Source organism: Pogona vitticeps, chromosome 3, assembly GCF_051106095.1.
Source record: "Pogona vitticeps strain Pit_001003342236 chromosome 3, PviZW2.1, whole genome shotgun sequence".
In the NCBI taxonomy this organism is placed as follows: Eukaryota; Metazoa; Chordata; class Lepidosauria; order Squamata; family Agamidae; genus Pogona; species Pogona vitticeps.
The window spans coordinates 261,192,890-261,264,293 of NC_135785.1; the positions used below are offsets into that span (position 1 = coordinate 261,192,890).

The 71,404-nt window shown below is 45.5% G+C and overlaps 1 protein-coding gene and 2 long non-coding RNA genes across 3 annotated transcripts; all 3 read left to right on the forward strand.

The window, feature by feature from the left end:
- The first annotated feature begins 5,710 nt into the window (after nt 1-5,710).
- THAP12 (THAP domain containing 12) lies at nt 5,711-24,195 on the forward strand. Its single transcript, XM_072993459.2, has 5 exons — nt 5,711-5,994; nt 14,660-14,780; nt 18,225-18,332; nt 19,772-19,808; nt 20,906-24,195. The coding sequence occupies exons 1-5, from the start codon at nt 5,906-5,908 to the stop codon at nt 22,849-22,851; spliced, it is 2,301 nt and encodes a 766-aa protein (XP_072849560.2). The 5' UTR covers nt 5,711-5,905; the 3' UTR covers nt 22,852-24,195.
- On the forward strand, nt 6,045-14,341 carry LOC144588103 (uncharacterized). The gene is made up of 2 exons (XR_013543448.1): nt 6,045-6,254; nt 6,344-14,341. It is a non-coding gene; the product is annotated as an uncharacterized LOC144588103 (long non-coding RNA).
- Nucleotides 24,196-27,299: 3,104 nt separating the features above from the next.
- On the forward strand, nt 27,300-31,860 carry LOC144588104 (uncharacterized). Its single transcript, XR_013543449.1, has 2 exons — nt 27,300-28,715; nt 29,919-31,860. It is a non-coding gene; the product is annotated as an uncharacterized LOC144588104 (long non-coding RNA).
- The last annotated feature ends 39,544 nt before the right edge of the window (nt 31,861-71,404 follow it).

Sequence of the window (71,404 nt, forward strand, 5' to 3'; positions counted from 1 at the left end):
TGAGAAAAGATTTCAGCACTAATTGTGCCAGGGTGAGTCCCTGTGACAGCTGCGAGTTTGTTGCTTAACTTTTAACAAGGAAATCTGATGCATCCACCCATCTCCTAGTCCTTTTGTGTGTGCTCTGTGTGCGTGGGCACACACATGCGTTCAGATAGAAAGGCACCTGTTTGACACAGACTTACAGTAACAATCTTTTGACCCAACTCCGGGAGGCAGTGGAAGACAGGAGGGCCTGGCGTGCTCTGGTCCATGGGGTCACGAAGAGTCGGACACGACTTAGCGACGAAACAACAAATGATAACAATCACGGGGCCGTCAAATCAGTTCTGCCTTATGGCAACCCTTTCCAGGGATTTTCCAGATCACCATTCCCTCCTTCTGGGGGCACCTCTGGCCACGTGCAGCCTGCCCATGGCTACACAGGGTGGCTCTACTTGCAAGAGGCCCAGTGGGGGAATCGAACTCTCCACCTCTGGTTCCGCAGCCAGAGACCTAACCCACTGAGCTATCTAGCCCGCTGTAATCATCATGTGCTATGAAGTCCATTCTGACTTACGGCGACCCTTTTCAGGGTTTTCCAGGTAGAGAATACTCCGAAGTGTATTACCACTCCCTTCCTCTAGGGGCGCCCTGGGACTGAGCAGCTTGCCCAAGGCCACCCAGGCTGGCTCTACTTGCAGGAGTAGGCACAGGGGGAGGAATCGAACTCTCAACCTCTGGCTCCACAGGCCTCCTTTCAGCTTAAGTCGTATCTACTACATGCGGCTCAGTGTTTGCTCCTGGAGTCCTTTCTCACACCCAAGGGTTAATGGAACCACCACTGCATAGCTTCAGCCACAGGCTCCCTGGAATGCAATATACGGTAGAGCTGATCCGTGCATTTATTTATTTATTTATTTTCCCTTCACGCTTGATCGCCTTCGTTCTGCATGTTATCCTGCAGCAAGAGCGATCAAGGTGAACACAAACAATATTTCGGCTGGTGGGAGAAAAAGGCAGCTCCATCCATCAGCTTTGGCTGATCCATGCGCACCTGTCTGCCATGTTTCTGGTCTTGCGGCTCACATTAAAGGACGTTCTGCATCTTTTGTTCTTGGGCTCTGACGTAGTTGTCATTTCTAGCTGTTAAGTCCATGGGGAGAAATTTGGCTTAGCTGAGGTACAATTCCCATTGCCCTTGAGTCACTGGCATTCAGAGAGAGAAAGCCTGAAACAAAAAGCCATTTCTATGGAAAGAACTTCGCAGTGGATGCTGTCCGGGGTGTGTGGGAGATTAATACGGGGCCTGCGGCAGCTCCGATGTGTGAAGGGATAAAAGTGTATTCAACACGGCTACTCACTCCCTAAGGCCTAATTGCATCATGAAAATTAGAAATCATATTCCCTGCCATTTCTGAGCTCACATCGCTTCAAGCTTTCCTTTCCGGGTGTCTACGAGCCAAAGGAAAAGTTTGTCTTTGGTTTGCGAAGACCTCCATCTCCATCAGATTCACGTTTAGGGGGGACAAAAGAGAAGAGGTGAGCGGTTAAGGTTGGACAGTAGCTTGTGGATGGGACTTGCAAGTGACGAACCAGGTCAGAAAACATACCGTGGCATTTTATGGCCCCTGTGTGCTACTTCTCCCATAATATTCGTGGGCAGCAAATCTTACATAACTTGATACAAGAGTGGGACCAGACGAGAATTCTGTTGGGATTTGACAACTGCAAGACAATCAAGACAAATACATCGAGAAGGATGGTCTTGATTTATTAAATTTATATCCCAGTTCCCATTCAAAAAAAGAAGCAGTCAAAATGACTAACAATAAGAAGCAGATAAATACATCAAGAACCTCGTTTTGTTAGCTGCCCAGAGTAGTGGCTCTCCCACTTAAGCAGGAGAAAAAACTAACTAACTAACTAACTAACTAACTAACCAACCAACCAACCAACCAACCAACCAACCAACCAACCAACCAACCAACCAACCAACCAACCAACCAACCAACCAACCAACCAACCAACCAACCAACCAACCAACCAACCAACCAACCAACCAACCAACCAACCAACCAACGTTAATATAACTATAATGTAATTACCATTCATTACTGGGGAAAAGGTTAATTTCAGGTAACTTGTTATCCACAAACAAATTACTTTGATGCTTTGGAAATGCTACACCCATAGAATCGAACACACTTATATGGTTCTTCAGTTGTCTTCTCTTCAACTTATTTATAGATAAAATTCTGATATGAAAACTTTGTGTCTCCCTAGATAACATTTCTATACACCCGTCTGTGTGCCAAGTACTGCATAAAAATTGTACAATTAATGCAGACAAAGCACTTTCGCCAAATTCTTCCCCACCCACCCCAGAGGAAAGAGAACACCAATAAATGTTCTTTGTACTGGATTGCAATGTACCTCGGAATCTCCCAACACACTAAAACATAAAAGTAATGCATTTATACATCTGGAAAGATCTTTAGAAAAACATTCAGCCAGTGCATTTTTGAATCCTAATTGCCTCATATAGAAAGAAAAAAAATCATAATACCATGTAGAGGGATTTTATAAAATGCAAAGGGGTTTTCTCTCAGCTAATATAAAGCATATATATACTTAAAAGCTCATTACCAAACAGGAAAAATCTTTTTAATGGATTGTGTCTGGATATTCTATTACTCACAGACTGTTTCCTGGACATTTTTGCCTTGGAAGCTAGCACAAAGGAATACATACTGTATATATGCATTTTTAAAAGTAAGATTTTGCCTTGGTTTCTTTACTGAAGAAATACCTGGAAGAGGAAAGGGAAGAAATTCTCATTGCAAATGCCAACAAAAACAGGGAAAATAAAGAAATAAAACAGAACTATGTTGCAGAGCTGATTTCTTAAGGAAGGTTTTTTCATCAAGATTTTGAATCTAGCAAAACACCCAAAGCAACTATATGACCAATAGGCAACCTCCCTCTCTCCAAACACTGCCAAGACTGCAAATCCCATTCTCCCCCTGCTATTTGCTATGGGTGATGGGAGTTGTAGTGCAGCAGTATCTGGGGAGTGGTGCATGCTTGCACTCCAAACAGCTCCCCCGTACACACTTTTTTTATTGTTTACATTCTGCATCTGTTCCTTCAACGCCACATCAGTTGAGAACCAGTGACACCAAGGAGCCGGGCTCTATCTGTGCGTTCTCAGAAGGATCTGACTCTGCCCTCCATAATGATCACCCTACAATACATCAAAGCAGGGCCATTCCAGTTGTCCTGTGAAGCCATCTGTGGTACTGTGGCCACATGTTTTGACACAGGTACATTATGCTGCATGCGTTTCAGCCAATGCTTTGTCTCCAGGAATGTGTTGGGTCAGATTTTTTTAAAGGGACTGTTTAATTCTTTTTAAACTGAACTTATCTAGTTGCTTCTCAAACACAGGAAATCTACCAGCTCATTGTTCTAAAGCACCTTGACTTTTTAAAATTTATTTAATTTGCTCTTGTGTGCTGCTTTTCCTCCTGGTGGCTCACAGATCATTGTTCATTTGATGGCAAATACCGACCATGTGCACCCTGATGCTCCCATCATGTTGGGAGAGAATAACAACACTGTGGAACAACACAGAATAACAACACTGCTGGGAGGGGTTGCCCATTCATCTGTTGTAGGCATATTTTATTATTTAAAGGGAACTTTTTGCATTTCATTTTGCAAAAATGTTAATTATTATAACTTTTAACTTGCAAAATGAAATGCAAAAAGTTCCTTTTAACTTAAAAAAGTTAAAAGGACCTTTTTGCATTTCATTTTGCCAGCGCCATTATTATCATTGGTATTGCTCAATTTGTGGAAGTCATTTGATGCATATAGAAAATTAGTATTTTCCAAGCATGCAAGTGATGACACAATCCATCTGTCATCACTTGCATGCTTGGAAAATACAAATACGGTATGTCTCTGGTGTTTCTCATGCTGTAAAAATTTTAAAAAGACAGAACTGAAGACTAATTTGTTCGCCAGTGAGAGAATGGGATGAAGCCTGTCCAAAAGCCCTTTAAAAGTAACTTCTGGGCATAACTAAATAACATTACTTCTTACACAAACAGATAGCTTTTCAACTACTTTTCCCATCTATGCTATTATTACAATGTCACTTCGTTACCTTATTATCACACAAGACAAAACGTTACTTGTAATGAGTTACTTCCAGGCTATTATTCGGCCTCATGTTTGTTTCACGTTACTGCTCTCCTGATATGGACGGCACGCGTCCACTTTTGATTGCTGCCTATGTGCATGCGCATTAGAATCTTTCAAGGTTGAACGTTTGTTCTTCAGCTCTACTGGCCATCTATTCCGAGCTGTGCAAACGCAGTTGTGCCAGAGCGGTGTATGGGAGCTAAGTTATAACGTTACCACTACATGGTGTACTATTTATAACACTTCCAATTAGCGATTGACTGCACTGAAAGCCACAGAATTAAAAGGCGCCTGCTTCTTGGGAGGAAAGCGATGACCAACCTAGACAGCATCTTAAAAAGCAGAGACATCACCTTGCCAACAACGGTCCACATAGTCAAAGCTATGGTTTTTCCTGTCGTGATGTATGGAAGTGAGAGCTGGACCATAAAGAAAGCTGACCGCCGAAGAATGGATGCTTTTGAATTGTGGTGCTGGAGGAGACTCTGGAGCATCCCCTGGACTGCAAGGAGAACAAACCAATCCATTCTGAAGGAAATCAACACTGGAATGGTCACTGGAAGGACAGATCCTGAAGCTGAGGCTCCAATCCTTTAGCCATCTCATGAGAAGACTCCCTGGAAAAGACCCTGATGTTGGGAAAGAGTGAAGGCAAGAGGAGAAGGGGACGACAAAGGGCAAGAGGGTTGGACAGGGTCACCGAAGCGACCAACATGACTTTGACCGAACTCCGGGAGGCAGTGGAAGGCAGGAGGGCCTGGCGTGCTCTGGTCCATGGGGTCACGAAGAGTCGGACACAACTTAACAACAAAAGCACCGAGAGAGACCAAGGCATGCAAGCTGCACACTTCCACGATGCAGGTCTTGGACTGAGCTTTTCATTAAAAAGGGGGGGGGGGGAGAGAAAAGAAACGACATTGGCTTGAGTAGCTGCCCCCAGACTATGGAATGCTCTCCCAAGTGAGATTCGTCTGATGTCCGCATTGATGACATTTCGGCGCCCGGTCAAAACCTTCCTGTTCCAGAAGGCTTTTAATTGAAATAACACCAATTGTGGGTCCTGATGGCAATTTTAGAGTATGGATTTTAATTGTATTTTAATCGTTTTATATGTTTTACTGTATTTTAATTGTTGTAAGCCACCCAGAGACCTTTGGGTAGAATGGGCGGCATATAAGTTAAATAAATAAATAAATAAATAAATAAATAAATAAAAATAATTAACTGGTTGGAAGTGTACAGGAGAGTGCTGTACAAAATGATGACATCTTATTTATTGCGCTGCAGTCTTGCAAAACGATTAGCCTTTAGAAGAACAAGAAAAACCCTCCAAGGCAATGACGAAGAACGACGCAAACCGTGCAGGGCAACTCCCTGGCATTGGAAAGCGGGGGCGATTCCAACGGATACCGGAGATCGTGAGCGCTGCTCCAGTCACTCTCGGCCTTCCCTTCCCTCTATATCCCGCCGCCCTGGAGGGAAAAGAAAGCGGAAAGGGGAGCGTCTGCGCCGGCGCGGCTATGGCGCAGGCGCGTTCCGGCGCGGGCGCGGCCCTCTCGATGGTGGTTGGCGGAGCGGCCGGGCCCGGGAGGCCGCGGTGCATGGTGGGAAGGAGGCGGTGGCGGCCAGTCCTCCTCCTCCTCCTCCTCCTCCTCCGCCGCTTCCCCTTCGGCTGCGCGCGGGGCGTTTGAAGGCGCGCCTGCCCTTCCCGACGATGCCGAATTTCTGCGCCGCCCCGAACTGCACCCGCAAGAGCACCCAGAGCGACTTGGCCTTCTTCCGGTTCCCGCGGGACCCAGCCCGGTCAGTGGGCGAGGAGGAGGAGGAGGGGGGTCGGTGGGGGGGGGGGAGTGGGGACGCGGGTTTTGCGGGTTCACTCTTTGCACGGCTCCAGAGCCACGTTCACACGAGACGCGGTTTGTGGGCGGGAGCGGGAGAGCCGCGTTCGCACGTGACGGGGCCGGCAAACCCGGGTTCACACGTGACGGGGCCGGCAAACCCAGGTTCACACGTGGCGTGGCCAGGAGACTCGGGTTCGCACGTGACGGGGCTGGCAAACCCAGGTTCGCACGTGACGGGGCCGGCAAACCCAGGTTCACACCTTAAGGGGCCGGCAGACCTGGGTTTGCAGGTGACGCGGCTGGCAACCCAGGTTCACATGTGAGGGGCTGGTAAATCCAAGTTCACACGGGACGGGGCCGACAAACCCAGGTTCGCACATGACACGGCCAGCAAACCCAGGTTCACACATGAAGCGGCGGGCAAACCCAGGTTCACACGGGACGAGGCCAGCAAACCCAGGTTCATGCCCGCATGTTCTGGGGGGCGTGCTCTTTTAAGCAACGGTTCGTACGTTACACATGTGTGTGTGCGCGCGCGCGCTGAATCGCCCTTCCCACGTTATGTGGCGGTGGGTCGGGCAAAACAGGTGCTTCCAGAGGACAACAGCCGCCACCGCTTGTCGTGTCAGGGGGATGTGAGGAAGCCCTGCGGTTTCTGCAGGTCTAGAAAGATGATGGTGGGGATGGTTGTAGGCAGAAATGGGAAGAATAACGGAGAAGAAGGAGGTTCGTGTGGAAGGAAGCAGGTCCTGCTAGGAAAGCTTGAAGGCGCCCCCCCTGGGGTGGGGGCTTCCTTTAGCCTTGAGGATGGATTGGTGGCGGAAGACATTCAGTCACCCTAAAAATAGATTAAAATGGGTTTATGCCGCCTTTCTCCTTTAAAAAGGACTCCGAAGTATTAAAAGACAGGAAATAAAGCTGCCAACAGTAAGTGAAAACCTTACAGCTGCTGTGCTGGAAAAGAGACTCTCGGGATCATCTAGTCGCGAGTCCAACCCATTGTCAGGAAGCGCAGTGGGGGAATCGAACTCCCAACCCTCTGGCTCTGCAGCCAGAGACCAAAACTACAGAGCTCTCCAGCAGCTTTTGGACATTTGTAAAGGTTCCCCTTGACATTTAGTCCAGTCGTGTCCGACTCGAGGGCGCGGTGCTCATCCCCGACTCCGAGCCGTAGAGCCAGCGTTTTGTCCGTAGACAGTTTCCGTGGTCACGTGGCCAGCGCGACTAGACACGGAACGCTGTGACCTTCCCACCGAGGTGGTCCCTGTTCATCAACGGCTAGGTTGGCAGGAGCTGGGACGAGCGACGGGAGCTCCCTCCGTTGCGTGGATTCGATCTCAAGACAGCTGGTCTTCTGACCTTGCAGCACAGAGGCTTCTGTGAGTTTAACCAGCAACGCCACCCACGTCCCTTTTTAGACGTTATCCCACACTTAAAAAAAGAGAAAGAAACAAAAGCAACACCAGAACACATTCATCGCAAGCAGTCAAGTACAAAGCACAGTAATAGGTTTTAGTGTTGCAGTGGATAGAGTGACATTAGGGTTCAGGTGACCTGGGTTTGAATTCCAGCTAAGTTGTACAGATTCTTTGGTTGTGTGTGGAACAGGCAAAGCCACTCATCAAATACCTTGCTGATATTATTAGGGTTGGCATGAGTTTTTTTCTCTCTCTTTGTGTGCGTCACTCTTCAGGTTTATTTTAATTAGTTTTCTATTTATTTAAAATACCTTTTACCCTTCCTTTCTCCTTACAAAAAGGATCCCCAGGTGCTTTGCATCAGTACAAACATAATATTAAAAGCTAAGAACCGTAACATTAATCACCTGTTTGAAAAGGATTAATAACAGTACATTAAATATATTAGGTAAAAGCTGAAACAGATTTAGAAGCCTCAGAATACAAACTTTCCCAGAGAGTTATTAAGGAAAAGCCTGCCTGAAGAGAAAGGCAGTCGTGATGGGGTCCAGTGGCAGGGAGTTCCAAAGTCTTGGAGCAGCAGCAGAGGAGAACCTCTCTTGTGTCCCCACCAGGCACAACTGGTGAAGGTAGTGGGATCTAGAAAAAGGCCTCCCCTGATAATTTTAATACTTGGCTAGGTTTTTAAAGGGAGATACGGTTATTGAGATATCTTGGACCCAAACCGTTTAGGGCTTTATTGGTTAAAACCAACACTGAGCCTCCATAACAGTACTGAGTCCCGATAACAATAATAGTAACAATAGTAATGGGCTGTCACGTGGGCACAAATTTACTGCCATCCTTCCAGGCTTTTAATCGTCTTAGAACTGCTGAGATGGAAGGGACCCTATGGATCATCGGCTCCAGCCCCCATCAAGGAGGCTCAGTAGGGGAATCGAACTCCCAACCCTCTGGCTCTGCACCCAGATGCCTAAACCACCGAATTATCCATCTTCTACGTAGGAAAGTCATTTCCCAGTCTTTTTCTGGTGACATTCTGGGACTACAGTGGTGCCTCGCTTGACAAGGATAATCCGTTCCAGCGAAATCGCTGTAGACCGAAATCTTCATCCAGCGAAATAAAAGAGCCCATTGAGATGCATTGAAAACCACTCAGTGTGTTCCAATGGGCTAAATACCTCAGCGTCCAGTGAAGATCCTCCATAGGGCGGTCATTTTTCGATGCCTGTGCAGCGAAAAATCCGTCCTAAAGCACAGCAGGGAGCCATTTTACACAGTGGGTGGCCATTTTGAAACCCGATGATCAACTGTTTTGATCGTCGTAATGCGAAGAATTGGTTCCCGAAGCAGGGGACCGATAGTCGGGAAGTGAATTTTGCCCATTAAAACATCGTTTTGCGATCGCAAAAGCGATCACAAAAAGCTCATCGTCAAGCAGTTTTGTCGTTTAGTGAGGTAATCGTTAAGCGATGCACCACTGTACTGTGCATCTTTCCCTAAGCAGCCACCTAAGCAGCAGGGTAGGTAAATTTGTCAACCACATGTAGTTTGAGTGATTGTGGTTTAACCCTGTTCCTGGGAGGCACATTGGGGATTTGAACCACCAGCCCCATAGCCAGGTGTTCCAACCCATTGAGATGTACCACTTTTGAGATATGATAGCACCTCTTTAAAACACAAGAAGTGCAATTGCATAGAAGAGGCCAGGACTTCGGTGGACTTTTTCATGGAAGATTTTAGTTAAACCTTAGAAAAAACATTTTGACATTCATTTCCAAAGAAGCAGGCAATTTATTAAAAGAGAAGCATTTTTGAAAAGGCTAAATATGGTGGTCTTTAAAGTCTCTCACTATTTTGCCTTCTTTGTTTCATTTCCTTTCCCCTCCTTGCATTTCACCTTAATTTCTGTCAGTCTTTTGATAGCAAGGGCTGGAATAAATAGTATGTATTTATTTCAGCTTTTTGTTTATATTTTGCATATAGCTTGAACAAATGGGGAAATAAAATGCACTCATCTGAACCCTTTGTTATTGGAAACCATTCTTTTCCATATTGTGCCAAAACACACAGAGACAAGAGATTTTGAATAGCTGGGCTCAGTCTTCAGTCCAAGAAATTAAATGGAAGTGAGACTTGAAGGGTAAAAATGAAAGACTTAGAAAAGGATATCTCACTGGAGATGAAGACCAAGATCATCCACACGCTTTTATTCCTAGTCACCAGGTATGAATGTGAAAGATGGACAGTAAAGAAAGCTGGACCAGAAAAAAAATGACTCATTTGAAGTGTCATTAGTGCCGGAAGGAGACCTTTGCAGATGCCCTGGACTGCGAGAAAGAAGGAACAGTAGATCCTAGATCAAATCAAGCCTTAACTCTCTCTGCAGGCAAAAGGGTTGAAACTGAGGTTCTCCTACTTTGGGCACCTCCTGAAAAGGCAGGATTCTCTGGAAAAGACAGTAAGGCTGAGAAAAGCTGAAAGCAGCAGGAAAAGAGGAAGACCCAATACGAGACACACTGACTCCCTGAAGGAAGCCACAAAGTTGAGCTTTCAAGAACTGAGCAAGACTGTTGAGGACAAGAGGACCTCATTCGTAGGATCGCCATAAGTCACAGATAACTTGATGGCACTTAGCAACAACTCTAGTTGCAACTTACAGCGTTGACAAGTCACAAGTAGGATAAGATACTGTAATTTAATTCCACAAAACATATGCAGGAGTTGACGGCGAGGGTTCGATTCCTGGCTCCCGATTAGTCCCAAATAAATCGCCAGCCTTTGAAATCGGAGTAACGTTGATTGTGTTATTGAACAAGAATCCAATGTCAGCAAACATGATCTAGCCCTTCTCCCTGCCAGACAACGGGTCTGGCAGGGGTTTCCACTCATCAACTTTGAACAGGTTTCTCTCTTGAACATTCCAGGGTCCCGGACAGTCCAGAGATGCACCCAGGTTTAATAATGGCCTGTTCTCCCCATCCAATGAGGGGATTGTGTCCTCGTTTCTGTTGTCCACCAGGCAAGCTCTTGGGTGGGATCGATCGTCTGCCAGGGTCATCCCATCGTCCCGTCCGTTGCATCTCCCGCATTCTCCATTCCAATCTCTCCCTCCGTTCTCTTTCCCTTTCTCCTCCCTCAATTTCCTTCTCCACTCTTCAGTCTCCCCTCCCTGGTACGATGGCTTGGGGGGGGGTTGCTTTCTTGTCTTCTCCTGGCATCCGCCTCCTCCTTGGGGAGCCTTAGCTTCTCCACCTTTCCAGTCCAGGGATCTTCTTTTGACATCCACTCCCACCCTGGTGGTAGCCCGCTTTCACCCCCTTTTTATATGTGCTAGTCCCGCTTCCACTTTCTTGGGCTCCATGATCACTGCAGATGGAGACAGCAGCCACGAAATTAAAAGACGTCTGCTTCTTGGGAGGAAAGCAATGACAAACCTCGACAGCATCTTAAAGAGCAGAGACATCACCTTGCCAACAAAGGTCCACATAATCAAAGCTATGGTTTTTCCAGTAGTGATGTATGAAAGTGAGAGCTGGACCATAAAGAAGGCTGACCGCCAAAGAATTGGTGCTTTTGGACTGTGGTGCTGGAGGAGACTCTTGAGAGTCCCCTAGACTGCAAGGAGAACAAACCTATCCGTTCTGAAGGAAATCAACCCTGAGTGCTCACTGGAAGGGACAGATCCTGAAGCTGAGGCTCCAATCCTTTGGCATTCTCATGAGAAGAGAAGACTCCCTGGAAAAGACCCTGATGTTGGGAAAGCGTGAAGGCAAGAGGAGAAGGGGACGACCAAAGATGAGATGGTTGGACGGTGTCATCGAAGCGGCCAACATGAATCTGACCCAACTCCGGGAGGCAATGGAAGACAGGAGGGCCTAGCGTGCTCTGGACAATGGGATCACGAAGAGTCGGACACGACTAAACGATGATGAGTCCTGCTTCCACTTCTACCCGCGCTTTTCGTTCCACTCCTTCCAAAACCGCCCCGGTCTCCTTGACTGTTAATTCTTTCAAATCCTCTTCTATCTTCCCCGGGTCTGGTCCAGACGGTCTTGTCTTCCTGGGTGGGGGAATTGGCGGGTTCTGGCTCGCTTTATCGACGGTAGGCGGGAGGGACAGCACTCCCGTGAGAGGAACCTTGCTCTCACCTCCAGTCTTCACATTGACTTACAAAATTCCCATTGATTCAACGTGCCTACGACAGTGTGATTTATTACATCAAGCAAAAGAATTTTGGCCAGTATGCTAGGTAACGAGATTTCAGCCACTATATGCTTTCACCATTTCATGTTTTAGTTTAAACTTTTTATCATTATTATTTCTTGCATTTAATGGAAGAGGTCTCCTGCTTCCTTCCTGCTGCTGCTATCTTGTTATCTTTCTCTTTAATTTTACTATAATTATGATAACAGCTCTCTGTCTCCATGTGCAAGTCACTGCATTTGAAATTCTGGCCCTATCTCTGTTGCTGTTTTTTTTTTAATATATCTCGCCTTTACTTTTTGCGTCTCGTCCACTGTTATCTGTTTCAAGACTACGTTTGTTATCTGCCAATTTTTTTTTAACTACAGGAGTATTTTTTTCACATTCTTCCCTGATGATTCCTTTACTTTCAATCCATAGTTCTTGTGCTTTGTGATCAGTTAGTTTTAGTAATGTAACTCTGTTCCTTATGGCTTATGCCATTCTTAAACTCTCCAAGAACATTATTTCAATTTTCTCCTGTTCCTAGGCAATTGTATTCTGTTCCTACGCTTATTTTACTATTATGCTTCAACCTTACTCTTAATTTTTTTTATATATTAGCTGCTCATCATTTATATTACAGTCTCCTCCAATAAACATCTTCTACTTCCAAATAGATAGTCTATTTTGTTTCTGTGTTGACTGGTGACACCTTCATGCACAGTTGTCTGTAGGCTGCCTGCAACAATTTCAATAGAGAAATTGTGGACATCAGAGAATTCTGTGAATTATTCTCCTGCTTCATTTCTACCCTGTTTCCCTGAAAATAAGCCCTAGTGTGATTTTTCAGGATGCTCGTCATATAAGCCCTACCCCAAAAATAAGCCCCAGTGAAGTGAAACCCCGCCCTCCACACTTATGCAGCAACAAGAAGAAGATGGTGTGACTGCCTTTGAATAAATGTAGATTGTTGTAGGTGAAATAAATAAAACATCCCCTGAAAATAAGCCCCAATGCACTTTTTGTAGCAAAAATTAATATAAAGACCTTGTCTTGTTTTCGGGGAAACACGGTAGCTCCTGGTTCAGCTTCTTGGACAATACTTGGTAGTTCTTCGTTTGTTTTGCAACTCAGTTACCCATGATTGTGGAGTGTAGTCAGTTTTCTCCTTGATACTTGTGTAAAAGCATTTTTTAATTTTTTTTCTTCTGTCACTGTGATTGGAACATAGACTTGATGGTTATGCTAATAGGTTTTCCAAGAAGTCTGATATTCTTCATGGAAACTTTACTGTACATTACAGCCCCCAAATGCATGCACTATGTCTCACCTTGCTTTTACAGTCATACTGATTCCACTGACTTTCCAGTGTAAAACACTTTATAATTATCTGATACAAAATGTCCTGCTTTAGTCGGTTCAGCCCAGATACTACAATAATTGTGATCTCACTTAATTTTGTTCCACACTTCTTCCTGCCTGTGTTCTGTTGGACTTTCCTTTTGCCTCTGTGCGCATTGGCGACTAGAATTTCCTTTTGGCGTTAGCCCAGTTGTGTCGTTCACAGAAGCGCAATCCCCATTTATCCTTGGCTCTTCTCCATTAGCCCAAGGGAAGGGCCTTCCTTCTCTGGAAATCTTAAAACATGGGGAGGCTTGTATGGGGAAATGGTTTTGGCTTTTCTCCTGGAATGTCAGAATCCATTTAAATATATTTTTCAAGAGACTCTTCGGTCATAAATTGCAGGTTGAGTTATTTGGGTAGAATTTCATCATGGTATAAAAATCTGCCTCTTGTTGATTTTGAAAAAAAAACACGTTGCCATAGTTCTTCCAGATAATAGACGATAATAGATAATACATAGTTGTCAGGCTTATATGCTGCTGATAAATGTGGTGGACAGACCTGATTTTTAGCTGATATCTTAGGGGACACTTAATACATTCATATTTATTAGACCCTTAATATATCTTATTGATGTGTAAGGCTTGTTATTTAAAGTTATGAAAACCTGGCAGTCTAGAAGTGACATCATAACTGTGACTTCATGATATGGCTATAGGATTTGAAAGGCTTAGTCCAGATATATACAGCTGTATAGGTTCTGATTTATTTCTAGTACCTAGCCATATTGATAATCTTCATTGCTTGATCCCTGACTTAGATCGTATAAATGTTCCTTTAGAGGGCTATTTAGTAGCCAGGAAACAATTAAGGTTTCACATCTGTGTCCTAGTTTTTAAGGACATCTTCCAGCCTCTGGGTTAAATATTCATCAGCATTAATAAAAAGAAGGAAGTTTTCTCTCTTGAGATAATATTCTTTTTCACTTTCTCGCAGGAGGCTGAACGATGATTTGAGACAATGAGTAATCATCAAATTAAAGTCATTTCACTCCGTAGGGTGAGGGTTTAATGATGTGTCTCTTTGTATCCTCTTCTTTTTTCTCTCTCTTTAAGGCTGCTGACTGTGAACGGTGGATCTAATTTCAGGCATTGACTTATAAGAAGTAATTTATTTGGCGATCTTAAGTCTTGAGTTCTTCTCCAGAATTTTTTATTTTATTTTACATAAAAGTGGCATTCTCAAAACGTGGATTTTTGGAGTGCATGAGATAAGATCTGATAGCCTTGCCATAGGTGTGGAAAGGGTATGCATCTCAGCCCAGATTGGGGGCATGAAATACTATTAGAAATCACCCCCTTGCTATCTGGCTTTCTGCCTGGGCCACTGACCTCACTGTGCCTCTGGCCTCAAGCAGAGATCTTGCAAATCTCAAGACCTGGGCAAATGCTGCTAAGTGCCCACCCACCCTGAATGATCGGAAAAACGTGGCAGAATTGTTCACATCCCCGGGAGCAAATGATCTCTCCCCCACCCCAGGGCTCAGTCGATCACTCCGAAAGATGATGGGTGTTCTGACATTGGGCTCCCAGCAATCATGTTCCCCCCCCCCAAGCACACATTTTGGGGGTGTTTGTTCTTAAAGCTTTTGACTAGCGGAGAATCTGTCTCTTGCAGATGCCAGCGGTGGGTAGAGAACTGCCGACGGGCCGACCTGGAAGATAAGACGCCGGACCAACTGAACAAGCATTACAGGCTGTGTGCGAAACATTTTGAGACCTCCATGATATGCAGAAGTGTAAGTGGGAGGAAGCATTCGTAATGATCTCTGTTGATTACAAAAAAAAAAAAAAAAAAAAAGAGGGGTGGGTGCTTCCTGTATCTCCTGCTTCCCAAATCTGTGGCACGCTGCTACATTCTGGTGCTACATCTTCCTAAGGGTTCATTTCCAAACCAAAGCAAGGCATGTAGACATGGGTATGCAGAAAACTGCACGTGGGGTCATTATTCATCTGCAGGAATAAGCCTATTTAAGGCCAATTTTAATCCTGCATATTCCCATCATGTGGTCTATGGTAGGAGGTGCAGGCTTGAAATTGACCTTAAACGTGCTGTTTTTGGGGGGAGGAGGGCTGATGGGAAACTGCTATCTTTTCCAACTTTACTATTATTCCATGTGAAATATGGAAGAGAATTCCTTAAAGCGAGCATCTTGTCAAATAAAGAGCTTTTCTGCAACTTGATTTATTGCCTGTAGGTAATTGCCTGGCTCTTCTATGACGGCATTTAAGCTCTCAGATTTTGCACTGAACCAGATTGTGTGGGTTGCAGCCCACTGCCTCTTCTTTGTGTGCCTAACCTGTTCGTTTCTGTGCTTTTAAGCCTCTCTAGGTTATTCAAATATGAAAATATGCAGGCGTAGATTGATGTTCTGGGAAACTACCATGGCATATACTGGAGGGAAGAGATGGTGGGGTCCTCCCATTGGAAATACTAGATTTCAATAAAGAGTTTTGCTTGATACTCTGCTGGGAGAAATTCTGTCTCTAAAACTGAATTGCATTCATGGCCTTCCTTGTTTTTAAAAAAATGCTTTAAAGAGCCAAGTGAATTAAGTTCCATGCACGCAGCAGAGGCAGCTGCCTTTCCATCGATACCATTTGCTTGACATTTTGATTTTATCTTAACGCTTTGAGTGCCCTGCGTAGCCCTCTGAGAAATCACTGGTGCAAGAAACATACATGCCACCTTAAAATAATGTCAGACCTTTGCTGAGTGATAAAACAACTCTCGAAGATGGCTGGGGGTAACTAGAGGAAGGACTGGACTGGAGAAAGTTGGTAGGGGAAAAAATCCAGTGGCTGTCCAGTAAGCTGGACATCAGGAGGTGTGTCCCTGTGCTTAGCCAAAGTAAAATGCTTGTGTGTGCCATTTTTCACATGATTGTCATTATCCACGTCTCTTGCTAATTCTCAGAATTAAATGTTTTTCCATGAGGAATCTGGTGGCAAGCAATGACCCTCGCTCGTCATCTTGAAATAGGAAAAAGAAGATTTGGGAGGAGCGAACAACTACTGTGGTCTTGATTTGTTGCTTGGGGTACTTCTCTTGTCCTCCACGGAAACCATTCATTGGATGATGTAGACTGGGGTTGGGCCAGGCTTGTGGGTCAAATTTGAGCCCCATCTCCCTCTGTGCACGAGGAGGAGCTTGAAAGTGGCTGTGTTCAGCCATTTTTTAAAAAGAGAGAAGAACATAAACAGGCAATGCCTGGGTGGGAACTTCTGGTTTTCATCTTCTTTTTCGTGTGCAAAAAGTCTTCGGGGATCACTCCCTCCAAAAGACACACAAAGTAGAAACTTCCAGGAACAACAAAAAAAATGTATTGTTCATGTCACAATAGCAATCATGGAAATACAGTGGTGCCTCGCATAACGATGTTAATTGGTTCCATTAAAAACATTGTTATGTGAAAACATCGTTAAGCGAAACACCATTTCCCATAGGAATGCATTGAAAACCGATTAATCCGTTCCAATAGGAGCCTATTCAATACATTTCACTGGTGAAAAAAAATCACCAAAAATTCAAAAAGACTTAGAACGAAGCCAAATTACTTTAATGAAGGTTTTATTAGGTGCACTAACAATTCCAAGCATTTTAAACATTTTTTAAACATTTTAGAATATTTTTAAAATAGCGAAAACAGGGCTGTCAAAAAAAACGTTAAGCGAAACAGGGGACCTAAAACTGTCATCGTTAATTTTTATTATTTATTTATTTATTTATTTATTTTATATCCCGCCTATCTAGTCAATAGACCACTCTAGGCGGCTCACAACAGGGGTACAACAATAACTAAAAACGAATTTACAAAGAAGAAAACTTTCAACCATGAAATTATAAACTAAGAAAAAGAAAAAAGGAAAATCAGGATTAGCTAAGGGGGGGTGGGGGGGGAAGGCCTGCCGAAACATCATTGTCTTTAATTGCTTTTTAAAAATACCCAGCGAGGGGGCCTCGCGAATGTCTGGGGGAAGGTTGTTCCAGAGGCGAGGAGCCACCGCCGAGAAGGCCCGATTTCTTGTCTTCTCCTTCCGGGCCTCCCTCGGCGTTAGGCTCCTCAACCTCACCTCCTGGCTCGCGCGAGTGACACGGGTAGAACTTGGTGGTAGAAGGCAAGGTTCCAAACATCGTTATGCGAAAATCCCCCATAGGAAACATCGTTAGGTGAGGCGGCAAAATTTCCAGCAAAGGCCATCGTTATGCAAATTTATCGTTGAGTGAGGCACTCGTTAAGCGAGGCACCACTGCAACGGTGTTGGTCGTAATCCCGGTTACAATTAGGATCATTAGGAGCCTTTCACTTTTTAATTGGGAATCTGTTGAGGGCATTAGAGCTGTGTGGACAACGGCACCCTGGCTACCTATAAGATCGCCCCGTTGGTCTGCAGCAGCAGGCGTGTCCAAGGGGAGGCTCAGAAGGAGGAAAACAAGGAGCCGTGGCTTCTTGGTGGTCACCTCCTCCGCTCTGCTCTTTACTGTAATTGACTTAAATTCCAGTTTAGTAGCAAACTTGACCCACTGCAATGAACGTCACAGTTGTGCAGATGTGAAGCATTATTGAATGGTGGCGTTTGAGGGCTTATTGTGATTTATGTAAAGGAGTGCCTTATTTGGGGCCCACCCAGTGACATCCATTGTGTGGCAGCAAAGCAGACTCCACCAAGAACTGGATCTGCCTATACCGTACACGTGGATCCATTGGGGAATCGTCCCGTTTCTCTTGAACCCCTGTAGGCTTACAACTGTTGCTTAGAACACTTGCCCGAGAGCCAGACCCTTGTTGAAATGTTCTTTCTGCCCGCCGTCTGTAGCTTATTTTGTGCCCAGCAGGCTTCACCTCATGGACTACGTGTTCTCCTGTAACTTGGGCCCTTCCCTGTGCAGAGCAATCGTAATTCCGATTTAACTTCTCGTGCTTTGCTTGGACAGATAAAGAGTTCTGTAAAAGAAAAAAAAACCCAAGCTGAGATCTAAAGGGGAAGATTAATGCTGTGCTGTCTTGGTAGTTTGCCATTTGCCCAAGTTCAAGTGCAAGATTATAAGTTAGTCTCCAAAATTCTCCTCTGGCACCCCCACCCGTTCCTTGCCTCTTAGGTTTGCTTCTCCCCACTTAAAGAAACCTGCTGACCAAGGATGGAGAGAACACGCAACGGAGAACTTTCCTTTTCTTTTCCAGAGCCCGTACAGGACCGTTTTACGAGACAACGCGGTGCCAACGATCTTTGACCTCACGAGCCATTTGAACAACCCTCACAGCAGGCACAGGAAAAGGATTAAAGAGCTGGTAGGTCTGATTTGGATTGAGATACTACACTGAAGCAACTGCAGATTGAGTCCCAAGCTACCGCTAATGATAAAAGTGCTCATACTCAGAAGGTATGATGTTGTGCAATACCAGGACAAACCCTCTTCCTGTATGAAACTCAACATTCTCTCCCACAGCAGTTTCACAGCATCCAGATGTATTGTATCTACGTTTTGCTTCTTCCTCAGTCAAGAACCACTGTAGGTTTAATTTAGGGTCAACGAAACAGATTGTTGATTGGCCCCTTATAAAAGAGTAGAGAAATCTTCGATCCTGGAATTTTATGAAGGACGTAATGGTAGGTACTTTAGGTGTTCAAGCCTTCCACGGGTCTCCTCAGTCATTAATTACAGAGGTTCCACAAATCTTTGGTTTGGCTTAGTAGCCTGTTCTTACAATCACCACTGAACCCTCCTGTGGCCTTCCTTGGGCATTTGGCCAAAGTATGTATAATTTGGGCTAGTTTGACCTCTAAGGGAATACAAGAAGCGTATCAGTTTCTTGTTTCTCCAAAGCTTTGGAGATGTTGAGGATGGACAAGTTTGGATCTTTTGCCCAGCACAGTGGACACTCCCATCTTCTCCTCTTGGTTTCTCTGTCTTCTTTCTCTGGACACCTGAAGTGCAAGGAGGGTGTTTTTCTATTCAGGTTGCAGGAGAAGGGTAAAATGAATGCAGGAGTAGGTGACACCTTCGTTAGATTACAACAAAACAAAACAAAAGCAAGCTTTCACTAATGATTCATCTTCTTCAGGCTGTGCACCACGTTCTTGTGGGTAGTTCCAAAATTATATGCTTTTATTAAAGTCTCACGGCCATTGTGGGTGGCAAGTTTGTTTCTTAGATGGATAAAATACAGTCTGCAAAGTTGGGGGGAGGGGGAAAGGGTGTGGTTTCCAACCCCTTCTCAGCCAGTAATTTGGAATTTATCATTCAACCCTTTTGACCAAAGGCCTGCCAAGCACTTTGTATCCTCTTAATCTTCCCCTTCCACCTTCTTTTTGAAGCTCAGAGAAAGGTAGTTATGAGGGGGTGTTAAGAATCGTGGTCCCCATGAGATTCCCTGTTACTGATTTTGATGTCCACCCAAATTAGGGAGTAGGCAGTCTGTTTTGCTTGACCTAATATTACTGGGTTCCTAACAGTTCAGAGCATTCTGGATTAGGTGGTGTTTTCAGAAAGGCAAGGCCTGACATAGCCAGGGGAGAAGACCTACTGCTAGCAGAAACCATACCTCTTTCTTTTAGGGTCTGGCTCATCATCCTCAGCCATGTGCTTCCAGGCTGTCTGAAGGCTTAATCTTGGCGCAGCTGACTAGAAGCTAGGGTTCAAAAGACTTGCGTTCATAATTTTAGTCCTTTTGTTTTGGAGACTTATGGTTTATGTCTTGTTTTTTCTGTTCTTTCTTTCTTTCCCCAGAGTGAAGAAGAAATAAGAATGCTGAAGCAGCAAAAAAGTAAGTGGCCAGGGTCTTGCAGAGATGGCTAGCTTCTCACTAGAGAGGTCTTTCTTTTATTCCTCCCTTTCTGAAAGCGCCTAATACTGGGTCGGGTGGGACGGAGAATAATGGGTAAGATACTAGGAAGAAGGGCTTTTACTACTCCTGGATTATGAACGCTGAGCAGGGTCCAGCCAAGTGCTCTTGATTTCAGGAGGAGAGGTTAGCGTGTGTGTTAAGGCTCTCTGTTTCAGACTGTGAAAAAGAGCATTTGAAAGAGTCAGAGGTCCATCTGGGACTTTAGTTGGAATCGGTGTCCAGGTCTTGTGAGATCAAGCCTTCCAAGCACTGTATGTTGTGCACATCAAGGAAGCCATCTGTTTTGCATAGAAAGACTATACTTTCGTCTAAAATCTTTAGACTAAAAATTGAGGGTCGTCTTATACACGGAAGTAAGCTGAGGAGAGAACAAAAACAAGTGGAGGGGAAAGCAGGGATCAAAGCGATCCTGCAGCTCTTTGATCCTTTCCCCCCTGCACTTGCTAAGCCCCACTTAGATTTCTTAATTTTGGATTAGAAAAGTGGGAGGTGTCTTATACATGGGGGGGGTCTTATACACTGAAAAATACGGTATATAGGGAAGCCATCACCATTTCTCCTAGTTGCATCAGCTTAAGGTAGCTTCCTTCCAGAGCATTGTTCATGTAAACTCAGACTAGGGCAGGAGAGGAGGTGCTAACCTAAGCCAAACTACTTTCTGGTAAGGTTTCCCACCTCCCTGCCTTCCAGCCAGCCCCTTCAAAGAGGGTCATCTTTAGTCTTCAGAGTGTTGAGGAACGAGTGAAGATTTCAACTCGGCTCTTAGAAGCCCCATCGAGATAAAAAGTGCAGGTACAGGGGAGTCCAGCAGACTGTGCGAGCGATAATTGCGCTTTTCATTATCTGTGAAGGGGCGGGCTTCGAACCAATTCCCCGTGGATACGGGGGTCCAACTGTACACCTGTTTGTGCCAAATGTTATCAGTTACCAAAATGGTTTGGGGCCATCAGTATTCTTAACAGCAGTGTGTTGGTACTCCTGTCCTTAAATGGGCTTTTCCATGCTTTTCCTCCTAGTCGACGAAGCTTTCGAACAGGAGAAAATGAACCCAGAATCGGTGGACAACGACCTCCCGAATCCAGCCTCCGAGGAAGGTGGAGACGAGCCGGCGGACGACGAGGTCCCTTTGACGCAAGAGGAGAGGGAAAACAAAGACTACCTGAAATCTTTATTTGAAATTTTAATCCTGATGGGGAAACAGAACATTCCTTTGGACGGCCACAGGGCCGACGAGCTTCCTGAAGGCATCTTCACGCCGGACAACTTCCAGTCTCTCCTGGAATTCAGGATCAATTCCGGAGACGAGGTTTTGCGGAAGCGGTTTGAGACCATGGCCGTGAACCTGGCGTATTGCTCGAAGGCGCAGCAGAAGCAGATGCTGGAGATCTGCGAAACCTGCGTGCGGGAAGAGACCCTCCGGGAAGTCCGGGATTCCCACTTCTTCTCCATCGTCACGGAGGAATTGGTGGATCTCGCGGGCGAGGAACATTTGCCGGTGCTGGTGAGGTTCGTGGATGAGTGTCACAACCTTAGAGAAGATTTCGTCGGGTTCTTACCCTACGAAGGAGACCCGGAAGTCCTGGCTGTGAAGTTTCATACCACCATCACTGAAAAATGGGGCTTGAACATGGAGTATTGCCGAGGCCAGGCCTACGTCGTCTCCAGCGGCTTTGCTTCCAAAATGAAGACGGTGGCCACCAGGATCTTAGAAAAATATCCACAAGCGGTGTATACGTTGTCGGCTTCCTGTGCCTTAAATATATGGCTCGCTAAATCCATTCCGGTTCTGGGCGTCTCTTTAGCTCTCGGGACCATTGAGGAAGTTTGCTCGTTCTTCCAGCACTCCCCCCAGTTGCTGTCAGATCTGGATAGTGTCATCTCTCTTCTCTTCCAGAACAGCGAGGAGAAGGGGAAGGAGTTGAAAGAAATCGTCCGCTCCCAGTGGACGTCCCGGCATGATACTTTTGAGATTGCAGCGGACCTCCTCCAGGCCTTCGTGTTATGCCTGGACAGCATCAACGACACCTCGGTGAGGTGGAGCAGCTCCGTGGCTGGCCAGGCCTACATACTTTCCACCGTGCTGGCGAGTTTCGACTTCGTCGTCACTGTGGTGATCATCAAGAACATCCTCTCCTTCACGCGGGCCTTTGGGAAGAACCTCCAGGGCCAAACGTCGGACGTCTTCTTCGCCGCCAGCAGCTTAACGGCCGTGTTGCATTCCTTGAACGAGGTGATGGACAACATCGAGGTCTACCACGAGTTCTGGTTCGAGGAGGCCACGAACCTGGCCATGAAGCTGGACCTCCCCGTGAAACTCCCTGGGAAATTTTGCCGAGCCCAGCAAGGGAACACGGACTCCGAAATAACGCCGGAAAACTATTACAAGGAAGCCCTTAGCATCCCCACCGTGGAGCACATCATTCAGGAACTGAAAGACATATTCTCGGAGCAGCACGTGAGAGCGTTGAAGTGCTTGTCTTTAGTGCCCTCGGTCATGGGGCAGCTGAAATTTAATACCTCCGAGGAGCATCACGCCGATATGTACAAAAACGACCTCACCAACCCCGACACCCTTTCGGCCGAACTTCATTGCTGGCGAATCAAGTGGAAGCACCGGGGGAAGGACATTGAGCTCCCCACCACCATTTACGAGACGCTTCATTTGCCCGACATCAAGTTTTTCCCCAACGTCTACGCCTTGCTTAAGGTGCTGTGCATCCTTCCTGTGATGAAGGTGGAGAACGAGAAGTTTGAGGTCGGCCGACGGCGCTTGAAGGCCTACCTGAAGAACACGTTGACCGAGCAGAGGTCAAGCAACCTGGCCTTGCTCAACATCAACTTTGATATCAAGCATGACTTGGATTTAATGGTGGACACCTACATCAAACTCTACCCGGAGAAAGCCGAGTATCCGGACGACTTCCCTCCTTCTAATACTTCCGAAGCGACGGAAGGGACTTAGCAGAATGGAGAGGGAAGAGCAAACAGACACTTCTCCGTTCTGGGTCCTTTGCTTTTCCTTTTTAAAAAAAGGGTGAGGTGCTCCAAACTTAGAGGCATAATTAATCGGTGCAAACATTCTTCCGTTACAGGCCTGTGTCTTTCAACGGGGCATGAGCTGTTGACCCCCCCCCCAGCTCAGTTTTCTTAAATCGGATCAGTTCCGATTTATTTTTTTCTCTCTCTCTCCTTCCTATCATCTCATCCAATGAAATAAAAAATTGATTTTGTCCCTTTGAGAAGATGAAATCAACTGTGGCCACCAATTTTTGTCGGCACTGCCCTATCTGTGCTCCACAACCGGCAAAGACTTATTTTTTGAAAGGTAGCAGGAAAACAAAACACAACTGGTTGATTGTTTCTGCTTTCTGATTATAATGTTCTCTCATGCAGGAAAACTTTTGTAAACCTTACGGATTTATGTGAATGACTGGAATTATTTTGAAGGTTGACCTAAGCCGTGCACTGAGTTGTATATTTGTCGGTCAGGAGCCAAGCTTGAAAAAGTTAACATTTTTCGACTATAATTCTCAGAACCCTACCAGGGTGGATTTGATTTAAACCAAGTTGATTTAAATCACAATTTAAATCAGGATTTAAGTTTTTTTAAAAAAAATCATTTTTAGAACGATTTAAATTTAAAAAATATTATTTAAATGAATTTGATTTTTTTTAATAAAATAAAATAAAATAAAAACCATTGATTTTTATCCACCCTGACCTAATGCTGGCTGGAAGTCCCTGAGATTTGTAATCCCAAAAGGTCATTTTTGTTATTTTGAGTGCTGTGTTCAGCTGCTTCCTTGGCCTAGAATTAATTAAGTTCATGTCTGAATGGAGAAACTTATATGGGATATTTCAGAAAGCTCACATGGCTTTGGCAAAGGGAAGTGTTTGTCAATATATAGTCATCTTCATTTCAGCTTCCTTGAGCCGGGCTTTCTGTTTTATCTTTTGTTGGATTGCACCCTGGTAGCCGTTTTAAAAGTCTCATGTTTTTATGAATGGATGAGTGCTTTCAGAAATTAAGCTATCTTGTTTATATATAAAAAAAGCCTATACTCCAGGAGCGTCTATAACTATGTTCAGTCAGACCTGTATGTACGTTTGTACTGCCCTGTCTGCAGGGTAGGAATTGAACTGTAAACCTAATGTCAGAAGAGCAAATGAGAGAGATGGTGTGTTTGTTTCTTTTTTTGTCAAAGTCATATGGAGATTTTTCTGCTGATATTTTTGGGCAAAAAAAGGAAAAAAAGGAAACATTTTTGTATAGTTTATTTACATGCAGAATAAAATGTGAATTTGCTGTCTTGATAGTATCAATATTCGCTATAAAACAGCTTTGAGTGTGGGAATAGATGGGCGAACTGCACGGGCCACTTGCAAGGGTCCTTGAAAAAAAGTTTGTAAAGCTATGTTGGCAGGTTTCTAAGCCTGTTCTGGCAGGGCTTCTACTGCTGGCCCTCGAAACCTTCCTGCACTCAAAATATGCCACCCCACTGGAAAGTTGATGATGCAGCCATTTTTGTCCACTCTGCTGAAGACCTCCAACAATGCATGATTCATTTTAACAAGGCCTGCCAAGACTTTGGACTAACAATCAGCCTGAAGAAAACACAAGTTATGGGCCAGGGTGTGGACTCACCTCCCTCTATTACTATCTCCACGCAAGAATTGGAGGTTGTTCATGAATTTGTGTACCTTGGCTCAACCATCTCTGACACCCTCTCTCTAGATATTGAGCTGGATAAACGCATTGGCAAAGCAGCTACCATGTTCTCTAGACTCACAAAGAGAGTAGGGCTTAATAAGAAGCTGACGGCAAATAGACCAAGATCCAGGTCTATAGAGCCTGTGTCCTGAGCACGCTCCTGTCTTGCAGTGAGTCCTGGACCCTTTGTGCACGGCAGGAGAGGAAGCTGAACATTGTTCATGTGTGTTGTATCCAACATATTTTTGGTATCACCTGGCAGGACAAAGTTCCAAACAGAGTAGTCCTAGAATGAGCTGGAATTTTTAGCATGTTTACATTACTGAAACAGTGACATCTACATTGGCTCGGGCATGTCGTGAGAATGGCTGATGGTCGGATTCCAAAAGATCTCCTGTATGGAGAATTAGTGCAGGAAAATCGCTCCTGAGGGAGACCACAGCTGCGATACAAGGAGATCTGCAAGCGGGGTCTGAAGGCCTTAGGAATGGACCTCAACAGATGGGAAACCTCTGAGCATTCAGCCTGGAGGCAGGCGGTGCATCATGGCCTCTCCCAATTTGAAGAGACCCTTGTCCAGCAGGCTGAGGCAAAGAGGCAGTCCCGGAAGCAGCAAAATCAGGGAGCTGGACAGGGGACAGATGGTATTTGTCTTCGGGGTGGAAGGGATTGTCACTCTCAAATTGGCCGCCTCAGCCACACTAGACGCTGTTCCAAGACCTCCATACAGTCTCTTGAGATGCCTACTACAGTACTGGAAAGTTGGCTTAGTTAGTTTATTTTATTCGTCACTACTGTGAGGACATTTGGGGGGGCGGCACTCATTTGTAGGTGTGCCATAAGTTGGAGACAGCTTGGTGGCCCATAACAACAGCAGCCTTTCTCCCCTAATTGGGACCCAAGGTAGCTTACAATATAATTAAATAACAGTAGAAGCTGCAATTTGAGATGGGCACAAACCACAGTTCGTAGGTTTGTCTCGGTTCGTACGCATGGCACTTTCCCCGCCTCTTCCGCCAATGACCCACTCTCCTCCTCTTTGGCTGTTTGACCAGTCACTGGCAGGAGCACGGATTTGCTTGTCCCGCCTCCTTGTCTGATTGGACGATCAGCCAAGGAGGTGGGGCAGGGAAGCCCGTGCTCCTGCCAGGGACTGGTTGAACAGCTGGAGAAGAGAGAGGAAGAGAGGAGTGCATGCTGGCTGGTGAGTGAGGGGGGGGAGAATCCAGACGGGGAGTTGGGGGAAAGTGCTCCACGTATGAACTGGCACGAACCACCGAACCAGATTTCGTGCTCATCTCTAGCTGAAATACAAGGAGTTGTAAATATTAAAATAGAATTAAACTCATTATCAAAATGCAATTAAATTTAGAACACTTTAAAATTCAGACCACTTTAAGAAAAACATGAGAAAACCAGTATATCGACTAAAGCCCACTGGCTTGGAAGGCTTTGAATTGTTGAAGGCCTGCCTAAATAAAGAGGTTTTTGCACACAAGTAGAAGAATTGTAGGGTGGGGGGCAAATCCAGTCTCCTCTTGGCAAGCAGTTCCAGATCCTGGGATCAGCAAGAGAGAAAATCCTCTCTTCCATCACTACCAATGGTTGTGCTCTGGGAGAAGGGCGAATCCAGCAGATCTCAGCCCCCCAGGCAGGCTTGTATGGGAGAGTGCAGCCTTTGAGATTTTCTGGACCCACCTTGTACAGAGCATCTAAAGTCATAACCAGCATTTTGAATTGTGTCTGGACAGATGCTGAGGGCCAGTTAAGCTGCTGGAATGGGGACCTATATGCTCCCTATAAGTGGCCCGAGTCAACGTCCATCTGAAGTTCCTGAGCACCCATCAAAAGCAGTCTTGCTTAGAGAGTATCATGGTACTTGGCTATGTCCAACATCGACAGAAATGGCTAAACCCCTGTTATCCATGCTGATGGACTCCTGGCCACTGGCGAGACCAAGCATTCTGGCAGTGAGATGATTCTAGGATTATACACAACCTACGAACCAGATCTTTTATGATATTCATTTGTTTAAAATATATTTAATCCGCTTTCCTCCTTAAGAGCATCCAAGGCGGCTTACTTATTATAAATATAAAGACGATGTTAAAGCTAACAACACTGAGTGTACTAAAAAAAAAAGTCAAATATTATACAAAAAACCCACAACCAACGTTAAATGGATTCAAAGCCGTAAGGTACCACAGTCCATTTAAGAAACCCCGCTCTAGCAGTTTTCCGTCAGTGAAGGAAAGCTCGCCTGAAGAGAAAGGTCTTTGCCTGCTGTGGAAGGACGGCCAAGATGGGGCCAGGCTGGCCTCCAGTGGGAGGGAGTTCCACAGTCTAAAGGAGCAGCCACAAAGAAGGCCCTTTCTACTGTCCCCACTAAGCGTACCTGTGAAGTTGGTGGGACCGAGAGGAAGGCCTCTCCAGATGATCTCAAAACCTGGTCAGGCTCATAAGGGAGACGCGGGAATTGAGATAACTTGGACCCAAGCCATTTCGAGCTTTATAAGTTGAAATCAACATTTTGAATTGTGCCTGGAAACGGATTGGCAGCCACTGGTGCTGCTGTAACGGGGGGGGGGTGTTACGTGATCCCTGTGAGCAGCGTTTGGGCCAGAATATACCTGCATTTAGCACGAGTTGACCCCCTGTTCCTTGATTTCCCTTTTGGTTGACCAGAATCCTCTCTGTCTTCTCCGGATGAAACTTCACCTTGTTCATCCTCCTTGGATGGGTTTTCTGCTTGGTTCTCGCAACTGAGACCCAAGGCAAGGATGCAGTATAATCAAAGAAACAAATAAATAAGGAACAGCAAATTAATAAGTATTAAAACACAATTGAACCGTTTTATGAGACTAAAACACAACTGAATTAAAAGCAATTTTAAAACATTTCGAAAGAAAATAATTGCCATTTAAAAAAACCCCAGCTCATTTGTTAAAACGAGCAACCTTTGTGGCAGTGAGTTACCCAAAGCAAATACTGGAGTCGGTATCTTTGACTGGAGAGGAGGAGCAGCCAAATTTCCTTCAGCCGAGAGCTTGGGAGCAGCCTTCAAGAAGCCTCCCCTCCGGAAACCTCATCAGATCTCCCCAAACAGCTGCTGAATTTCAGATGGAGAGAGGATGATTTAGGATCATAGAAAGCACCAGAATCTCATTTATTGTCATTTGAATCTGTTCGTTCAGGTCCTGTCCCCGAGATCTGCAGGTTGGGGAAAACCCATCGGTGGCATGAAAAAGCTTTCAAGTGCCCGGTCCCGTCGTGGAAAAGCGCTGAACCGCAGGGCTGAGAAGCTTGTCGCCTTCAAAATGTCGAATTACTAACTCACACCAGTGGCCGGTCCTTCTGGTGGGGCCGATGTGGCTTGCATCCAGAAAGCTACAGATCTCCTGCCTTTCTCAAGTGGTGCCGTCGTAAATTTAGAAAACCCGTCTTCAATCGTCCTGTAGTGTAGGAAACCAGGCACCTCCAAGGAGAACTCAAAAACCCATCATCTATATCAATTCATATCAGCAGACGAGTTCGAACAGTTTCCACCAGAAACAGGTCTTTTGTAAGGCTGGTGGCTCTTAACTGCCCATTCCAGACCCCAAAATATTACGATGTTCTGAGTTTTTTGTGAAAAAAATCCTGGGGTTGGGGGGAGAAGTTCTTTCCCCTGTTATTATGATGATTGCACGTAAACTCAGATGGAACAAAGGCGCCCAAACCAGGTGGAACACAATGTTGTAAAGCACGCTCCTTAGAAAATCCTGGGGCTTCTATCCTGTGAACCCCGGCTCCACTACATCACTGGTGTCATCTCAGCTTTCACAATAACCTTTACCCCTCCTTCCAAATTATGGGGTTCTTTGGCCTTTAAGAATCCTCTCGTTGCCCCTTATCATTCTCTGTTTGCTTCTTTCAGCTCCGTGATGAGTTTTCTCCGCGGATGAGAGGCTTCCTGGCTTACAACTTGCAACTGGATGGATTTCTAAGCTTTCCTGCTGGGTTGCCCTCAGCCAAGGAGCCCCTTCTTGATTTTTACAGCTCAGTCTCCTTGACCCAGAATCCCAGCCAAGAAAAAAAAGGAAAGGTTTGATCCAGATCTTCCTACTCCAGCACAGGTTGCTCATATAAGATAATTAACTGTGATAATTCAACAGCTCTTAGGTTTTACAGGTTTATGTGTCAGAGAGAAAGTAGAGGAGAAGCGTACGCCTGGAATTGTAAAAGTTCCCCACGGGCATATAAATATCCCGGTCCTGTACTCTCAGCTGAGCCTAGCGCAAGGTTTGTTTAAATCATTTCCCCTCCGTCCGGAATTTATCTCCACTGGTCTGATGGTATTTCGATTTTCCCCAAGTTTAAAACTTACCTTGGCTAAAGATTTCTGGACAAGAGGTTTGGCCAATTGATCTGTGATTGGTCCCCTAAAACTTGCTTAATTTGAACATGAAGTCTCGTTAGCACTTCAGAATGGACTCGAAACAAAGGCCGTTGTTTGCCATTTTTATTGCAAATTTTTCTGTGTTTGAGGAAGTTTGATTGTGTACCATTTAACTGTTTTTTTTTAAAAAAACTTACTATGTTTTTAATTCTGTTCTTTTAATATTATGAGCCGCTTTGGGTCCCCTTATCATGAAAAAGGTGGCCTATAAATGAAACAAACAAACAAAAAGCTGTCATCACAAATAATTTGACATCACAGTTAAGCAGGAGAAACTGCTCTGTCTTATTTTGCAGAAAACAGAAAGGCATACATGCCTACATTGAAGTAGCAAAACAGAACAATTTTTATTTATTTATTTATTTATTTGATTTATATCCCACCCATCTGGTCTGGTCAACAGAGTGATTGCATGTAGAATTTCTCCTTTTAAAGATTTTAATGCAGCAGTTTAAGTTCACCAAATACGATTCCTTAATGTCCCTGCTTTCTGTGGTCCTTCCACTGTTAATCCCTCCATATACAGTATAACATGCTCCATTGATAAGGGATAAAATATCAGAAGAAATGAATCCCACGATGTCCTCTCTTCTGCAGAATGTCAACTAGAATTAAATGCGTTTTGCACAACATGCACGGGTTAATTAATAAGGAGAAGGGCCTTTAGCTGATTTTTATTTCGGAGTGGAAACAGTCAAGATGGAGGGGAATGGAATGATTTCATAGTGAAACGTTATCTCGGTAAAGCAAACCTCCCAGAATCACGAAACAGTAAATATATTTTACCCAAAGTCTATTAAGGAAGAGAAGCTGGCCCTTGCCAAATGTTAAATTATTCTACCACAAATGCCAATTACTGACTCAGTGGGTTTTTCAACAGAGGCTTCGGGGGCGCCTCTGAATTATCTTTTACGGTCTCCAGAGGGAAATCAAACTGGAGCTCAGCTCAAGGGTACAATGACGGCTTCATTATTATGAGTCTGGAAAATATATCCAGGTTACCTGAGCTTAGCTGTAACTCCTTCTGCAAGAGTTGTCTACATGAAGGATTTAATGGAATCCCTCTCAAGTATGTGCCTGTGTATGTGTGTGTGTTTGGGGGGGGGAACGGGACACGCTGGGTTGGGAGATTTTGCAAACCAGGGATAGCATGTTGATTATGCTCAAATATGTCTGATACTGGTATACAATAATTTTTTACAATTTTATTTATTTGATTTGTACTCCGCCCATCTAGACAACATCTACTCTGGGCTGCTTACAGTAAAAGCATAAAAACAACATATAAACAATTAACATATAAACAATTAAACAACAATTCAAATCAATAATATTAGTGGCATTCAAGATGGAAAAGCAAAATGGAAGTTAAGATAAAAAAGAAAATCAAGTAGTGACCGGAGGGAAGGCCTGCCTAAAGAGCCAAGTCTTAAGTTGGCTCTTAAAAACACCAAGCGAGGGTGCCAGGCGAATTTCAGATGGAAAGCCCGGTTTCTTGTTCTTTCTTTCTGGGCAATACAATAACAATAAGAATGCTAGATTTTTTCATTGTATTATCGAAGGTTTAGATTGTTTCATTTGGCCATTATATATACAGTGGTGCCTCGCTTGACGATGTTAATCTGTTCCAGTGAAATCGCTGTAGAGCGAAATTGTCGTCAAGCGAAAGTAAAAAGCCCATTAGAATGCATTAGAAACCAGTTCATGCGTTCAAATGGGTGAAATACTTCATCGTAAAGCAAAGGTCCTCCATAGGGCGGCCATTTTCTGCTCCCTGTAGAGCAAAGAATCCATCCTTAACACAGCGGGTAGCCATTTTGGAAAGCTGACGATCAGCTGTTTTGATCGTCGTTAGGTGAAAAATCAGTTCCCAAAGCAGGGAATCGATCATCGTAAAGCGTTTTTTTCCAATCTAAACCTCATATAGCAGATTCGTCAAGCGGGGCACCACTGAATTTTATATGCCCTTACACTTTCCCAACATCAGGGTCTTTTCCAGGGAGTCTTCTCTTCTCATGAGATGGCCAAAGTATTGGAGCCTCAGCTTCAGGATCTGTCCTTCCAGTGAGCACTCAGGGTTGATTTCCTTCAGAAGATAGCACTTGTCTATCTAGTGCTAAAGCCCATGAAAAACAATAGGGTTTCAAGGTTTTCCTGCAGGGTGGACTCCCACGTTTCAGGTAACCATGGCTGCCCCTTGGTTTCCCATCCACTGGTGCCCATCATGAAATTCAGAAGGGCGAACTTGAGGCAGCCGATTATTATCTTTAACATTGGAGAGAACATTTCCAGATGACACCTGTAGAAAACAGGGCCGGCCCTACCGTTAGGGAAATAGAAAGAAAAATGGGAGGGGCTTAAAAAGGCAAGAAAGTGTTAACTGTTCAATTTGGTTTTCTTGATTCAGTTTTAGCCCTGGGGATGGGTAGAGGTACTCGAAGGATATTCTGTCTCATATGCAAAAAAATAATGTGGCTGCATTTCAATACTAGGCATGTTGATTTGGAAATGTGGTGCCTTTGGCTGCTCTGCCTCAGGCAAAAAAAAAAAAAAAAAAAAAAACGTATTGGGTCAGCCCTGAAAATCAGAGCATAGTGTGTCCCCTCCCATCTTAATCTTCCCAGGTAGTAGAAGACTAGAAGAAAACAGCAACAGAGCATGGACAGAGTTCCTACTCCTGTCCTCTGAAGATGCCAGCCACAGAGACTGGGAGAACCTCATGAAGAACAACCTTCAGAACAGGGCCAAAGAGCCCGAAAAGCCCACAACCACCATCAATGTCAGACATGCTTTTAAAATACAAATAAAAGCTTTCTTTCGCTTATTTAAGCAGGCATTTTGGAACTATGGACATAGCAGGGGAATACAGCCTCGGACTGTATTTTGCTCTGTGGGTGAGGAGTTTGACTGCCTTCACAGGGCCGGCCCTGCCATGAGTCAGAGGGAAGCAGATGCTTCAGGAACCAGATTTGGGCCTATGGAAAGGGCAGTGAATTGTTTGTTTATTTGTTCCTTCCCTCCTTCCTTCCTTTCCTTATCAGCTCTTTTCCTTCCTTCCTTCCTTCCTTCCTTCCTTCCTTCCTTCCTTCCTTCCTTCCTACCTACCTACCTACCTACCTACCTACCTACCTACCTACAGTTTTACTGCCAGAGATAAGGGAGAGGTCATCATAATCATAATCATCGTCGGATCTGAACACCTCAAGCAGAAGAAGACTCAAAAATGTCCCTCTGACAGTAGAAACAGGATGTCGGTCACCCAAGAGAACAGTGTTCGGATTTGTTTATGCATCATATTCTGTATTGCAGACATGCCTGCTGAGGGCTTCACAGAAGGACCGAGGAAGTTTGCATTATGTTCCTGCCTGACGAGTAGAAATATTCCTTGTAGCACTTTTCCCCATTCTCCTGGATGAGGTTATGAGAATTCAACTAACTGGAGTGAGTGTTATGTGGCATCTAGTTGCTTAGGGTGTCCGTGACAATGTCTTCCGTGTACGTGAGATGTTCAAGGCGTGGTTTCCCTTTGCCATCCTTCCCAGTGCGGTTCCACGGCTGAACAGGGATTCGATTTTAAGTCTCCTGAATCCTCATCTAATGTTCTATCCCGTATACCACTCTGGCTTGAGGGTGACCATTTAGACTGGAAAAATTTAATAATCGTATGCCATCCAGTCAATTCTAACCGATGGCCACCTCTTTCAGAGTTTTCCAGGCAGAGAATACTCTGATGGTGTTTCCCATCCCCTTCTTCTGAGATTGGGCAGCTGTCCCAAGGCCACCCAGGCTGGCTCTTCTCCCTGAAGATGCACCATATAGAATCAAACTTCCGACATCTGGCTCTCTCTAAACCACTGAGCTAGCCAGCCAGCAGCCTTAGACTACAAACAGGACATAAATTTACCTGAAGTTGCAGATGCTAATTTATATGAGCAGAGACACAATTAGAAACATTTTTTTGTAATATAAACAAAACTTTGGTCCACGTCACCTGAATAGGGAAGGTTGTGAAGTTTACTGTCCTGGTGCTCAATGTGGACCAGCAACTTGAACATCTATGATCTTCCCTCTTAGGGTTCTTTCTCTTCAAATCAGATTTACACCAGTTGTTATGCGTCAACAAGCTGCCTCCAACTTATAGCAACCCCATGAATGAGCCATCTCCAAAATCTCCTGTCCTCAACTGCCCTGCTCAGGTCCTGTAGACTCAAGCCTGTGGCTTCCTTGAGGGAGTCTGCCCACCTCGTATTGGATCTTCCTCTTTTCCTGCTGCCTTCCGCAGCACGATTGTCTTTTCCAGATAATTTTATCTTTTCATGATGTGTTTGAAGTCGGACAGCCTCAGCTTTTGCATGTTTTCCTCCAGAGACAGTTCAGACTTGATTTGATCTAGGACCGTGAGGATTTTTCCCCCTAGAAGCCTTCAAACGGAGGGTGTTTCCTAAGCCAGATGCTGTCCTGGTGCCTCTTCTGACTGAGAAGTGGGCCCTCCAAAACCGTGGATGTAGGCACCCTAATCTAACTTGATTCTGATATATAAAATACACTGGGACTTCTTTTAGTGGACTGGATTGAATGGCCCTGGGTTGATTTTTACTGCTATAACCGTTAGGTGGCAGGAGAGTTCTAGCAACCAGCTTCCAAAGTGGGTCTGCAAGAAGGTCGGGAGACGGTTTCTTTTTGTGCAAGTCCTGACAATAAAATGCCCCACATTTCATCTTCGATAGGTCTGGTCCATCCATTCAGTCGTGATTATTAAAATTCCTCAGTCAGAGGGGTCCCTTGAATTGGCAATGGCTAGAAAGGAAAAATCAGGCTAAGAGGAAAGGATGGATTTGGTAAGAACGGGGGAGCCAGAATCCTCTTGGGTTCGTTCAGCTCTGCTCTCTATCGCAAAGATTGGATCACGCTCATTTTGGCCCTCTTCGCTCCTTGGCCTCCCTCCGCCACCTCGCACCCCCACAGCCGGCCCTGAATTTTACAGAAATACAATATACAGATGGAACACTCTGGTTTATACATGTTTTCCAGTTTTTCTTCCTCACAGTGGCCTGACCTGTGCTGATTTTAACACAACAAGGTTGGGTGTGTAGTTTCGGCACATCTTGGTGTACAGGCTGGAGTCCCAGAGAAGTTGCTATGTTTTAAATCTCAGGGCAAATGGCTCTGGATGAAGAGAAATTGTGAGTGAGTGAGTGAGTGAGTGAGTGAGTGAGTGAGTGAGTGAGTGAGTGAGTGTGTTATGTGCCACCAAGTCACCTGTAAGTTAGGGCAACCCTATGAACAAGCCACCTCCAAAATCTCTCTGCAACAGCCCTGCCCAGTTCTTGCAAACTCAAGCCTGTGGTTTCCTTGAGGGAGTCAGTCCGTCTTGTATTGAGTCTTCCTCTTTTCCTGCCACCTTCCGTCTTTCCCAACCTTATTGTCTTTTCCAGAGAATCCTGCCTTCTCACGATGTGCCCAAAGTAGGACAGCCTCCATTTCAACATTTTTATCTCCAGTCCAGAGATATTTCAGGCTTGATTTGCTCTAGGACCTCCCTTGTTGGTCTTTCTGGCCGTCCACGGTCTCCACCGAGCTCTCCTCTCTACCCGTTCCAATTTGACAGCAGAAATCCTGAGCTCAGCCATATACAGTATGCAGGTTGCACTGGTTCCATGCCAGCAGGACATCATGCTAGCTGGGGCATACTGGGAGTTGTAGTTCTCCCAAGCTCTGTAGGACAGTGCTCCCCAACCTTGGGCCTCCAGATGTTCTTGGATTACAACTCCCAGAAGCTTTCACCACCACCTTTGCTGGCCAGGATTTCTGGGAGTTGAAGTCCAAGAACATCTGGAGGCCCAAGGTTGGGGACCACTGCTGTAGGAGACAAAGAAACATGGAATGCAAGAGCAGGTGGTATCTTTTATGGGACTACTAAAAATAAACAAAAAAACAAGCTTTTGTGGATGCAATCCACTCCCCGAGACTCTACGCATACCCCCTTTCAGGGATGGTGCAAAAACATGTAAACATCTGTCTATGGCAACCTATTACCAGCAACCCTGTACGTCAGCCTGTTCTGCAGCCTTGCCCTCTCTCCGGTCACCCAGCAATTCATTGTGTTTAGCTGAGGAAACCCATAACTCTTCACCTGCACATGATTTATGAGTTTTCCCCTGATTCCTGGCTTGGCTGAAAGTGAAGAGGTTTTCCCAGGCAAATTTCCAGTCAGCCGTTCATTGCTGGGCTAGTGAGGGACCAAGAGACCCCGGCTGTTCCCAACCCTGACATCCTGATCCACAGCCCAGTGAAAGCCCAACGCGCTTAACCTGAAGCCCATTGATTGCCGTGTAATGAAAAGGGATGAGATCGGCTGCAATACAAGAATTTGGTGTTAATGAGATTAGGGACGGAGTTGTGCAAAGCCCGGGAACGGGTAAATCTGCGGCGTTGAAAGACGACAAAAGGGAAATAAGGTTCGTTTCAAAGGTATGGAGGTGTTACTTAAGACTTGTTAAGAAAACACAACTTCTTCCCTTCAAGGAGGGCAAGCGTTGAGTATGTTTACCTCTTTTGAGACACCATCGGCAACTCAACGGATGGAGGCCAACCACACTTCTGATCACGGTTTGTTGGCGTTGGTGGGCCACTCCCTTCCCCTGCCCTTTGGAGAAGGCCATTAGGAAGGTTGTCTTGCCATGATAGATGGATGAGAGAATTGAGTCCAGAATGACTGAAAGACACTATTTAAAATTAAAAAGGGCCGTTGTGGGTAAAATCATACATTAGGTAAGGGTAAAGGTTCCCCTTGACATTTAGTCCAGTCGTGTCTGACTCTAGGGTGCAGTGCTCTTCCCCGTCTCCAAGCCATAGAGCCAGCGTTTGTCCGAAGACCGTTTCCATGGTTACGTGGCCAGTGCAACTAGACACGGAATGCCGTGACCTTCCCACCAAGGTGGTACCTATTTATCGACTCACATTTTTACATGTTATCGATCAGCTAGGTTGGCAGGAGCTGGGACAAGCGAGGGGAGCTCACTCCGTCGCGTGGATTTGATCTTACGACGGCTGGTCTTCCGACCTTGCAGCCCAGAGGCTTCTGCGGTTTAACCCGCAGTGCCACTACATCCCTAAAATCATACATTAAAGCTACGGAAATGATTCCATGGTGTCCTGCTGTAGGACTGAACTCTGGACCTTGCTGTGTCGCCCCACCTGTCCATTGTAGAGCAGACAGAATACTGTACTTTGGAAGTGGTTTACCCAGTTTTGACAACACACACCATCCGCCTGTGCTTCACAATGAATCTCTGAGTTTTCTTTGCTTCACACTGCTTTTTAACAAACAAGAAGTGGCACAATGAGCTGCTTCTGTGTGTCTGGAGGCATCTGATACTATAATGTACGTATTCTCATGGGGTTTATTTAGTTTCTTTCCCTTTCTTTCCCAGATGATGTGCTCCCCCATATATCCCTAACGGCTATGTCCTCATATCAACTAGGTCTTCATCCATACTTCTGGTCGGTTCACTTATTTCCCCCAGTCTGTTGCTATTATCGCATCATGGCTGGACCGTGCTATTTCCTGCTTAATCTGAGTATGCTTCAATATTTTCAGTAGAAATCCACTCTTACACTCTTTAGCATTGATTCAGTGTGTTGCTATGACAATCCAATGGCAAAACTACATGCACATCAGGGCTGATTCTGGGGACACAGCTCCATACCCGGATGGCTAGGTTCTAATCTCATGATATCTTTGACTAAAAGGCGCCTGAGGGGGGACATGATGGAGATGTATAAAATTCTGCAGGGGATGGATCAAGGGGATAGAGGGAAGCTCTTTTCCCTCTCACGCAATACCAGAACCGGGGGACATTCCACTCCAATGGTGTGTCAGGAGAGTGAGAACAGACCAAAGGAAAGATTTCTTGAGTATCTCAGTAGATCGTAATCTTGCCCACTCCGGCCCCAAGGCTTTCTTTCTTCAAGTCAGGATGATCCATTGTTTCTACCCTGTTTTGTATGTCTCATTTGGCAATAGATTTTGTGATCCTGGTCTCTGGTGGATTAGATGATTGGGACTTTAAAAGGGGATTGAAATAAAAACAGCCAACACTATAATGCCATTGTACAAAACGCTGGTAAGGCCACACCTGGAGTATTGTGTACAGTTCTGGTCGCTGCACCTCAAAAATGCACATCGTGGAACTGGAAAAGGTGCAGAAGAGAGGGACTCAAATGATGACTGCGCTGGGGCCCTTATGAGGAAAGGTTACAGATTTGGGTCTCTTGAGTCTAGAGAAAACGCCCCTGAGGGGAGGACATGATGGAGACGTATAAAATGATGCAGGGGGTGGATATAAACTGGATAGAGGGAAGCTCTTTTCCCTCTCATGCAATCCCAGAACCAGGGAACATCCACTCCAATGTGAGAACAGACCAAAGAAAAGAATTCTTGACCCAGCGTGTGGTTAGCCTGTGGAACCCCTTGCCACAGGATGTGGGGATGGCATCTGGCCTAAATCCCTTGAAAGGGGGATTGGACAGATTACTGGAGGAAAAGTCCATCGCGGGTGACAAGCCATGGTGTGGATGTATAATCTCCAGGTTTAAAAGAAAGGTACTTCAAAATGCCCGATGCAGGGGAGAGGGGATCAGGAGACAGGTATGTCGTTGTCTCATGGTCTCCTTGAGGCATGTGGTGGGGCCACTGGGAGATATAGGAAGCTGGACTAGAGGGGCCCTTGGCCGGATCCAGCCAGTTCTTATGTACTTATTATGTGCCTTCCCTAGTTCTATAATGACAGGACAGAAAGGGATAATAATAACCCTTGAATGGCAGAGCTAGAAGGGACCCTCTGGAGCATCGCGTCCAGACCCTCTCAAGGAGGCACCATGGGGGAATCGGGCATGTTCATCCTTTCCCAGCATTTACACAAGGCAAAGGAGCTTTACCGCGTTCAAAGGAAGTGCAAAACAGACGCCACCTTCTAGCATTTCTCAGCCCCATTGCTGTCGTTTGGCTAAGAGTGGGACCGACCCCATTGCCGACTGACTGCCGACAGGGCTTGAAAAATCCCAAAGGGGGGCCTTTGTGTTGCTGACACTTTCCTCTTTCATTCTTGCAAATCTTCCTTTAATTAAAACCATTTTTTTTTCCAGGAGCGGCGGGGGGGGGGGGGGGAATCTTTATTGGTTTGGATTGTGTGTGTTTCTGGCTTCAGAGAAGGGGTGGCCTGGGGAAGGCTGTGTTTGTGTGCGAATCCCAACTCATATCCGAAGTCTGCCAGCTGTGCAGCGTTTGCTTTTTTTAAAAAAAGATGAAAAGCCAACAGGTTTTCTGTGGGTTTACAGGTTTGGCTTCGTTAGTGTAATTTCAGACGGGCTTTTCCCCCCCTAAAAAAAAATAAAAATAAAAATAAAAGGAGGTAGGCAACTTGTCAAGTTGGAGCCCTGGCATGTCACAGCCATTGAGAGCAAACCTACCTGAGGAAAATTGGCTGAGGAAAAACCAATATATGGTCTTTTAATTCGGGCCTATTATCACCTCCTTCGAAGCCTGCAAGTACAATCAGGTGCTGAGGTAATTAATTGGGTGTGAAGCAGCTGCCCTGCCAAAACTCGCTTGCATGGAAGGGAACCTACAGATATCCCATTGGGATTTTATTTCTTATGTCAGTCAGGCTGGCTTTTTTTTCTTGTTTCGGAGAGGACGAAGGATGCACAGAACCAAGGACTTCAACCTGCAGCACCACAGCCTGTTAGGTTCATGAGAGATGCTCCTGTCCGTTTTGGGTCCTCCGATGTTTGTTTGTTTTTAAATTCAGCTACTTTCAGTGGTTATGGGAAATAAAATGGGAAGATGTCAGTCAGTTCTCATCCAAAATGAATGGAATGAAATTCTCAGGCATCTCCATCGGTCAGATTCACTAGCCACAGAACTGGAGAAGAGCCCAAGACAATAATGCGAGGAAAAAGGGAAGGCAGGAGGAAAAGAGGCAGACCAAATATGAGATGGAGTGACTATATAAAGGAAACCACAGCCTTGCGTCTGCAGGAGCTGAGCAGACTGTTAATGGTAGGATATTCTGGAGGTCTCTTCTTAATAAGGTTCCTAAAAGTTGGAGGCAATTTGATGACACGTGAGAGCAGCAGACTGAAGGACTATCAAGTCCAACATTCAATTCACATTATTGCCCTTCACTTACCTATGGGATGACCAATAGCAGGACATAAATGCAATTATATTTTCTATGTTATGTTCCCCACCATCTGATATACAGACAAATGTTGTGTTCGATACTGGAGGTAAGATAATAAACATCTCAACAAGTAGCTGTTCATGGTTCTATGAATCTATTTGATGCCTTTTTAAAGCTATCCAAACTGGCAGCAGCCAATGCATCCTGTAGCAGAGAGTTCCACAGTTTCCACTCGGTGCTGGGAAATCTCTTCATTTTATCGGTCCTCAACCTTTTTCCATTCAGCATGGAGAGGATGGCGTTGTATCTGCCGTCCGTGCAACTATTACAGGTAAGAAAACATTCCACAGACAAGAAGCGGCCGTTCTAATTCAGAACCACGGATTGAACTGAATATGTAGAGGGATTCAAAAACAGGCTCTTATTAACTAAATGTTTAATGCCCAAAGCCTGTTTCTGACAGTTTCTCTTTCTCACACATTACACGGAGAAGGGGCAGAATCACAAATTTATGGGGGGGGGGAACGTAAAAAGTACTTCCTTTTGAAAATGAGTGAACATCTCAGACATCTGAGGACCCAGAACTTGGAAAAGTTTTCTGGACTACAGTTCCCAGAAGCCACTGGCCATGAAAGCTGAGAGATTTTGGGTGGTGTGATCCAGAAAGGGCCATTGTTCTATGTTCTGACTTCTACCTTGCACCCAGCTCAGTGAACGGGGTATAGCCTAGATTTGGATAGGTGGAATCAGAGGACCCGATGCAGTGGATAGGTGCTCACATCCTCCACCCACCTCCACCCTCCACGGATGAAAGGCTTAAGTGTTGACTTGTTTTTGACCCCAGCAGGCAGAAGGATATGAGCCAGGCTGCATCATTGCAGGTCGCTGCTGGAGGCTTTTCGAATGATTGTTATCCAAAGTTTTGGATCTGACCCTTAAGCAGCTGTTCGCCCAGGCGTAGATTTCTACCAGATGTGGAGGGCCTTTCGGGTGGGGGGAAGAAAGTCCAAACTCAAGCTGAAAATGGAGGTCAGCAGAGATAAGATTTATGGGTTGAATTATCTCCGAACCGCATTATGGTAGGGGGCAAGGGAGAGGGGTTTAATATCGAAATATTGTTCATAATGTTAAACTTCTGTTTTGCTTGCTCGATCGCTCTCGGTGAAGCCCATCTGGATATGTTGAAATTATCTCAAAAGGCTTGGTGCTGAGTGTCGGTGGGGCCCTCTACCCTCCTGCCTTCTCTCACGTAACAGCCCATCTTCTCTGAATGAAGGGCGCTTGAATCATAGAATTATAGAGTCGTTGTAAGGATGGAAGGGATCTTAAAGGTCTTCTAGTCCAACCACCTGCCCAAGGCAGAAGACGTCAGACCATCCTGGACTTTGTATCTTTCAGCCCTCGTCTAAAATTGCCCAGAGACCCAGGGGAGCATCCTTCTCTTTTCACGAGTTACTTAATGTTGGAGTTTTATTTACAACTTTGCATCCTACCCAGGGACTTTTCTGGGTTGGGGTGGTTGTCTGTCTATCCAGCACTTTGCAATAATTCCTTCCCTGCCTTTGAATTCAAAGAGAATCTTGCCTCTCTGCTGGGTGTTCTAGCTCTCTCTTTGTTGCTTGGTGGCAGATGTTTGTTTGCTGTTGACCTGTCTGGTTGGTTGCCAGTAGGTATGCCGTTAAAAAAAAAGCAGAATACTTTTGGGGCTATTTTTACCTAGGGGCAAAAAATTAAAATAAAATAAAAAATACACAGGTCTGTCATTCCAAGCCATTGTAAGTAAAGAAGAGTTATTTATTGAGACTTTAAAAGCCAGTTGATGAAGAAGAGACGGACTTTGGGGAATTTGAAACTATTTTCCTCCGTGGATCTCTGTGCTTCTGCTGTGTAGCAAAAAGAGAAATTTGCTAGAAATTAAAAATTTGGCAAGTCACTGCAGCTTTCCTCATGCCCTAGGCAGCTACGTAGCTGTCTTTAATGGCATGAGTCTTTTAAGAGTAACCGAAATTCAGGGGAGGGCCCATTGTGAGTCTCCAGATGTTGTCAGATGCGCAGGCCACAGCTGGGGGACATCAGAGCCCAGCAACATGTGCGGGGCGATATTCTGTCAATTTTGCTTGTTTGTTTTATAGACTGCTTTTCTCCCTATCAGGGGACCCGAGGTGGCTCACGATATTAAAAGGAACAGAATTAAAAACATAAGAAGTTTTTAAAAAACACAATTAAACAATTAAAAGCAAGTAAACAATAAAATCTATCTTAACTCTAAGAAGGCATTCGGGGACTCTGTCATGATTGTTAAAAGCCTGCCTGAAAAGGTGGGTCTTCAGCTGTCAATGGAAGGAGAGAAGGGAGGGGACCAGCCTGATCTCCGGAGGGAGGGCATCATCACGACCCGGGAGCTGCCACCGAGAAGGCTCTCTCTCGTGCTCCCATCAGCTGTGCCTGCGCTGGCCGTGGGACCGAGAGGAGGCCCTCCTTGGATGACCTTAAACGCCGAGAAGGTTCATAGGGGGAGATCCGCCCCCCCATGGATCCAAGTCACAAAGAATTTATAGGTAATGGCCAGCACTTTGGATTGGACCCAGAAACGGAGAGTAGCCAATGCAGTGGTTTGAACAGGGGTGCCGTGCATTTTGAACCAGATGAAGTTTGCAAACTGTCTCCAAAGGCAGCCCCACGTAGAGCACATTGCAGTAATCCAAGCGGGATGTCATTAAGGCCTGTGCTGCTGGATCTCTGACTTGAAGGGAGTCGGGTGAAAAAATCTGCTGATTCCAGAGGGGAGTATGAAAACGGAGGCGTTTCAAGGGGCCAAGGTCGGATGCTGAAAACTTGAAATTGGTCTTGAATCACAAAGAGGGATGCGGAGAAATCCTGCTGTCGGCAGGATGAAAGCGGAGACCGGCTTGCCCGCAGCAAAAAGAAGTCCTTTGGAAATCATGCAGTCCCCCCTGGAGAGATGGCAAAGAGGCTGAAACTGAAGCCGGACAAGACAAAGGTGCTCCTGGCCCATCAAAAGGCTGAGCAAGGAACAGGGATCCCCATCTGGGCTGAATGAGGTTATCCTCGGTCTGAAAACACAGGTGTGCATACCTTGGAGGTGCTCCTGGTTTCATCTCTGAACCTGGATGCCCAGGTTTCAGCGGTGGCCAGGAGTACCTTTTGCACAGGTAAACCTAATGTGCCAGCTGTGCCTGTTGCTGGAGAGGTGGGACCTGGCCACAATGATATATATACCCTTGGTACTTCGCAGCTGGATCACTAGGACCAGTTACAGGGATCATACAGCCCTTGGCCCCTTACAGCAACTGCACAGGTTGTCAATTCTGGTTCTGGGCAGTTGGCACAATTTAAAGTGCTGGATTTGACCTATACAGCCCCAAATGGCTTGGGTCCAAGCGATCTCGGGGACTACATCTGCTTTTATGAGTCTGCTTGAGTATTAAAATCCTCAGGAGAGGCCTTACCCTTGGCCCCGCCACCTTCACAGGTGTGTCTGGTGGGGACACAGGAGAGGGGCCTTCTCTGTGGCTGCTCCCAGACTGTGGAACTCCCTCCCACTGGAGGCCAGGCTGGGCCCCATCTTTACTGTCCTTCCGCCAGCAGGCAAAGACCTTTCCCTTCAGGCAAGCTTTCCCTTAGAGATTTGCCACCTGAAAGGCGTTTTTAAATGAAATGTTGTGCCTTTGTTGCTTTGAATCTGTTTTAAGTGCTGATTTTGTTTACCATTTTTAGTGTGGTATTTGAGTTAGTTCTTTTTAATATTAGCACACAAACAGCTTCTAGCTTTTAAATATTGTCCTTCAATGATCTGAGCTGTCTTGGGTCCTTTTCAAGGAGAAAGGTGGGATAAAATGTTTTAAATAAAATAAAGTAAACTGAAATAAAATAAAAGATGCACAGATGGACGGACTGATAGATAGATTATTTATTCATTATTCAATTTATATACAGTCTATATAGCAAATGATAGATAACTTTATAGGATGGATGGATGGATGGATGGATGGATGGATGGATGGATGGATGGATGGATGGATGGATGGATGGATGGATAGATAGATAGATAGATAGATAGATAGATAGATAGATAGATAGATAGATAGATAGATAGATAGATAGATAGATAGATAGATAGATAGATAGATAGATAGATAGATAGATAGATAGATAGATAGATGTGTGTGTTTAGTCGTTTAGTCGTGTCCGACTCTTCGTGACCCCATGGACCAGAGCACGCCAGGCCCTCCTGTCTTCTACTGCCTCCCGGAGTTGTGTCAGGTTCATGTTGGTTGCTTCGCAGACACTGTCCAGCCATCTCATCCTCGGTCGTCCCCTTCTCCTCTTGCCATCACACCTTCCTAACATCAAGGTTTTTTCCAAGGACTCTTTTCTTCTCATGAGATGGCCAAAGTACTGGAGCCTCAGCTTCAGGATCTGTCCTTCAAGTGAGCATTCAGGGTTGATTTCCTTTAGAACTGATAGGTTTGTTCTCCTTGCAGTCCAGGGGATTCTCAAGAGCCTCCTCCAGCACCACAATTCAAAGGCATCGATTCTTCGGCGGTCTGCTTTCTTTATGGTCCAGCTCTCACTTCCATACATCACGACAGGAAAAACCATAGCTTTGACTATTCGGACTTTTGTTGGCAAGGTGATGTCTCTGCTTTTCAAGATGCTGTCAAGATTTGTCATCGCTTTCCTCCCAAGAAGAAGGCGCCTTTTAATTTCAGGGCTGCTGTCTCCATCTGCAGTGATCATGGAGCCCAGGAAGATAAAATTTGACACTGCCTCCATATCTTCCCCTTCTATTTCCCAGGAGGTGATGGGACCAGTGGCCATGATCTTAGTTTTTTTGATGTTGAGTTTCAGACCGTTTTTTGCACTCTCCTCTTTCACTCTCATTACAAGGTTCTTTAATTCCTCCTCACTTTCTGCCATCAGAGTGGTATCATCTGCATATCGGAGGTTGTTGATATTTCTTCCGGCAATCTTAATTCTGGCTTGGGTTTCTTCCAGTCCAGCCTTCCGCATGATGTATTCTGCATATAAGTTAAATAAGCTGGGGGACAATATACAGCCTTGCCGTACTCCTTTCCCAATTTTGAACCACTCAGTTGTTCCATGACCAGTTCTGACTGTTGCTTCCTGTCCCACATATAGGTTTCTCAGGAGACAGATAAAGTGGTCAGGCACTCCCATTTCTTTAAGAACTTGCCATAGTTTGCTGTGGTCCACACAGTCAAAGGCTTTCGCATAGTCGATGAAGCAGAAGTAGATATTTTTCTGGAACTCTCTGGCTTTCTCCATAATCCAGCGCAAGTTAGCCATTTGGTCTCGAGTTCCTCTGCCTCTTCGCAATCCAGCTTGTACTTCAGATAGATAGATAGATAGATAGATAGATAGATAGATAGATAGATAGATAGATAGATAGATAGATAGATAGATAGATAGATAGATAGATAGATAGATAGATAGATAGATAGATAGATAGATAGATAGATAGATAGATAAGATGCCACTTTCTGGTTTTAACAATTTGTACAAAATATAATTTGAATCAAACCTTTTGATTCTGTGTGGATGGCTAGTTTGTGCCCAAATAAGGTGTGTTGTAGCACAGAAAGAGATGACAGAGAAACACCACCGCCCCTTTTCTCTATTTTCATCTACTCTATTTATTTATTTATATATTTTATTTATTTATTGGACTTGTATACCGCCCCATAGCGCTACAAGCACTCTCCGGGCGGTTTACAATTTTTAATTATACAGGCTATACATTGCCCCCCCAGCAAGCTGGGTACTCATTTTACCGACCTCGGAAGGATGGAAGGCTGAGTCAACCTTGAGCCGGCTACCTGGGATTTGAACCCCAGGTCGTGAGCACAGTTTCAGCTGCAGGACAGCATTTTAACCACTGCGCCTATGTCAGCCCTTCAGACCAAGAGCAAGAAGCGAAGCTCACGCCACTGGTGAGCGCCAACACCTTCTATACTAGGTCACTGTGAAAAGCCTGTGAAGTTGTTACACCGGCAGAAGGGAAAAGCATAACTCACAGAAGGGTAAAGCATAAATGCACTTAGACCAGACTCATATTGGCGTACATGCATCTATCTGGCCACTAATTAACCGGACCATACTTGAATACCTGATTGTGTGCCCAGCCACTTGACTGACACACAGTGAGGAATTAGAGCAAGGATTACTTAATTAGGGGCAGTTTGCCTCTCTGAGTTACTTCACTGAAGTTCCATTGGAGTAACATGATTTTAGCCTACATATATATGAGGAAAGGCTGGAAGAACTGGGCATGTTTAGCCTTGAGAAACGAAGGAGGGGAGATAGGTTGACACTTTTCAAATACTTAAAAGGTAGTCCCACAGAGGAGGAGCAGGATCCTGTTCTTGATCAGGACATATCATAATGGGTTCAAGCTGCTGGAAGCCACATTTAGGCTGAATATCAGGAAAAACTTCTTAACTGTTAGAGCAGTATGATGATGGAACCAATGACCTTGGGAGGTGGTGAGGGCTCCAACGCTGGAGGCCTTCAAGAGAAAGTTGGAGAACCATCTGTCAGACCTGCTTCAATTTGGATTCCTGCCTTGAGCAGGGGGTTGGACTGGATGGCCTTAGAGGTCCCCTTCCAAGTTCATGATTCTAGGATATGTACATAATATGCCTGTTTTCTCCCTAGTTGTATCTTTAAGCCAGTGGGTGTCGTGCTAAATTTTGAAGCGCAGGTGCTTGTCATAGACTTGGCCCCGGAGTCCAAAATTTCAGATGGTGAACCACTGAACTGCAGGTGTTAGCTTTCCTGACGCACTTGGTAAAAATGCCGGCAAATTGTTTAATTATTTGGATGGAAACGGATGCTCCTGCCTTCAACTTCCTCCCCATGACCGTGAAGTCTTCCATGTTCCAGTAAACAAACTTTTAAACAAACCGCAACTACCTCACGGTTGCCAGGTCGTTTATACAAACCAGACCGTCGAAAATAGATGGCTGCCATTTACAAGGCAAGGGCCTTGTTCTGCTAGCCTGTTGTTCTTTTGCCATCCCATGACCAAACCATGAGCGCATGAACCTGTGGCATCTCTCAGGGGAGTCTGCAGAAATAATTTAGGAAGTGGGTGGGTGAGCAGAAAAAAAAATTACAGTATTAATGAGACATATGGACTGTAGCTTTTTTTAAAAAAAGAAGACCTCTATACCTTTAACAAAACCCCAGGTTTGGAATTCAGGATTGGGGGCCAGCACCCTTTCTCCCTGCAAGAAAACCATAACGTCACTATTCTATTCATTCATTTATTTGTTTAAACGAGGGTTTTTCTTACAAAACTGTATAAAACAATTTTAAAACACAAGACAATGAAAACTAACTAAAAGCACATAGTGCAAAATTAAAACGTTAAAACATTAGAACCACTGCGCTAAAACCTCTTACAGGCCACGATCTTCAAAGGCTCTAATGCACTCAGACCAGACTCATATTGGCAGCCGGTGCCAATCCTTTAGAACTGCTCTCATCGGAGTTCAGAAAGATGTTCCTGTTGCTGGTCTTTGTTGTTTAGTCATTTAGTCGTGTCCAACTCTTCGTGACCCCATGGACCAGAGCACGCCAGGCCCTCCTGTCTTCCGCTGCCTCCTGGAGTTTGGTCAAATTCATGTTGGTCACTTCGATGACCCTGTCCAACCATCCCATCCTCTGTCGTCCCCTTCTCCTCTTGCCTTCACATTTTCCCAACATCAAGGTCTCTTCCAGGGAGTCTTCTCTTCTCATGAGATGGCCAAAGTACTGTGCCTACTAGGCTTCCGTTAACAGGGCAAAAAAGTTTTACTTTGCTAATATTATTCCATCCTCCCCATCACCCAGCGGAATTGATTTGAGTGGCTAAGAGCTTGCTGAGAGCAAACTCAAAAAGGCTAGGAGAAGAGCCCACCCTCAGTCACCAGCCGTGAGAAGTTGACTAGGCACTTTGAGGAGAAAATCACACATACTCGCCTGGAATGTCGAGCCACAAATTTTACAGTATCCAGAAAGGTGTCGAGTGCACCATGTAATTCAGGCTTTGGGGGACCAAATTCGGTGGTTGCAATCCGATGACGTTGAGAAGACCCTTTGAATTGGTCTCACCCACCCTATGTATCCTTGGTTGTGAAGAGGAACCGGCGAAAGCGACTGGACCTCAAAGGGAGTCATCTAATTCGGAAGGGTTTGGGCACGGTCTTTATCTTATGGCCTCCAATAGTCCAGACAATGACTTTAGAAGGAAACGATGGGACATTAGGAGGAGAAAGAAGCTGAAAGAGGATAGCAGGAAGTGAGCAGCCAATAATAAAGGGTTTCTTGATGACAGGGGAGGAGAACGATATATTACCTGGGAAGGTGGCATAAAGAGGGAGAAGAAAAGAAGATAGGAGGGCCTGGCGTGCTCTGGTCCATGGGGTCACGAAGAGTCGGACATGACTAAACGACTAAATGATGACGGCGACGAGTAGGCACAATGAGAAGTTTTCAACCACACTGACTTTGACATCTACACCACCTGAACTCAGCGCCGGCTTGCTTCAGGGGACTGGAAACCAAGCTATGGGAGGAAAGATGGAAACAACGGGGCATGTTTAGCCTTGAGAAAAGAAGAATGAGAGAGGACAACGCTTTCCAAAGACTTGAAAAGTTGACCTACAGAGGAAGGGCAGGAACTCTGTCAGATCCGTTTTGACTTGGATTCTTCCCTAGAGCTGGGGGTTGGACTGGATGGCCTTGGAGGCCCCTTCCCGCTCCATGATTCTATGATTGTTTCATCACCCATCGATCTTCTGCAAACCAAGGGGAACTCCATGCTCTACTACACCAGAGTGGGCGCTTGGGAGCGACCGTGTTGACTGCCCTTTCCATCACACTCTTCCACAGTGAGACCAAGACTACCTGTCCTGTCAGCGAGAACCTCCCTCAGAGCCTTCAGGAATCCTTTGGAACCCATGAATCTCCAAGTGTAGGCTGTTTTAATGTTCTTTCAGGGGCAAAAAACAGAGCCAAAGAATGATGACCTGCCCCATGTATTGGGACACTTCCACGGTTGCTATGGTAGCCATGAAATCCCAAGCAGGAGCTGCTAGGCCTTACGATGCATTTGGCGCATCGGAAGAGGGGGATTGTAATAGTCACGAGCGAATCCCAAATAGCTTATTAGGGTCACAAAGTTTTTGACATTCACTTGCTTTTAATTATTAAATTGTATTTTAATTAGCAGATACTACAATTTTTTGTAATGCTTGACTTATTACGTTTTTAACTATTGTTTTTAATATTGTGAGCCGTCTTGGGTCCACTTATCGGGAGAAAAGTGGCATATAAAAGGAACAAACTAATAATAAACAAATAAATTATTTCCAAAAGATATCACAAAAGACTCTTCTGTTCTCCGCTGTATTAGAACAGACTGATGAAAATGTCTAGAATTTCAGAATACCTGAGCTTTAATTGAGGGGTAGGACAAACAGGCCTTCGAAACATGAATGTTTGGACTACAACCCCCAGAATCAATATCTATGCCTTTGAAGGGCAGCTCTGTTACCAAACTTGTTTTGGGAATGGCAATGCCAAAAAAAGGGGGTTACTTTTCCAAGCCACAGGGCGAGAGAGGTTGTGTTTGGAGAACCATCTTCACCGGGGATGGGGACGAACCACCAAAGTTTATTTATTTATTTGATTTATGCCCTGCCCATCTGGTCTAAAAGGCAGTTCATCTTGGTTCGTGGTTTGTCAAGCTTGATGAAGTACGAACCACAAATTTCCCCTGGCGAACCGATGAGCCACAAGTTGGTTCGTTGGTTCATCAGGCGTTTTCTGGACAGCTTGCGACTGTTTTTTTTAAGAAAGAAAGCTGAGCTCTGAGCCCCCCACAGCCTGCCCCCCTGCCCCATGGACTCCTTACCTTGGCTGTCCCCTGTGCCCATGCCAACATGATCTGTGCCACCGTGGCCCCCTCTGCTGCCCTAAGGGAAGCTGTGGGTGGTGGTGGCCAAGGTAAGGAGGCCACGGGGGCAGTGGAAAGAGGGTGGGGGTGGTCAGGCTATGGGGCCGTGGGGCTCAGGTGGCCCATGGGCCCATAGGCAGAGAGGGAAGGCCATAAGTAGAGAGAGAAGCCCAGCAGCCTAGTCTTCCCTCTCCGACTATGGGGAACGAATATTTCGTATTTGTCGGGCTCTCCGGAACTGATGAATTCGAAGGGATAAATATTTGACGAATCATCGATTTCCGACGAATATTGCAATTCTTTTTTTCCCCTAATTCATCCCCACGTCTAATCGTGACCACTAGCCAGCTTTGGACCATTCTTGCTGTACAGGCAGGGGGCTGTTGTAAAGGCGGTCTCCTCCTTCCCCCCATCATCTCTCCACCCCAGAGCTGTCACGCAGCCCCAAGACCTCATCTTTCATGACATAAACCTGTCGGTGAGTCTCGCTCTCCATGCTCTCAGGATCCGGCCACAAGTTCATTCTGAGGGCCGTGGCAGGACTCCCTGAGGCTGATGCTTTTATCTTGCCCATTCACCCTGTGAGCGTCATGCTGGGCAGGAGAAACCTGCTCTTTGAACATCATCTTCCCCCCTCCTCCTTTTAGGGGGTCTCCCATCGGCTTATGGGGAGGCCGCTGGGTCGGAATGCGGCAGTAACGATCTGTCAGGACGCCAAGTTCAAAGGCGTCCTTTCACTGCCGGCTTTGAAGCCCACAGAGACTGAGACTACGGTTCAATCCTGTAGCCGTCGGCCTTCTGGCCCTTGTCCGTTGTCCTGGCGTTTGGCGTACAAGTTGGAGAAATCATGTAGATGGGAAGCTATATGTGCTGTATGTGAGGTGAGTTATAGATGCACAATGAGGGGTTGGCCAGATGGAAGACATCAGAATGCTGGTATGAACGCCATCGGGGAAATAAACAACATCACTCAAAAGCTATCCTTTCTTCACCTGGCTGTAAATGGAAGCCCGTCTCCCATAAAGCATCTCTCTCTCTGCTTAGGATGCCAGACCCAGGGTTGCAGCTGAAGTGGCCAAATGCAGAGAAATACTAGTTAAGAAGTAAAAAGATTTAATTCTTGTTGTTGCTACGTGCCGTCAAGTCGCCTCTGACTCAAAGGGACCCCATGAACAAGCGATCCCCAAAATTTCCCGTCTTCAATGGCCCGGCTCAGCTCTTGCAAACTCAAGCCTGTGGCTTCCTTGAGGGAGTCAAACCCTCTTGTATTCCTCTTTTCCTGCTGCCATGTTTGGATTCAGGGATGGTGCTCTAGATTGGGGCAAGTTTGTAAAAGTTGGCCTGACCCATCCATGGCTCTGTCTGAGGCCAGAAATGGGACTTTTCTGTGGTTTGCTTTTTAAAAGACGACCAAAGAATGTCACAGCTCCTCTGTCTCTCACACTGGACGATGGTTCAGCTACAGGGTAGCCTACCCCAGCTTTTCAGAGGGGTGTCCCTTCTCCTCAGGCCTCATGCTGGCCATGCTTAGATAACAAAATGCTACCCGATACGAGACCTCATCTTACAGCATCACCTGTCTCTTGCTTTCACCCACCTCTGAGCCTATGGATGATGGAGGCGTGCTGTGGCCTGCCTAGAAGGAAGGGTTCCCCATGAGGCGAGCTATTTGCTATTCTGGAGTGATGATGAAGACCTGTTAACTCCCCAAATGATCCATTCCTGTCAGAGTAGAGAGCTTTCCTCAACTGTCCTGAACCAGCCTTGTTCGCTTTCACGGTTCAGACCAAAAATCGGAGTGTGGGAGGCATTAGCAAATTAAGAGGGAAGGGTTCTTAGACCAAAGAACCATTGTTTATCTGAAAACAGAAACAGGAACTGCATTTTTTTTTAGAAAACAGAAATATAGTATTGTGGCATCTTCATCATTAACACATTTTTTTTTCATTGTGACCTTTCCTGGATTAGAATCTGCATCCTCAGACACCATCTGTAAAAGAGGACATGAGGCCATCTGGCCTAGGAATGGGGTTATAGATGATATTGTTGGAGTTTTTACAATCTTGCATGCTGTTGGTAGCAGGTTTGTGTGGAAGAGACTTTTCTGGGCTGGGGGGAATGTCAATCTACCCAGCACTAACCAATGGTTCCTTCCCTATCTCTGAATTCAAAGAGAGCCCCGCCTTTCTGCTCTGTGTCTTTTTCTCTCTCAGAAGACTGTTGGAAGCAAGGAGTCTGCCGAAGGCTGTTCCTGAAAGCAATTGTGTTTGTCAGTTTGCTATTTGCTCTGTTCACAACTGGCAGTAAAGAAAATGGTTTCTATTCCTTCTACTACTAATGTCCCAAAGTGAGTTATAGAGACTGTAAGGGCCAGTGAGTGAGTAAAGGGGTGGACTAATCTGGGGGGAACTTGAAGCTATTCTTCTCTATGGACATTTGCAATTCTGCTACATAGCTAGAGGAATTTAACCACAACATCCAAACTTTGGCAACAAGTATCAATTAAAAATATACACAGAAAATACTGCAAATTTGTGTGAAAGAGAACCCCTTATCCTTCAACTTTGAGGAGAAAAACTGAGCTTTTTAGGGGTATGTGAGAGGGAAAAAGGGTTAAACTGCCCTCCGTCTGCTCCCAGTTTCATCTCCCCAGGGCTGCCTTGTATAAGATAAACATATGGAGGAAGAAACAATAGCAGAACTGGCTGGCTGTTTTAGCTTGTGCCTTAGAAAACTTTCATAGGAAGTTTTAACGTGGATTGAATAAACAACCTGGAGATCGTTTTCCTCCCATCTCGGTTCAAGGCGGCTAGGTATGAACCTGAATCTCCAGCTGTTAACCGGCCTTTCCTCCTCCCCGCCCCCCCCCCCCCCCCGTTGGCCAGGTCTAAGGCTACCAAGAGAGTTTTCTCATCCGTCTGCAGAGTTTGACCTTGGGCGTTCTCCATTCCTGGTAAGCCTCATTCTGCCTGACACTCAGTTCCCTGCGATCCGCTCATGGAAAGTCCTGCGCACCTTGGTGGCTTCTTCTTGGGATGGTCTTGTCAAGCATCTTTTCTCAGGCACTCTCTCGCTTCTTCTTGACACTTGCTAGGTCATCCGGGGGCTCGGCATGCCAACAGGAGCTAATTGCCGATAAACTAATGACCTCTCGGCTTCCTCACCTCGGAGGGCTTGCCATCTAAAAAAGGATGCAAAAGAGACCCACCCTTTCCCCCAAGATACAAAGGTGGCACAGGGGACGGCCGTGTGTTTTTACAGGATGCAGAGACGTTCGAAAATTTGGCAAGGCCGGACTGCAAGAAACCAAAATATTTCCAGGCTCCGTAGATTAAAACACAATCAAATTCTCTCTTCCCAGCCCACCTCCTAGCTCTCATCCTCTGGAGAGAAAGGATTCTACCTCCCCTTCGTTTTGCATGCACTGTTTTATCAGAGCGAAGGCGTCGGCTGATCATTATAAACCCATCTTGGTGAGCACCCTGGGCCTTCTTCTCGGTTCCTGTTGTGTCCTGCAAACGCTTACCATGGCCGGAACAGCACCGTCCAAGGAAAACAAGCAACTGTGAGCGCTTCACCACCTGCAGAGAGTAACTTCCCGTTCCCTCATCTTTCCTAACCCAAACCAGGAAACCAAAATAAAGGAAGGGTTGACTTTGCAGTCACTGGCGGTTAGAAGCTGAAAGGTTAAAGTAAAGGTTCCGCTTGACAATTTTTGTCCAGTCGTGTCGGACTCTAGGGCGCGATGTTCATCCCCTTCTCCAAGCCGTAGAGCCCGCTTTTTGTCCATAGACAATCTTCCGTGGTCACGTGGCCAGCACGACTAGACACAGAACGCCGTTACCTTCCCACCGAGGTGGTCCCTATTTATCTACTCGTGATCACATGCTTTCGAACGGCTAGGTTGGCAGGAGCTGGGACAAGTGACGGGAGCTCACTCCGTCACGTGGATTCGATCTTACAACAGCGGGTCTTCGGACCCTGCAGCACAGAGGCTTCTGTGGTTTAACCCGTAGCACCACCACATCCCTGTTAGAAAAGAACCTGTAATATTTTGCTGACGGAGACCATGAGAGACTCCAGCCTACAGAAGGCTGCTCTTTTGCTGCTGCTGCAGGTCATTAGGGACGACTTCTTAAAAGGGTGGCTTCCTTGAGGGAGTCAGTCCATTGCATATTGGGTCTTCCTCTTTTCCTGATGACTTCCATCCTTCCCAGCATGATTGTCTTTTCCACAGAATCCTGCCTTCTCAGGATGGGCCCAAAGAGCCTCAGTTTCAACATTATTATTATTATTTTGCCCCCAGAGAGAGTTCAGGGTAGATTTGATCTAGGACCTCCCTTGTTTGTCTTTTTGGCCGTTCCGGGTATCCACAAAGCTCTCTTCCAGCCCCACAAATTTATGTTGAAAGGGGGTGTCTGGAAAAGGTCACTGTAAGGGTTGCAGATCCCCTAGGTATCATTTAGTAAATTAGTTAGTTCGTTAGCATGTCTTTTTTCCCAGCAAATGGACCCAAGGTGGCTTACAAAAACCACAAGTGTTAAAACAATTCAAAATGCAATAAAAACCACAATGTTAAAGGACAAAAGAAAAACAAAATACCCCATGTTAATCATTTTAAAAAATAGATTAAAAATTTTAAATAATGAAGGAAATATTTAAAAGATATATACAGTGGGGTCTTGACTTGAGAACTTAATCCGTATTGGAAGGCGGTTCTCAAGTCAAAAAGTTCTCAGGTCAAATCTGCATTTCCCATAGGAATGCATTGAGAACCATTTGATCCGTATCTGCTCTTTTCTGTCCATAGAAACTAATGGGAAGCTGCTATTCTGCCTTCGACCACTAGAGGGGGATATTTTGTTTCTTTTTTTCCTAGGGCAAGAAAGGTTCAGGGAAGGCAGGGAAAATACAGTCCAGGCAGTCCAGTACCAGGCAGTCCGAAGACTGTCTCCCAATCCACTCTCTAAACGCTGGGAGGAGTGAGGAAGCAGACAGGCACCCTTTTCACTGGCCAACAGTTAACTGAAAGTTCAAATTTTGCACTTTCCCTGCCTCCCACGTGGTTTTTTTTCAGTTCTTAACTCAAATCTAAGTACAGTACTTAAGTCAAGTCAATATTTTCCTATGAGAGCGGTTCTTAAGTCAAAATGTTCTTAACTCAAGCCGTTCTTAAGTCAAGACCCCACTGTATATTCAAAAATATATAAACTGATAGGCAGGCAGGCAGGCAGGCAGGCGGACGCGGACGGACAGACAGACAGACAGACAGACAGACAGACAGACAGACAGACAGATAGATAGATAGATAGATAGATAGATAGATAGATAGATAGATAGATAGATAGATAGATAGATAGATAGATAGATAGATAGATAGATAGATAGATAGATAGATAGATAGATAGATAGATAGATAGATAGATAGATAGATAGATAGGGAGTTCCACAGCCTGAGACCAGCCACTGAAAATGCCTTCTCTCCTGTCTCTGCTAAGCAAGCCTGAGAGGGTGGTGACACAGGCCTTCCAAGAGATATTGAAACCTGGGGCAGCAGCTGTTAGGGGAAATATTTATTTTATTAATTTATTTATTAGATTTTTATCCCACCCATCTAGACCAAGGGTCTACTCTGGGCGGTTTACAAATTTAAAAACAATAAAACCATATGTTCCCTTTACTCACCTGTTAGTTCAGTGCACTGTTGCATGAGCAGAAGTCATTAAGAAGATTCTGCCCCATGTTTTTTTTTTTTTATTCCGCTGGAGTTTTTACAACTTTGCATGCTGCCTGGAGAAGGTGTGGCTAAGAGAGACCCTTCTGGGCTGGGGTGCCTGTCAGTCTATTCAGCACTCACCAATCATTCCCTCCTGCCTCTGAATTCAAAGAGAGCCCCGCCTCTCTGCTCAGTGCTTTTTTCCCCTCCCTAGAGTCTGCTGAAGTCTGTTTCTGAAAGCGGTCATGTTTGTCAGTTTGCTGTTTGATCCGTCCACAACAGTAAGTAAATGAATCCGTTTATCCCTTCTTCCACTAATATCTCACAGTGAGTTATTAAGACTGCAAGTGCCTGTTGATGAGGAAAAAAAGGGATGGACTCCTCTGGGAACTTGAAGCTATTCTGCTTTATAGACTCCTGCATTTCTGCTTCGCCGCTAGAGGAACTGAACCAAAAATTCAAATTTCCGCAACATATTCTGGAAATTTTATACCCTGAAAAATAGTTTTGTTTTGTTTTGTTTTGTTTTGTTTTTGAAACTCTGCTCCTTTGCAAGTCCCTCAAAGGTCCAGCTTGGGACCGCATTTGTCAGCCTGATTTGTTCGTCTGCATAGTAAAAAAAACAAACCGGGGAAAAATATTCTCCCAATTAAGTCCCGTAGCATAAAATTATCCATGATAGAAGTTGCCTGGACAGTGGAGGAGAGAGAGTGTGAGAGAGATGATAAAATTTCCACGGGGGCCGAAATAATGAGATAGGGCAAGTTAGCCTTTCGCTCCAGCAGAACAAGGCACCCAAAACTGGTTCGCTTCCTTTTCCTTCCCTGGCTGGGTCATCCCCTGGGTGAGAGCGAAGGCGCTCTGCTCTACATTTTTCTTCACACCCTCACAGACACCTTTAGAAATGTGGATTTATCGACAAGACGGCAGGAAACCCGCCAGGATGAAGAGGTTCCTAAGTGGTTGAGAAACGTCCCAGAGCATTCTTGAAATAGTGCCGTATTTTTTTAAGACCAGAGGGGCTTGTTGTGTGCTTCTAATCTGAGTTTCGACCGCATAGCACAAAGGTGAAGGGATCTTGCCCGGGCATTCTCTGGTGGTCTGTTTTGCCAGGCCATGACGTTGAGATCTGGATTGTTAGAATCCTAGAATCATGGAGTTGGAAGGGACCTCTAAGGCCATCCAGTCCAACCCCTTCCTCAAGGCAGGAATACAAATCGAAGCAAATCTGACAGAGAGTGGTCCGATTGTGTGTCTCACTAACCAATTGTTCCTTCCTTGCCTTTGAATTCAAAGAGAGCCCCTGCCTCTCTGTTGAGTATTTTCTTTCCCTCTGCTTAGTCTGCTGAAGTCAGTTTTTGTTGTTTCTTCGCTGTTGATCTGCTCACAACTGTAAGTAATGAAGTGTTTCATCCTTTCTCCTACAAATGTCTCAAAGTGAGTTGCTGAGACCCTAAGTGCCAGTTTATGAGAAAGGGGTAGATTATCTGAGGAACTTTTACCTGTTCTCCTCTGTGAGTTCTTTTGGAATTTTAACCAGAAATTCCAAACTTCATGACCTCCACATCTGATTCTCCCAGCCTTTCAATGGACTCCATGCCTTGATAATGACCAAGGATCATCATAACACGCTAGCCTTTTTTCAAAGCCAGGATTCAAAAACTTGTTGTTGTTTAGTTGTTAAGTCGTGTCCGACTCTTCGTGACACCATGGATCAAAGCACGCCAGGCCCTCCTGTCTTCCAACGCCTCCCGGAGTTTGGTCAAATATTCGAAAACTACCGAGGAGCAAATGTCCAGTTTTTGTTTCCAGGTTGGCCGGGAGATTCTGGGCGTTCCCAAAGTCACAAGTGGTCCTATAAGAATGTAAAAACCATCCTGGATGAGGTCAAAAGCTGGCCTTGCCGGGCGTTCTGTGGCCAACAGCTGTGTATGGAAAACCTCACCCCCATGCAACAGGAGACATCCAGAGCATGGCATCTTTTTGAAGCCCAATCTTAATATTTATTTGTGTGGGGCTGCAATGTTTACAGCACAGCCCCCCCCCAGTGCAAATTTGCTGAAAAATAAATCCCCACTGTGTTCAAGGGGGCAATGAATGGTTGAAGTGAATTAATTTTTTTAAAAAAGCATTGGGCCCATTCAAAAATTGCCCTTTTCCACTTAAACTGCAGATAGTTAAAAAGTTATGCTTCCCAGTGCTTTTTTTAAAAAGAACTCTTAAAAGGGGCATCTAGAAATAAATAGTTTCACCTGACTGACTGTTGCATGCAGGTTTTCTCAGATGGAGGCATAAATATGGGTCTTTTGGAGGATGCCCAAAATCGTCTTTGCCTACTGCTGACAGGCAACCATCAGTTGTGCTAGGGATTGGTCTTTTTCTAAGTTTGTTCAAGGAGGTACCCAGGATGTCCTTAAACAAGCGTAAGCCCCATTAGCTGCAAGAGGTCAGTCTGTGCCTTGTGTAACACAAAGTGTTATGCAAACACAATACTGATTGGAGGCACGATTACCTTCGGTTCTATGCCACCAAGCTGCTTCCAATGTTTGGCAACCTTAATACAGGTTTTGAGGTATGTAAGATGTTCAAGAAGTGATTTTGTTGCCGAGTTTTTAATTTCTGGGGGGGTGGAAAAATCTCCTTTTGCTATGAAGTAGAAATACAGATGTCACCAAGGAGAATAGCTTCAAATTCCCCAGAGAGTGCTTCCCTTTCTCATTATCTCGTTCTTAAAGTCTCGGTAACTAACTCTGAGAGATTTGTAGGAGAAAGAATGAAAAAAAAAACCCACACCATTTTCAGTTGCTTGATATTATAGACTTGTGCATGTTGCTTTTATTTACTGTGCACATACTGAACAACCAACTGAACAGATCAAGAGCAAACAAACCACTGCCACTAATCGAGGAAAGAGAGGGGGGGAAATCACTCAGCCGAGAGGTGGGGCTCTGTTTGAATTCAAAGGCTGGAAGGAATGATTGGTTAGTGCTAGACTGACTGACAGCCAAGCCCAGGAAAATCTCTCCCAGTCACACAAACTAGAGACGGCATGCGAGGTTGTAAAGGAAACTCCAATGGATTTACCACTATCTCTCCTTAATGAATTTCCATGGCTGGGCAGGGAGTTGAGCTCAGATCTCTCGGGTTCTTGTCTGACACCCTATCCACTACAGCACAATGGCTGTGTTCGATGCGCCAGAGTTTAAACCCCACATGGTCATGAGACGTTTGGGTATCATCATCAGACAGGACTCTTCTTGATCAAGCCACTGAGCTCTCCAGATTATTAAATTTTCCTTTCAGGATTTGCTCCCTGCCAATGATCATACAGACACCACCAGCAGCTGTCTCGTGACAGCTCCCCAGAAATTGAAGCCGGGGTGGGTGTGCAGGAGGCAAAGCCAGACAGCCCCGAAAAATCCAGGAAATGACCTCTGTTGATGCAAGGAAATGATGATTTTGCCTTTCAGGGACCAGCGCCTCCAGTGTGCGAGAAGCCAGCAGGAAGCAGGCATAAGAAGAAGCCTGAGGTAACGCCGGCTAATGAGGATGAGTGTTAGGAATTGCCCATTGACAAATGAAGTGGTGACAGCGGGCAGGTTTACCTAGCAGTTATGTGAGATGGTGCGGTAGAGCCGGACGTTACTCCATGCAGCAGCTAAGACTCAGTGTAAATGAATGGAGACGAGAGATGAGTGTTTACAGTCACCTCATGCGAAGCCATGCTTTCTCCGTCCGGGGAATATCCACTGGAAACCCAGGGAGATTCAGCAGAGCTGGCCCTACGGCTGGACGGAACACTGAGACGACGCTGTCAATCCAGCTGTGATTTTTTGCATCTCGTCCTTGGCTTCAGGCAGCCAAATCTATTGGGTTGCCCCCTGGGTTTACGCCTAAGACTATTGACCTTGAGTTGGAAGGGGCCTCTAAGGCCATCAATTCCAACCCCATGCTCAGTGCATGAGTACAAATCAAAGGAGATCTGACAGGTGGTTGTCCAATTTGCTCTTGAATGCCCCCAGCGCTGGAGCGCTGACCCTCCCACCCCATGTCATGGGTTTCATCGTTGTACTGCTCTAACAGTTAGGAAGTTTTTCTTGATATTCAGGAAATATCTGGCTACCTGCAGCTTGAGCCCATTCTAACGTGTCCTGCAGTCTGAGCTGATTGAGAACAGGCCATGCCCCTCCTCTGTAGGACTCCCTTTCAAGTATTTGAAAAGTGCTATCCTATTTTGATAGGGACGTGGTGGCGCTGTGGGTTAAACCGTGGAAGCCTCTATACTGCAAGGTCAGAAGACCAGCCATCGTAAGATCGAATCCACGCGACAGAGTGAGCTCCCGTCGCTTTGTCCCGGCTCCTGCCAACCTAGTCATTCGAAAGCATGTAAATGCAAGTAGATAAATAGGTACCACTTCAGTGGGAAGGTTGCAGCGTTTCGTGTCTAGTTGCGCTGGCCACGTGACCACGAAAACTCTCTTCAGACAAATGTTGGCTCTACGGCTTGGAGACGGGGATGAGCATCACACCCTAGAGTTGGACACGACTGGACTAAATGTCAACGGGAACCTTTACCTTTACCTTATTGCAATGTAAAGAGTGCTGTGGATCAGAAGCTGATAGATTTACAATATTATCCAAGTGAAAATAATATTGCAGACATTTTCACGAAGCTGTTGCCATTGCAGAAGCATGTTTGTTTATGCAATAAGGTTGGTCTATACAACAATTAAATTTAAGGAGGGGCGTTGATATTTTGATATGAAAATGTATTAAATATTAATGTTGCATAGTTAAATGTAAAAGGGCTGATTTTACCTGAGTCACTGTGCTGATTGTATTCAGGTGTGGGTATCAAGGATTAAGACAATGTTGTACAGCTGTGTACATGATGAAACTTTGTGTAACAGGAAAGGAAGTAATGTATTTTCTGATTTGTCACTGAACTGTACATACCGTATTTTTCCGTGTATAAGACTATACTTTTGTCTAAAATCTTTAGACTAAAAATTAATGGTCATCTTATACACGGAAGTAAACTGAGGAGAGAATAAACACAAGTGGAGAGGAAAGCAGGGATCAAAGTGATCCTGCAGGGCTTTGATCCTTGCTTTCCTCTCCACTTGCTAAGCCTTAGCAAAAGGAAAGCAGGGATAAAGCACTGCAGGATGGCTTCGATCTCTGCTTTCCCCTCTGGTTACTAAGTCCCATGGGGCTTAGCAAAAGGAGGGGGGAAAGGATCAATGCAATCCCGTGGCTGTATAAAGGGAAAAGGGATCAAAATGATCATGCAGTGGCAGGATTGCTTTGATCCCTTTCCCCCTCCTTTTGCTAAGCATGACGGGAGAAAGCAGGGATCAGTGCTTTGATCCCTTCCCCCCTACACTTGCTAAACCCCACTTACATTTCTTAATTTTGGGTTAGAAAAGTGGGGTGTGTGTGTCTTATACATGGGGGCATCTTATACATGGAAAAATATGGTAAATCATGTGTAAAATGAACGTCTTTATCCGCTGTAAATCAGATCATTTTTTCCTATGCTGTGTGTTGCTGCATGTCATGTCATGTTGCCAGAGGAATGTCTGTTCTGTATATGTATATATGTGAATACACTAAGTTGTTGGTTTTACTCTCTCAGTGTCATCGTGTCATAAGTATCTCTGCTAACCAATATCTCCTTACTCTGCTGATGTTATGGGAACACATGTTATAAACAAAATTCTCAACATTTTTATCTCCACCCTCACCTGCTAACTTGGCTGTAAGGGAGAGCTTCGAAGCCTTTCTTTCCAGTTTGATTAGCCACACTTTAACATGTTTTTCAGTCTCCAAACCGAGGCCAATGTTAACTAGGCTTCCCTTCGACAAACCTGCGTCAGCCATAACCTTTGTTTTCGACAAATCTGAATTTCAAATGTGAACATTAAAACATGGGCCTCGCCCCATGAAACATCACTTCAAATGAACGAAGGGAAGGTGTCCCGACATTTTTTTTCCAGCCTAGCTAGGTTCTTGGCGGGGGGAAAACACCATTGCACTGAAAAATGAAACATACAGTTAAAAAATCCCAAAAACTCCAAAACAGATTAAGCCTCCAGCAATTCCAAAGTCTTGTGATAGCACTTGTTGATCGCGTGCCACATCATTAATCGACACAGCGTGGCTGTTAAAACAGTTGCCTCCATCCAGGCCCAGACAAAGGTTTCGTTTCAATGACGTGTGAAGCGATTTGGCCCCCGGATCATATGCTTTTATCACACGTTGTTAAACTGGTAATTTGGGGGCTTTTCGGGGCTGATGGCGCTGCAGAAGAAACAGGAGTCGTGCCGGGAAATCGAGAATCTGTAACTCGAATGGCAGAAGGAAAGGCGAGCCCCTGCCTTCCTCCGAAATCTCTTGCGCCAGCAAGCGTCGGAATGTATAAAGGATGAAACAAATGATGATCCTGCCTATGGTATTTGCTTGGCAGCTGTCAAAGATGGAAAACTAAAACCATATAGGTCTTGGGCTTGATCCGGCACAGCAAAGCCCATGCTTCTGCCAGCAGGTGAACATCCTCAGGATTCATTTTATGTGTGGACAAGGAGACAGGAACAAAAAAAAAAAAAAAAAAACAGAACAGTGGTGTCCATGCAAATAATAAGTGTTGGAGTTATTTCAACCTTGCATGCTGCTTGTAGTAGGTTTGGCTGGGAGGGATCTTTCTGCACTGCAGTGACTGTCAATCAATCCAGCAATAGCCAATTGTCCTTTCTCTGCCTCTGATTTCAAAGAGAGTCCCGCCTCCCTGTTTACAAGTCTCTTTCCCCCTCTCTTTTAATCTGTTAGCAGTTAGCACAGGAGGAGAATGGACTCTGCAGGAGTCTGCTGGAAGCTAATCAAGTTAATCGAGGCCTGCTTCTGGAAGGGCGGCAAAGATGGGGCCAGCTTGGCCCCCGTTGAAAGGGAATTTTAAAGTCTGGGAGTCATAACAGAGAAGGACCTCCCCTGTGTCCCCACCAAAGGTACCTGTGAAGGTGGTGGGATTGAGAGGAAGGCCTCTCCTGGTGACCTGAACACCTGAGCAGGCTCGTGAAGGGAGATGCGGTCCTTGAAACAGCTTGGACCCAAGATGATGTTGTGTTTCTATAACTCTAAAGGTTGAGGGGCCTCTTGTAGATTACTGATGACAACCCTCATTTATCTTTTTCAGGAACTACACATTTCAGAAAACCCACATTAAGGTTTTTTTTTAAAATCATGCATTATTAACCATCTGTTCCATATGTCCTGCTTTAATGTGAAAGCAGGATGTGAGCCAGTCTCTGTTCCACAGGTGGACAAAGGACGGGAGGCTTTCTGATGCTACGGACAGCACCGGAGTTAAGGCAGCTTTGCCTGCCTGCCATGTTGGGAAAGGAAACCGCCGGAGCTGCCCTTAGGTAAAGGTAAAGGTTCCCCTTGACATTTAGTCCAGTCATGACCGACTCTAGGGCAGGGTGCTCATCCCTATCTCCAAGCCATAGAGCCAGCATTTGTCTGAAGAGAGTTTTCCTGGTCACGTGGCCAGCGCAGCTAGACACGGAACGCTGTGACCTTCCCACCGAGGTGGTACCTTTTTATCTACTTGCATTTTGCATGCTTTCAAACGGCTCGGTTGGCAGGAGCCGGGACAAGCGACGGGAGCTCACTCCGTTGGGTGGATTCGATCTTACGACAGCTGGTCTTCTGACCTTGCAGCCCAGAGGCTTCTGCGGTTTAACCCGCAGCGCCACCACGTCCCTATGGAGCTGCCCTTCACCCCTAGCAAAAACAAAATCGCCCGCTGGCCTTTGCAGAAGTGGGAATCCTCCAGGACCGTGACTGGGGCTCTGCTGGAGCTGTACTGCCTTGTAGAGGCAGAGCCCATGGAGCCAACATACCCCTCTTCCCTGCCTTTTATCAGGGCCCTCATTCAGTGGGAATTTTTTGTTATTAAATAAAGTAAGTGGACTATTGAAAGAGCACTGCATCCACTTAGTATGGCATTCGAATAGCGCTGTGTCAGTTAGGAAAATCTTTTTGTAAACAAGAGCTACCTAGAGGAAGGAGTTTCTCTGGCCTCCCTCTCAATCCCACAACCCACCTGTGGGATCCCACATGTCACCTGTGATAATGCCACCCACCCAGCTCTATTTGGATGCAGGCTCACTGTCTGCACAGGCTACACAACAAGATACTTAGGAATCATACCAGAAAGAATTACTGCTGTGCCAGAAAGGTGTGGAACAGCTCTTAAAGGGCCGGGATGGATCGATCTAACTAGAAACACATGTGGATGTGGTCATTTAGTTCCAACCAAACCATATCAACAGTGATCCGTATACCCATCTATATGCCCATTTGGACAGCCCTGAAGATTTGTGTCATGTGAAAAAACTGAAGTTTTTGTGAAGTGTCTTTGGACCTTCCTGCAAGTGTAGTTGCCAACCTCGATTGAACACTCAAGGTGGGAAACCCAGACCTTAAGCCTTCGGTATTCAAAGCCTCAGGCCTGAGTGAAGGGATCAGTCAATTACAATCCATCCCGGGCTTGATTTTTTTTTAAAAAAAAAATCCCCACTTTCCATATCAAATATGAAGAAATACGCATAAGTTGTTCAACTGTTATCAGAAACAATCTGAAATGAAACCCTCACTTATCCAGAGCCTGCAAAAACAGGATAAGCCAAAGACTAAACACATAGGATGAGACGCCCCCACCCCCCGAATCCATGAGTACCTTTGGTTTAATAGAAGAAGTAAATTTTGGACTGGGGTTAGAAGGGAGAGAGTGTGGAACCCCGTTTCCCACAGTGAGGAAACTGCCATCCAAGAAATATCTTTTCCAACCTTTGATGAAAGAGAGAGAGAGAGAGAGAGAGAGAGAGAGGAGAGGTGGCCTTATCACACTAGTATTTTGTTAGAGTTTTGTTTGCAGCCTCTCATACTGTCTGTAGTTTGTGTTACTGAGAAGGACTTTTCTAGGGTGGGCTGATTGTCTACCCTACCAATCATTCCTTCTAGTCTTTGAATTCAAACAGGGCCCCACCTCTCTGCTAAGTGTTTTTCCCCCTCTCTTTTCTTGGTTGGTAGCCGTTGTTTCTTTGCTGTTGATCTGTTCAGTGAGTTGCTAAACATTTGTGCAGTAAAGAAAGCAGCTTTGGCAAGTTTGTAATTTCAAACAAGTGTAAATCATAAAGAGTTTTTATTTCTTCTGCAAGTGTCTCGGAGTGAGTTATTAAGGGCCAGTTAATGAGAAAGGGGTGGGTTCTCTGGGGAATGTGTAGCTATTCTCCTCTGTGGATCTCTGTGCTTCTACTAGGTAGCAAAAGAAGAATTTTACCAAAAATTTCAAAGCTCTGCAACAGTTTTCATCATGGAGCTATAAGCACGTGAAGCAGCAAGGCAGGACAGAGATCCATGTAACCTGAATTTTTGTACCCCTATTCTCCTACCCCATCCCATACAGCTCTAATCACAGTGGTGTTATTCTGAGAGCTGATTAAAGATAGTTTAAAATTAGAAATGGAACAAATCTTTTATCTCTCGATAGGTCTGGCTGGCTTATTGTTTTCTGCTAATCCTCTCTTGAACCTCTTGAAGGCCAGCTACAAACAGGGGAGGAAAACATTTCACATCGAGATGGGCGGGGAAAACGAGGTTCAGATCCTACCCTTTTCTTCTCCTCCCTTGGCTTTCTGTCCCATTTTCCCCTTTCCTTTGCTTCTGTTCGCAGGTCATCACGGCAAGCTTCAAAGCATTGGTTTCACGCCACTTGTTTCAGGAACAATAATAACGAAAAGACTTCAGGTCCACCGAAGGAGCGTTATTATATAGATTACTTCAAAGAATCCGGTGAGGCTGCAAGAGGGCATGCCCGCCGCAGGCTCGTGTTCTTTTAAGTCCACTTGTCGCCCGTTTTTAATGTTTTACTTCAAGGTAAGGCGGCATGTGGGCTGCCTTTGATGCGCTGCCAGCCATTGAGGTAAAAGGCGATCGGCCGGCTGGGGCCAATGTCTCAGGAAGGCATTAAAAAACTCTACGCCAAGTAGATGGAAGTGTGTGTGGGACACTGTGTGGCTCTGTCTCCTAAAAGTGTGCCCGATCTTGCCCTCTATACTGGAGTGAGGCCTTTATTAGGCCAATGAACACGGGCACCAAGGTTTTAAGATCTGTCTATCACTTACTTGCTCTGTCAGGGGGAGGAAGTCTTCGATTTTTTTTTCCAAGTGGAAAAGGACTGGATTGGTTTGCCCCAAACCCAATTCAGTATTGGATTCAAGGAGCCTTTAAACCCCACCCCCCCATCATCACATCTTCTTTTGCTTCCCCTTCCGGGGGGGGGGGGGAACCAGAAGGAAGCTTTCAATATGTATTGATAAGCGGCTGGTTCCTGCAGCATGGATTCCCATAGGTCCTGTGGTCGTCAGGAAATGGAGCAAACCGTCGCGTCAGCAAAACGGATCCAACTGTGGGACGAACGGCGATTGGACTGAGCCTTATAGAAGTCACGAAAAAGTTACAGCCTCCTTAAAAGAGGCGCAATGTTTCTCTCTTCAAATCACAATCCTAATGGAATGTAGTTCTACCATAGTTACTGGAAGGAGGAACTCATTAAGTAACCAATTCGTTATGAATCATTACTTCTGATTCGAGATGGGTACCGGGCAGTTCTAGTTTGTCCCAGTTCATAAAAGGCAGCAGGACAGGTACTGATGCTCCCCTCGGCTCTGCCTCTTTCAGCTCAATCATCCCTTCGCAGGGGATGATTACCAGCTTCCTGCATCTGCTCTGATGATCTTCCAGTCCCATCAACAGCTCTGGTTTCTCTGCTGACCCCTCACTCAGACCAAAGGGCAGGGACAAGAATCAACAGAGGCTTGTTGCTGAAAGTTTGTAAGCCGTCATTTTTCTACCGTGTGCTGTTGTTTTATCTGCTCAGAACTGTGAGAAAATGAAACACTTTACTCTTTCTCTTACCAAGGTCTCAGAGTGAATTATTGAGACCGTAAGTGCTAGTTGATGAGAAAGAGAAAAGGTGTGGTCTACTTTGGAGAAACTTGAAGCTAATTCTGCTCCTTCAGTCCCTGCACATCTAGAGGTGTGTGTGTGTGTTTTTTAAATTAAACCAAACTTCAAAACTCTGCCACAGGTCTGACATCTGAGGATCTGGCGTAATGAGGGAACCAGCCCTTTGACATGTTGGTTTGAAGGACAGCATCTGTCGGCTGAGGTGGCAGGAGTTAAACTTTTATTTGAAAAGTTTAAAACCAAAAATGAAACTTTTTCCAAGCTCTGGGGCATGAGTCAGCCTTGCCAGCAGGAGCACAGGTGAGAATCTGTTGGCCCAAATTTCTCCTCAATCTCTCTGAGAAAGAACCTCAAAGCCGCAGTCCCAGCATCAAAGCCAACAACCTGTCTCTGAGAGAATTAAGGAGCCCGAAGCAGAAACAGACAGCGCAGCCTGGTTTAAAGGGGGGTGACAATAGAGGAAGAGAAGAGAGACAGGGCTTACTCAAGCGAAGGAGTCTTCTCATTTCCCATTAGTGGCCCATAAATCATTAAGGAGAGAATGAATGTTATCTAGGAGAAGCATCGCTACTTTAGAACTCTGTTTTGTATAGTAAGCCCTTTCTACTGGACTCTGGATTAAATTTCTGGTAGCGCTCGCATAGCGTCCCCTTTAATTAAAAGCAAATGTCTCTGAGGGGGGAAAACAACCCAGTCAACGTGAACTTCAGGGGCTTGTGCTGAGCTCGAGAAGAAAGTGAGAATATTCAAAGGCAGCCCTAGAGAGTTCAAATTTTGGGACCACTTTTCTGTTGGTTAAAAAAAATAAGGGCAAGATGCTGAAATGGAAACCGTTGAGTGGCCACGCTGGTTCACATTTTTAAAGAGGTAGGGGTGGGGCACCCTGGGGTCATCTAGCACGGCCCCCGCATTCCATGTGTTGAGAGGCATTTTAATGGGAAATTTTCCAGTTTTATGGCATTCTGTGCTCCATCTTAAGTTACGAAGAAGTACTGCAATTCGTAGGAAGTAAAAAAAGGAGGCCTCTTTATGAGATACGGGCGCAAACCAGCAAATTGTTCTGTTGTACTGCTCTAACAGTTAAGAAGTTTTTCCTGACATTCAGCCTAAATCTGGCTTCCCGTAGCTTGAGCCCATTGTGACATGTCCTGCATTTTGCAATGATCAGGAACAGATCCTGCCCATCCTCTGTATGACAGTCTTTTAAGTATTTTGAAGGCTTTCACAGCCAGGATCTGATGATTGTTGTGGGTTTTTCGGGCTCTTTGGCCGTGTTCTGAAGGTTGTTCTTCCTGATGTTTCGCCAGTCTCTGTGGCCGGCATTTTCAAAGGACAGGAGTAGGAACTCTGTCCATGCTCTGTTCCTACCCCTGTCCTCTGAAGATGCCGGCCACAGAGACTGGCGAAACGTCAGGAAGAACAACCTTCAGAACACGGCCAAAGAGCCTGAAAAACCCACAACAACCAATCTTTTGAAAAGTGCTATCTTATCTTCCCATATTCTTTTCTCAAGGCTAAACATGCCCAGTTCTTTCAGTCTTTCCTCCTAGGGCTTGGTTTCCAGTCCCCCAACCATCCTGGTTGCCCGCCTTTGAACTTGCTCCAGTTTCTTGGCATCATCACGTATGGTGTCCAGAACTGGACACAGGACTCAAGGTGAGGCCTAACCATTGCCAAATAGAGGGGTACTCATAGGATTTAGAGACTATCTTTCTCATGAAAGAAGAGATGGGACAGCTGCAACAAGCCTTCTAACAGCTCGTATGAAAGTTCATTTTCTGGACTATGGGCAATCTTTGGATATTTTAGAGATAGGTATTGTATTTCATTAAAAGTATATTTGTTTCATGAAAAGGAACTGACGGTAAACAGAAATAAATTCTCCACATGCTTGCAGTGTTTAAATAACGGATACAGCAGTCCTGAAAGACAAATTCAGGTTCACCTCCCCTCGCCTTCCATGTTCCTAGAAGAAGCCCTTCCATCTGGTAGAGTCTCCCAAGGGGTGTAAAAGCCAAATGCACACCCTACTGCCTTTTTAAAAAGTGCCACTTGGACACCATTTAAAAACAGCAGTAGGCTTCACATCATTTTCAGCAACAGAAGCAGCTGCGCAGTCCACCCCGTGTTTCCAGAGCATGGAGTTGTTTAGTCATTTAGTTGTGTCCGACTCTTTGTGACCCCATGCACCAGAACACGCCAGGCCCTCCTGTCTCCCACTGCCTCCCGGAGTTGTGTCAGATTCATGTTGGTCGCTTCGATGACACTATCCATCCATCTCGTCCTCTGTCGTCCCCTTCGCCTCTTGCCTTCACATTTTCCCAACATTGGGGTCTTTTCCAGGGAGTCTTCTCTTCTCATGAGATGGCCAAAGGATTGGAGCCTCCACTTCAGGATCTGTCCTTCCTGTGAGCACTCAGGGTTGATTTCCTTCAGAATGGACAGGTTTGTTCTCTTTGCAGTCCAGGGGACTCTCAAGAGCCTCCTCCAGCACCACAATTCAAAAGCCCCTTCACGGATTACTGCCTTGTCGTGGTGAAGGGGCTTGAGTCATTCAGAGAAACTATGGGCTATGCCATGCAGGGACACCCAAGACGGACAGGTCATAGTGGAGAGTTCGGACTCAACGCGATCCACCTGGAGCAGGAACTGGCAAGCCACTCCATCATCTTTGCCAAGAAAACTCCATGGACAGAAACAAAAGGCTAAAAAAAACCCCACATAGCCTTCCACTATCAGGCTAATCAGCCTGCTTTCTCTTCCCTTCGGATGTATGTCCAACTCAAGACTTTCTCGATTTTGACTCCAGTCTCAAGAATTCTCTGTTAATGTTTCTTGTTGTTGGGCTGACCAAGGAATTCCATGTAGAGTAGTCCAAAGAAGTAGATATGTTATCTCCATCTGTCCAGGTTTTCACCAGGATCTTGAGTTCTCCGTCCTGGTGAATAGCCCTCTGGTTTGCCTCTTTGTTTCTGCTCACTTCGTGTTTCCCCGAAAACAAGACAGGATCTTAGATTAATTTTTGCTCCAAAAATGCATTAGGGCTTATTTTCAGGGGATGTTTTATTCTTTTCATGTACAAGAATCAACAATGATTCAAAGACAGTCGTGTCATCTTCTGGTGGCTGCACAAGGGTGGGGGGGTGGGGGTTTCACTTCGTTGGGCTTATTTTGGCGGTTGGACTTACGAGTATCCTGAATAATCATACTAGGGCTTAATTTCAGGTTAGGTCTTATTTTCGGGGAAACAGGGTATATGTCCAGATCATGGCTGCCCTTGTTTAACTGCTCTCGTTGTGGAACCAGTCCCTGTGCAGGCCCTCTATGGTCTCATCTCATCTTAGCAAGAAATGTACTTTTAATTTGATTGAGGTTCAGGTTGAAAGGTCAGTCAACTCTTATTTTGAATGCTTGCTCACCTGGTTTCCGACGCATCCTCCCACACGTGCTTTTGAACTATGCTGACGCTGCGAAGGAAGCATCTGGGGGTCTCCCCTTGGGGGATGCAGCCGCTCCCTGTCTCGGAGACGGTGATGACGATCCTGGGAATTAGAAGCAGCGAGAAGAGGCTACAGCATGCAATCCTTCCAGATGGAGGTGGTGGTGATGTCAAGGCAGAGAAATGTGACATTTCAACAGCCATTTAAGTGCGAGATTGACTTACTCCACTCTGGTTTATCTGCTGGATCTCATGAGGACCTGGAAGTAGGGATGGGCGAATTCCTCTCAGTTCACACTACAATCTGGAAAAAATGAAGTTTTCAGATGCTGCAATCTGCAACATTGTGCTTCCATGAGTTTGCGTCTTCCTTTCTTTACTTTCCTTGTGCATGGCTATAGTGCAAGCCCGTGTTTTGGTCTTTACATTGATCTGCTTTGTTCTCCAGCGACCTCAAGGTGGCATAGAGGGCTCCGTATCGTCCTCACAACCATCCTAAGAGGTAGGACATACGGCGAGGGTGTGTGGCAAGAAAAAGATCAACCACTGGAGAATCACAGCACAGTGGTTAAACTGCAGTACTGCAGCCAAGCCTCTGCTCAACACCTGAGTTTGATTTTAATGGACTCGGGGAGCTAGCTCAAGGTTGACTCAGCCTTCCATCTTTCCGAGGTCAGTAAAATGAGCACTCAGCTCACAGGGGAAAGGGGAGGCCATATGTAGCCTGCAGAATTAAATGGCAAACTGCCCAGAGTGTGCTTTAAGTGCTGTGGGGTGGTATATAAGCAGCACAATTTGTATTGCTCCATAGTGGCTGGAAGCACACATTCATACGCATTCTGATCCTCACTCTATAGAGGATGGGAACTTTCTGAGATTTCCATGCAAATCCCCACTAATTATTTTGACACTTCATTTTTCTTGAAGCAGCTCCCACACTTCTTTTTTTCCAGGGGGGCATAGGAAAGACCTGGGTTTTGCCCACGGATCCAGGCCCACCCAGCCTCCCTGGATTTGTGAACAGTGGGTTCGTTTCATTGCCGAGGGCAGCCTGTTTGCTGAGGAGAGTTCAGCTGGCCTCTTCTTCAAATGAATTCCATTTCCTTTGGTTTTACACACACACACACACACACACACACAGACACACACACCGCTCGCCATCAAATTACACCCCTCCCTGGTCCCTTTAATAATACCCACTTTGAGCTTGCTGCTTTTATTTATTTATTTATTTATTTATTTTAAGGCAACACTTTGAACGCTTTATAAACGGCAGACAGGCAACCCATTTTAACATCTCCAAGGGTGTGTGTGTGTGTGTGTGTGTGTGTGTGTGTAGAGAAGATTTCCCCCGACAAAGCCTAGTTTGTTTAACTGCGAGGGAGTAGCAGCGAAATTGGGCCCAACTCCGAACAAAAGACAAGTATGCAAAGTGAATCGGACAGAAACGAGAACGACACCAGGTCATGACTCCCATCCCCTATTATTGGATGGTCTGAAGATCTAAGGACGTTTCAGGATGAGGCCACAAAAGCAGGAGCAACAGAAAGAAGGCGGGGGGGGGGGGGAACAAGACTTGAAAGCTTTGCTTTCTAAGGTTTCCATAAAACCTCTTCCAAAACGGGTGAGTTTCCGGAAAAACACAAGATGCCGGGGGTGCACACACACAAGACCCGCGAGTCAGTGGAAGAATGGGTCCAAAGAGGCTCCAAAGAAAAACAAATAATTACAAGGAGCAAAATTCTCACCCTCAGATCTGAGCAGCCTGCTTTTTGCCAGGGGGAAGGTTTCCAGGTGTTCCCCCCCATCCCGATTTTCCACGAGACGGTGAATTTCAGGGCCGGCTCACGAATCCCGTTTGAAAATTACTCGAGGACAGATGATGGGCAGGAGAAATGAGAGGGACGCAAGCCTCGAAAGGACTTCGGAGGCAACACTATTAGACTGTGGGGACCAACCCTTGTACAGTACAAATAAATGTGTATGTGTTGTTGTGTGCTGTCAAGTC

Excerpts from the sequence above, each read along its gene's own strand:
- THAP12 (XM_072993459.2), top strand. The coding sequence starts at position 5,906 with ATGCCGAATTTCTGCGCCGCCCCGAACTGCACCCGCAAGAGCACCCAG. Across the intron at positions 18,333-19,771 it reads GGAAAAGGATTAAAGAGCTG|AGTGAAGAAGAAATAAGAAT; the intron begins GTAGGTCTGATT and ends TTCTTTCCCCAG. Across the intron at positions 19,809-20,905 it reads AATGCTGAAGCAGCAAAAAA|TCGACGAAGCTTTCGAACAG; the intron begins GTAAGTGGCCAG and ends TTTTCCTCCTAG.